Source organism: Mytilus trossulus, chromosome 1 (genome assembly GCF_036588685.1).
Source record: "Mytilus trossulus isolate FHL-02 chromosome 1, PNRI_Mtr1.1.1.hap1, whole genome shotgun sequence".
In the NCBI taxonomy this organism is placed as follows: domain Eukaryota; kingdom Metazoa; phylum Mollusca; class Bivalvia; order Mytilida; family Mytilidae; genus Mytilus; species Mytilus trossulus.
In genome coordinates, this window is record NC_086373.1 from 43,059,823 (window position 1) to 43,131,911 (window position 72,089).

General features: G+C 30.8%; 1 protein-coding gene across 9 annotated transcripts; it reads left to right on the forward strand.

The window, feature by feature from the left end:
- The first annotated feature begins 1,695 nt into the window (after window positions 1-1,695).
- Window positions 1,696-58,448, forward strand: LOC134724986 (prestin-like). 9 transcript variants are annotated; one of them, XM_063588459.1, is made up of 20 exons: window positions 1,696-1,883; window positions 30,387-30,719; window positions 31,842-31,952; window positions 33,818-34,032; window positions 36,453-36,617; window positions 38,516-38,677; window positions 39,980-40,062; window positions 41,179-41,326; window positions 42,401-42,514; window positions 43,484-43,561; window positions 44,677-44,772; window positions 46,065-46,171; window positions 49,225-49,294; window positions 50,064-50,252; window positions 52,894-53,055; window positions 53,678-53,732; window positions 54,150-54,262; window positions 55,502-55,615; window positions 57,236-57,299; window positions 58,364-58,448. In XM_063588459.1, the coding sequence occupies exons 2-19, from the start codon at window positions 30,398-30,400 to the stop codon at window positions 57,254-57,256; spliced, it is 2,325 nt and encodes a 774-aa protein (XP_063444529.1). In that variant the 5' UTR covers window positions 1,696-1,883; window positions 30,387-30,397; the 3' UTR covers window positions 57,257-57,299; window positions 58,364-58,448. The 9 variants fall into 9 exon arrangements, with proteins under 9 accessions (XP_063444529.1, XP_063444496.1, XP_063444556.1 ...); XM_063588426.1 differs by lacking the exon at window positions 1,696-1,883 and adding an exon at window positions 15,941-16,219; XM_063588486.1 differs by lacking the exon at window positions 1,696-1,883 and adding an exon at window positions 20,959-21,074.
- The last annotated feature ends 13,641 nt before the right edge of the window (window positions 58,449-72,089 follow it).

Consider the following 72,089-nt stretch of genomic DNA (forward strand, 5'->3'; position numbering starts at 1 on the left):
ATGCGAACTTTCAATTCTCTTTTCGTTAATTTTTAATCCCGATGATTTTTCTCAATTCTTTTTATATTTTGCCAAGGATTTGTAGTCCTTTGTAGTAGCAGAGACATATATACACATGTATATATGTCTCTGGTAGTAGTCTATAGTCTTGGACATTTTTTAATTGCTATTTTTCTATAATAGATCACTAACTTACAAGTCTTTGATTTTGACCATTTTCTATTCTTTTTTTTCAGTCATATTAACCAAAAAAAAAAAGCGAGAGAAAAAGTTTTATTTCTAGATTTTTTTGTCTCCCCAGAGATGAACCTTACATCTATTTGAATAAATGAAAGGAAAGACAACTCTTACAAAATCATAAAAAGGGAAGTAACTTTTGTACATTGTGAAAATACCTCTCTTCTGATGATGAAATGTTTGGATCTTGGGCTAGTACGTCAGTGCTTATAGGTTACAATACACCATTAGATTTTATGGGCGCAGCCATTTTATGAGCATATGGTATTCAGAATTAGGAGTATGGCGAATCGTGATTGGTCGATATGTGCGCCTGTTATTTTTTATTATTACAGACTTTGTGCACTCTGCTTTATACAAAGGCAAAATAAAAATTATTCCGTAGCCCTAAAGGCACTGAGATGTCTTTTCAACGCTAGGACAAGACACGTATTTTTAAGGGCAATATTGATAGGCATGGGAGATAAGTACAAAATACGCTAAGAAAAGCAACGCGAACCTATATTTTTTGGACCAATGTAGGGTGCGAAAGTATATTGGGCGCGAACGGACCTGATTCCGGGTCAGTTCGCGCCCATTCATGTTCGCACCCACTCATGTTCGCCCCCTTTCACTTTCGCACCCTACATGTTCGCGCCCAATTTTAATTGGTTTTGGGTTTAATAACTTTGTAATCAAGTTTTGGCAAGTAGTATTCTTATAAATATAATTGTTTTCGTTGTCTCAAAATAAAGTGAGACAGCATTTTTTTTATTGTGTTGAATAAATCTTAATTATGTTTTGGATAGTGTATTGTTATAAAAAATAATATTCCTTTCTAAATAAAGTGGGATTCTGTCAACGTTTTATTTTGTGTTGAATAACTCTTAATCATGTTTTGGTTAGTGTATTAATGCTATATAACTTTGTTTCATTGACTTTTTTCAAAATGGAGTAAGATTCTGACTACGTTTTTTTTTGTGTGTTGAATAAATTTTATCATGTTTGATATTGTTTCAGATCAAAGGGACCAAGCTGTTAAAAAACAATTATCTTTTGTGTTTTACATTTAAAATCTTCAATCTCTTACTCATACCAAGCTATAAATACATTCAGTATTTACACGAAAGCAATTAAAAACAACAATCATGATTTTCCAATTATTCAACTGGAATTTGAATTAAAATTGGGCGCGAACGTGTAGAGTGCGAACGGACCTTGGGTGCGAACGTGCGAGGTGCGAACATATAGGGTGCGAAAGTATATTGGGCGCGAACGGATCTGATACCAAAAAATACTGTCCTAATAACTTTTCTTTCATTCTAGCAAGGTTTCGTTAAAAAAATCAAATTTCTAAAGTCTGTATCTCGAAAAAGGCTACCATTGTTGCCTATGGGGAAGTTTATTGTTTATTTCAATCTATATATGATAATAACATAACGATAGTCTCCCTTGACTTATTTTTAGTGACTGGGAATTTCTAAGAAGGTGAAGGTTAGGCTTGAAAAATTAAACGTGACTGTAACAGAGACCAATCACCCGTGTTAATTATGAAGATCACAGGAGTCAAATAGAGTCATGATGAAATTTGTAATGCATGCTGTTGTGAACTTCTTTTTAGATCCATAAACAAGCTAATATATAAAGATAAACAGGGATCAGTAAAGGTAAAAATATCAATAATAATATTTGACAGTGAGATACATCAACTATTTACCAAAAATTAAAATCCACATGCTAGCAAATATCTCCAAATTTGCAAATCCTCAACACTTCATCGAAATGTTTGATGATATAAGAATTCATTATTCACATTTGGTTATTAACCTTGACTTGCTGTATCCTTATCTACATGTTACATCATTTACAGTGGGGAACCAGGGGTACCAGTATCGACCCTTATCATGGCTTACAAAGTTTCATATATAATAACCCCCTAGGCTGTGCCTGGGACATATCCGTCTCTTATCTGCAGACCCGCTAGGAACAAACCTGTCCATCCCTCCAAGTCCATGAAGACTAAGACAGACTTCTAATTAAGTCATTTGGTTGAATAGTATCATATTGTACATGTATACATGTACCTACGCCAACACATTTCCAACCAACTCATACCAAATTTTTAATGGCAATGTATTGTTGATATAATATAATGAAGCCATTTTTTAATCAACTTTAAACAATACTTTATAAGTTACCATGATACAAATACAGAAGACAAAATAAACTGGTTACTTCCTTTTTTGAATCATTTTGCTCAACATGCTCAATTTCAGCATGTTTTATTAATTTTAGCTGCAGACAGCAGTTAGAAAAAAAACTCAAGCCCGATCATTATGTTGAATATTTTCTTGCTGAAAAATGGTAATGGACAAGGTCGTACAGCAAAAAACCTTATTTTACACTCAAATTTCACAGGCACTTGCATTGTCTCTATATATTTTTTGTACCTGCATGTACAATGTACATGTACATGCAAATACGGTACAAGCCCATTACACTTATCTATTAAAGAATCATGTCAGTACAGCTTAATTACAAATGTAAGCCCAATAGACAACTTTCGAGTTCATCCGTCACCGGAAAAAACTCGTCAATTATATGCGCCTTTATCATCGTGATTTGTGCGTTTAGGGGCGTCGTCACTTCCTTCCAATGTTGAGCGAGTGGTTGGAAAACTATAATTCTATATTGTACGAATTATTCGGCAAATTGAATTCTCAAAATTGACAATCAACACTGCTGTCATTAGGGAAATGTCAGTAAGTACCTACAGAGCAACCATTATTTCTAGTTTATCCTGCACAAAGACGATCACTAAGACGCTTGATGAACGTAAATAGTGCAGGGATACAGGCGAGCCCCTCTATCTGGTAAATGACGTCATAAAGGCGTGTATAATTGACGAGTTTTTGCCGGTGACGGATGAACTCGAAAGTGGTCTATTAGGGGGTAAAGTATTGTATTTAAAGCATGAAATATGTAAAAATTGGTAATACTACCGCAGGAGTTTACATATATACAAATGAACTTAATATTGACACTAAACATGCTAAAAAGAAGGTTGTTAATAAATATATTATATACATGTATAACCCCTTCTACAAATTTAATGTAGAATGTGGCATAAAAAGATCCATAAAGGAACAATATTTTATAACCAAATTCAAGCCAAAACTAAATGCGCATAAGCTTTCAATAGCGTTACAATTGGCTTTCCATATTTTACTTTAGAATGTTTATCTCCCTTTTGTAATTGTTTTATGACATTACGTATCTAACTACCGTCTCATAGTGACAATTATTCTCATTTCACCTGAAGATTGTTGTAAAACTAGAAAGTACTAGTGAATATTAAATAATATATGCATTATCCGGCAATATTGTACTTGGGAGGGAAGGGGATGTTAAAGTGTTCAAGAAGTCATATGTCAAAAGAAAAATATATAAATGTTAGTTGGCGAAAAAAAATAAAAGTGGCAAAAAATATTTATTATTTTGGCTGCTGAGTGATTTGTAGATATGTAGATATTAAGATTTTCATACTTTGATCTTTGATGTACATGTATGTAAGTGTTATTGTTGAATATGTCTTATTAAATTTTATTTGGCTGGGGGAGGGAGTATACTGTAATGAAAGATGTTGAGTATATATTTTAATTGCTTGTTCAATGTACTGAATTTACTATTCATGATCAAATTCCATGTTTTTGAATTATTTTGATTTGAAAAAAAATATAAATGCAAATAATAGTATAATCCAAAATTTTTCTTCATCAATATATAAATAAATTTGGTGTATTTACTGTCTTCTGATTGGTTAAAATTATTAGTTTTATTTTCAATGTTGTCAATTTTTATGGCGACAGGCCCACTCTGACGTTGTATATTCATACGCCCACTCTGACGTTGTATATTCATACGCCAACTTGTGTGTACGTTGTTATTGTATTAATATAATTAATATAAAAAGTTCTTTGAGCCTTATTTTTGATAGAAATTTATTTATAATTAATGGCAATAAATTGGTTCAATAAATTCAAAATAAATAATAGCCATTCATTAAATATATATATGTTGTTTGGAAATGTTGTTTGTGCTGTTTTAAGACCCTTCTACAATGAAATTTGTTTTACATGCACACATATAAAAATTAAGAAATAATTCATGGAAGCCATAGATTATTGGAAATTTACACATGGCCTGGGCCGTGATATTCGAATTTTATCCTGAGCGTTAGCGAGGGATAAAATTAACGAATATCACGGCCCAGGCCATGTGTAAATTTCCAATAATCTATGGCTTCCATGAATTATTTCGATTCTAATAGGACAAATACGATCATTAAAAAAACTGAAGCGAGGGTGGGTAAAGCTGTGTGTGTGGCTGTTCTTTTTTACTCCCTGTTAGGTAAAGCTCAAACATTCTAATAAATCCGTTGCTTGCATGGATTATTTCGTAAACAACTGCTAAAATGAAAATCTGTTTCATTCTCAAAACTAACAATTGTCATTTTGATTTACATGTTTTTCTCGTGAGCTACCGTCAAATCCAAAGTTGACATTTCGTAACTAAGGAGCCGCCATGTTGACTTGCTGAAACCAGTAAATATGCGAATAATGCAATAGAATAGAAAATCAAACAAAATCTACCTTGATAATCAATTTTAATACAATAGTAAACAACATTTCAATGGTTCACGTTACAGAAAACTTTCAACTCTAGCGTTTTCATTTGTATGACGTCATGTTTTGAAATGACTTAAATGCGCCAAAAACATTAATAGACTTTCGCGGAATTTTATTTTATTTTTATTTTGTTGGTTTCTCTGAGGTCTTGTGCATTACTTCTTTTTATTACGCATCCGAATAAGAATAAAAGTGATTTTGTCTTTTTTTAATTGCAATTTTTAAAACAATAAAATCGGCAAAGGGTTTGCAAATAGGTTTCAATACATGTGGATTTACGTGGGAAGTATATTGTAACAGCCATTATTATGTACACCACGGAGTCTGCGCTAAGTATAGATATATCGAGAATTTTATCACAGTGTTGATTACAAAGCGAAAGAAGCACGTCATATTAGAATTGCGGTTTTTAACCAACGCAATCATATATATATATATATATATACTGTACCAATACAATATTTTTTTATTTTCCAAATTAAAGGGCCCATTAAGAGCAAAACATTAATTGCAACATGACATAAACATTTCAGAGTGATCAAAGAAAAATAAAATAATAATTCAAATGCATGAGGAAAGAATGTATACACAATGTAAACCAAACAATTCTATAGAGTTGTCTTTCTTTGTGTATCTGTATTACAATTAGTGTTATGGATTTATTATACATTGTAGTACTAAAATCACAAAATAAGATCTATAGTAGAAAATTTATCAGGTATATTTATTCTCCTGTCTTATACCTGAAAATGTTTAATTGTTGTCCTGTGTTATTAAACAGGAAGTTAAAACATTAAAGAACTAGAGAAATACAGCTTTACAAAACTTAGCTGTCAGATTTTTGAAACATTTCAAAGATGCATTTTTGTCCTTCAGAAATAATAGTTTTCATATTAATTGGTTTTAAAAGTATTCTTTCAAATATTTTTGTAGAGATATTCATATCGGCAAATAGTAACATATTTTTGTAGAGAAATATTTAATGGCAAATAGTAGAATAAACTGAGAAATTCCTATATGTAAGTTTCCCTTTCCTCCCTGTATCATGTGTATCAGGTTGAAGTATGAAATGACCAATAAGTTATGATCACATCATTTTGAAATTTAGGATGGACTTTCAATTATGATGTACAATTTAAAAATAAATTCCGAATTAGGGGTTTGACCTTGATATCTCATTTCTTTAGGCATAAAAATGGGATAGCTTGAGCTGGGTGCATGTTGTAGTTAATAAATCTACAATTTAATGAAGTCTGTAAAATCATTTTGAGGGGTACACACGAATACAATTATCAATCATTTTCTTAACAAACTCATCGTTAACATGTAATTTACTTGATTAAGTGACCTCAACAATTATATTGCTGTGAAGAAACAAGTCAGTTTATGAGATGTATAAAACATTTGTTAAGATTTCAAAGATTACAAACCATTTATATTCCTTGAAGTGGAGAGACATTTCAGTATGTTCAATATCCTTTTACTTATGTTTTTTTCTATTGATTACATAGTTTTATCTTTGACCTTGTATGATCATATAACTATCTTCAATTATTCTTTTGAAAGAAAATCTATCTGATGCAGTTTTACACTAATTTCATGATATGACTGCCTTATTACGATTGACATTTGAAAAAAGTGTTGAATGGAAATAAGAAATAATTTCCTTTTGACATTTGAATAAAGTGTTGCAAGGGTATAAAAAATAAGTTAATTGAGAATGACTAGACATATACAATACATGTATTATATAGATGATATCTTAATAAGAGATAATTGATAAACAAATGCAAGTATGGTAGTTTTTATGCCCTTACAAGTTTTTTTAGTGATATATACATATAAGAAAGGTTAGATATATATATGCAATACAGTCAAAGATCTTTTTTTTAAATAAATATAATGTTTTTTTTTTCTTGGACTTTGGAACCATTGCATAATTTATAAACCATCCACCAAATTTAGGCTTTACAAACATGAATTCAAGATTAATGTTTAAAAGAATATAAATAGTACATTGCATATCTTAATTGTTCCAAATCAGGTTTCTTGCTTAGAGTCTTTTGTTGTTTTTCTAATTTTTACATGGTGTAGCTGATTTATTTTACAACTGATGAGTTTAATTGTTCCTTTTGCATCTTTCACCTCTTTTTTTTAATCTCGACAGAGTTTTGTTTAAATGTTATCCTGACTTTTTTGGCAATTACATATACAATCGTAAGCATACATAGGGTTTTTCTCATTGTTGAAGGATATATTAGGTTGCCTTTATAGCTATAATTGCTTTCACCCACTTCACTTGAACTTTGGTGGATAATTGTTTCATTGGGATTCTTACCACATCTCCTTATTCTTATATTTATACATGTATACCAATAGATTTAGATCTGAAATTTTAGAGAAGAGGTATTGAAATTCTTTGAACATATTTAGAAATGAGTGATATATGGAAAAGTGGGAGGGTAACCAGTAATGATTGATGTATTAAAAAAGCCGAGATTTTATTCATTCATAAAAAAGAAATAACCTCCACATGCCTTTTTATCATCATATTACATGTGTTTATGTTAAACCATCTGTTACTAATATTCAATCCTTCGTTGAGATTTTTTATAAACAAAATGTACAAATAAGTTGGATTTAATAGCTGATATTTTATCAATTGTAAAAGATTTTTACTGTAGATAATCTTTTATTATATTAGAAATTGATTAAACTTTTATTATAAGAGAGATCTAATGAATGGTACAATTATTGATATGGTCATAATTATAAATTATTGCTGGTTTCTGACACAGCTAATGGAAATGCATTAAAATTTTCTACCCCAGTCAGACTATATATTTTTTAACTGAGCTGTATTTGGCAAAACCTTTCAGAATTTTGGGTTCTCAATGGTGCAAACAAATTTTTGGTATGATGTCATCATCTGCATCATTCAAAGGCACATTTGGTGTCGGGACAATAACTTTAGTTTGAGTAGGTTCAATACCACAAAAAGAAGTTTGGGATTGATTTTGGGGATGATGGTCTCAACGGTTTTTGAATTAGGGGCCCAAAAGGGGTCCAAAACAAGCATTTTTCTACTTTCAGATATTAACTTGTGTATATAAGTATTTTAATTGGTCTGAAATTGTACCACAATGTTTAATACCACAAAAGGAAGGCTGGGATTGAGTTTGAGGGTAATTGCCTAAATACATGCGGGAATTAGGGGCCAAATCAGGCATTTATAGTTTCCAGACAATAGCTTGTGTTTAAGAATATTGATCTCTCTGAAATCTTACTACAAGGTTCCATACTACAAAGGAATGGCTGGGTTTGAGTATGGGTGTAATTGGTCCAAAGAGGGATTCAAAAAGTTGGGAGTGCCACTTTTTTTAAGGGGTTCAAATTTATTTTCAAAATTTTTCAAATTTCAAGTTTCATTATTTGAGTTGAAAATACAGCCAATTATTTGTCCATTTGTTATGATGAATCTTAAACATGCAATTCATGCTTCTCTTAATTAAAAATTGAGCTTTATTAAAGAAGATGAAAAAGAGAAATCTACAATATCATGAATATGACAATTTGTCTGTAAAATTTTCTGCTTTTTGCCTATTTGGGTTGTAAATGTTAATATTTTATAAGTAAAACTTCACATTCATAGTTCTATTTCACTTTCTAAATTGATGAAACTTTAAAACCTTGAAACATTGTTTATTTTAAAACCATGGACTTAATATTCTGGGCCAAATATGCATTCTCCTTAATTTGGTATTTTGGTAACATTCATCTAAATCTTTCTTATTATGTGATGTCTTCTGAATTGGCATCTTAAACCTTTTTCCGGTATATTTTTATGGTTATCAACTAGACTAGTACTAATTGAAAATTAATAATAAAACATTGTCAATAAAAATAAATTATTCATTTAAGATTTCAAACAGTTTCAAAATCAATTAAATCAATTATACACAAAATATGACACAATATAATTTACATATATGAACTCAATATGCTACATTTATAACAAAAATATGTTTATTTTCTTTACATTATATAGTAGTTTATAAACTTTTTATATTCATAAGACTAAGAGGTTTTGACCACTGGCTATCTTGAATAGTTTCTCTGTTTTCTTACTTAAACTACAATTAAATGTAGTTAAATCTAGAAAGCTAGAATAACAGATTATGCTGAGGAACACCTCTTTTAAATCGTTCTATATACAATAATAATAAAATGATATTTTAACATGATTAACAAAAGGAAATAGAAAGTTGCTGAAGTTTTTAATTTGTTTTTAAATCTTTTTTTTTTTAGAACCATAACTAATTGAAAGCACATGTTCCTTGCAGAAATAAATCCTGACATTTTTTTTAATCAGGATATCTCAAGATTATCCTGGGATATCCTGAAAATATCCTGTAAAGCATTTAGCCCTTTTTCTAGGGAAAAAAATAATGGGAGAATTTCAGGAAATGTCAGGACTTTCAAATCAAGCAGCTTTAAACTAGGGGAATTCTCAGGATATCTCAAGACTTTAAAAAATAAATATAATATAGACCAGGATATGTCAGGACTTTTCCTTCAACATTCATCCAACTTTCAGATACTTTACAAATTCTTTCTGAATGCAAAAAAAAATTAAAGTCCTGGATGATACCTGGTATTGAGACTTAAGAAATAATATAATCTATATCACAAATTCAACTAAATAAGAAAGAAAATCTTTGGGATTAAAATTATCTGTTGTTTGTTAAAAAAAGTAAATATTCACATGAAAATAGTGTTTTATAGATATAGGAAGATGTGGTGTGAGTGCCAATGAGACAACTCTCCATCCAAATAACAATTTAAAAATTAAACCATTATAGGTTAAAGTACGGCCTTCAACACGGAGCCTTGGCTTTAGCCTTTAGCCAGGATTTGTGTAGGGTTAGAGAATAGTCATTAGTGGGAAGAAACTAAAACTATTTTGTCAAACATTTTTGAAATACACAAGTTATTAATGGCATAGTGCAAAGATTATTGGTGTTAATTAAAGATATTAAACATATTTTGACAGTTAACTTATTTACACAGTTACTGCTATTCTTCCTGTTCATGGAAGCATAACGAGGACAGTATTCCAAAGTAATAGATTTTTGCAATAAAAACAGCAGGGTGTCCGAGAAACTCCAAAGCTTGTCTATCATAACAGCCAATTTACTTCAGAGTAATCATTGATCTATTAGCCTAAGCAGGTTAAGATTATAATTTAAATGACACATCAATAATAAATCACATTCCCAACTATTTTGGAAGTGTTGAAAAACACATAATTTAGTCATTGCCGTATATATGCAAAGTGTTTGGTTTTATTTACAATACCGGTGGTACATTTTATTGGTTTAAAACTGGTAACACTGCGTGTTGGACTGTCACTGCCGTTACTGGTTTGCTGCAAGAAGTTTTTTTTACTCTTCCTTTCCCTAAAGATGTAAATTCTGATTTTCTCCAAGTTCACATATGTGCCTTTCTATTAATTGTCGTCCGGCATATAAATAACTTAGAAAAATATCAGATCAATGATAGATAGGCCCAACGACAGACGTTTCTCAAAGTATGTACAATGTAAACAAACCTTGACCTCTTGGTTTTAATCGTACTGAACAGTTCGGCCCTAAAAATACCTTCCAAGTGAGTCCACTTGTTTATTCACATGCACCATGTGCTGTTTAAACTAAAGATTATTTTTTTATTATACTTAATAAAACTGCATATTGATAAATATTTGTTTGCGACACCCTTGATTTATTTTCATACTTCCGTTACGGCACAGATCAACTTCTGGCCGATATTATCTGGGGCGAGATTGTCACAGTCTCAACGTCAGCGTAAGTGCACTCTTGGGTAATACGTCACCAAAATGGAGATTACGCTGATGGAAACATGGAAAAGACATTTCCAGGCAGAAAGATTTCAGATAAGTACATTACAAATTTAATTTAACATGACAGACATGTGTATATTATTATAAAATATAATTTGTTGAGGAACTATGATTTTTTTTATGGTTTCTTTGTGCAAAGCAACATCAGAAAGTCTGAAAGCATATTTGAAAATTTATTTTTAATTATATAAACAAAATGAATAATTGTTTCCACATATGATTATTGGTAGTTACCTAAAATTTATAGTTTTTGAATTGTTTGAATTGTTCTTTTGTGAAAATAATAAGTAGCCAGTTTTTTTAATCTTCAGGGGATAAAAAGGGGGAGGGTTTTGAAATGAATTTGATTCCTTAACAGCTTCCGATGTAGTGTATAAACAGGCAACAACATTTCAATTGAATTTTATTGCTTTAAAACATCTAGAACAATTGATACTTTGTGGATTTTTTTTTTAATACTTTTAGGGGATTGAATGATTAAGTATCAAAATGGAGCTGCCAGTTTTGATAGTAAAACAGATTCCGTGGAGATTTCAGTTACATTTATTCAGCGATTCTACTTGGAAGAACAGAGACAACAAAATATTACAGAAAGAAGCAGAAACTTTACATGTATCCTTTTATATTATTATATCTGACGCATAGTTACTTTAGTTTTAATATTGGGTGGGTACAGGTGCAGATCCAGCCATTTTAAAAAAGGGGTGGGGTTCAAACTATGTACTATAAACCCTTTCATATGCATTGATCTTGCTAAAAAAGGGTGGGTTCCAACCCCCCCAGAATCCTCTCCTTGATCCTCCACTGGCGTACCATTTTTATGCCCCACCTACGATAGTAGAGGGGCATTATGTTTTCTGGTCTGTGGCTCCGTTCGTTCGTTCAGGTTAAAGTATTGATCAAGGTAGTTTTTGATGAAGCTGAAGTCCAATCAACTTGAAACTTAGTACACATGTTACTTATTATATGATCTTTCTAAGACTTTTGACTTCAATTTCACGGTCCACTGAACATAGAAAATGAAAGTGGAAGTTTCAGGTTAAAGTTTTGGGTCAAGGTAGTTTTTGATGAAATTGAATTCCAATCAACTTGAAACTTAGTACATATGTTCCCTATAGTATAATCTTTCTAATTTTAATGCCAAATTAGATTATTACCCAATTTCACGGTCCATGGAACATGCAAAAGGATAGCGCGAGTGGGGCATCCGTGTACTTTGGACACATTCTTGTTATAACTTATTGGTAATTTAAGATAACAATATGGGCATTCAGCAATTAAATATGACCAACAAGTTTGCTTTATATTAGTACTAGAATCTAATTTAATAGTTAAATAATCATTAAATACAGTCAAGGCATTTTTTTTAATCTGAACTTCAACAGCCTTTGAGATAAGCTATTTAACATGGCCAATACACATACTCATTTGTACTTATTTTTCATACAACTACAATTCTTGCTTTAAATAAATAAATTGATATTAACTACATGTACATATGTAACGTAATTCAAACAGTCAATGGGGGTTGATATCTTGCATTAAATAGGATAGTGACCGCCATTGACAGTAAAACCTCGTTCGACTCACTAAACAAGCCCCTGTGTACCAAGGCAAACATCTATCTTATCAGTGGCATAATCAGGGGAGGGTTCTAATTTTTTTTTTTATAAACAATGCATTTGGATAGGGACATATAGCTGGATTCCCCTTTATCATGGGTTTTGAACCCCCCTTTTTGAAATGGCTGGATCTGTCCATGATTAGAATAAGTAAATGGGTGGAATCAGAAAAAATGAAGATTTTAACATATTGGGGCATATTGTTTGCCCCATTATATTTAGGAAAGTAAATTAAATGTCAAACCAACAAGTTCAATACCAGCTAACTTGCAGCCAAATTTCATTTAGATATCTTGTACCAGCCAAAAGTTTTCTTAAAAAAACATGTCAAATTTGTCAGGAGTGTGACGCTTTTTGTGTGACAGGATTTTTTTTTAATAATTTACATGTTGAGTAAAAATTATTATGATGAATGCATGTATATGAAGATGGTTTATAATCATTCTTCAATACTAGGTTTTGTAGATTATAGATTGGTGTTATCATTGCACAAATATTATGTAAATAAATATACATTATGAAAAGGTATGTACCAAAAATTAATATTGGCAAAATTTGATAATTTCTAAATTAAAGTGTTATGGTTGTATTTTAAAGGAGTATTTGTGTGTAAAACTGGTAAGTATTTATTGTATACATGTATAAGCTATCCATAAAAGGCTATACAGACATCCTGAGGTGCATAATTCACATATTGGATTAACTTCTATACAAGCACCCAAAAATGTCAGGAGTGTGACAACTGTCTTTAAACATGTACCAAATTTATATAATGCTTTTCATCTTACATTGTTATTTATTTTTCAGAAGCACCTGTTCCATAGAGAAGAAAAACATTTATTGCAGCTGTGATAATCTATATGTTGAATCTACACACTTGATTTTTAGATGTCAGGAGTGTGACACTTTTTTTATACATTCAATGACATTGTTTAAATTTTAATTACATATTAAAAAAAATGATCCATTGTTACTTGCCCTAACTTGGTGTCAAAATTTTGATAGAAGAAGGTTAGTAAATACAAAATTTAAACAATATATGTCATTGAATGTATAAAAAAAGTGTCACACTCCTGACATCTAAAAATCAAGTGTGTAGATTCAACATATAGATTATCACAGCTGCACTAAATGTTTTTCTTCTCTATGGAACAGGTGCTTCTGAAAAATAAATAACAATGTAAGATGAAAAGCATTATATAAATTTGACAGTTGTCACACTCCTGACATTTTTGGGTGCTTGTATAGAAGTTTATCCAATATGTGAATTATGCACCTCAGGATGTCTGTATAGCCTTTTATGGATAGCTTATACATGTATACAATAAATACTTACCAGTTTTACACACAAATACTCCTTTAAAATACAACCATAACACTTTAATTTAGAAATTATCAAATTTTGCCAATATTAATTTTTGGTACATACCTTTTCACAATGTATATTTATTTCCATAATATTTGTGCAATGATAACACCAATCTATAATCTACAAAACCTAGTATTGAAGAATGATTATAAACCATCTTCATATACATGCATTCATCATAATAGTTTTTACTCAACATGTAAATTATTTAAAAAAAAATCCTGTCACACAAAAAGCGTCACACTCCTGACAAATTTGACATGTTTTTTTAATAAAACTTTTGGCTGGTACAAGATATCTAAATGAAATTTGGCTGCAAGTTAGCTGGTATTGAACTTGTTGGTTTGACATTTAATTTACTTTCCTAAATATAATGGGGGAAACAATATGCCCCAATATGTTAAAATCTTCATTTTTTCTGATTCCACCCTTATGTTGATTAAAAAAAAAAGAGAACATATTCTATATATTCAATAATTTCATGAAATTTCGATAGAATTGCCTTCTGGTTTTTGATACTTTTCTTCCAACATGTGATAAATGCATTCATATTATATATTTTTTGATATATATGATATGTGTCAAATATGTCAGGAGTGTGACAAAATCCCAGAAATGGATGCTTTTCTAAAAAGATGATTACTTTAAAAGTGTAGCCTATATTGGTATATTTTTTTTTGCTGATTGTTACCAAAAGTTGCGTCTTTAATGGAAAGGTGTTTTTGTTAATATTCTTAAGTAATTTTTTTCTGTATTTAAACTTTTATAACCAGGTCATTCATAATCTGCCATACATAAAGTGCTAAAACAGGATTTTTTTCAAATTGATGGCGATAATGTATAGAGAATTTGGTATCCAAATGTTCCTTTATCAACCTGGCATTAATAGGAAATATGTTTATGCTTTTAATGTATTCTTAATTGATGTAAATCATGTGTATATGTTTAGTTGTATTTGTTCAAATTACTGATTTTGTTAGTTATTAAAAGTTAAAATTATTCTTAATGTCTTAATGCTTTGTCTGGACACTTAAGTTTCATAAAATAAATGATATGGTGAAGATGGTGAGACAAATCCTGAACCCCAAAAAATATGTTTATTTTTGACCATGCTCGTCACACTTTTGCCTCATTTTTTCTGATTCCACCCAAATATGGATTTAAAATAATTTAAGAAAATATTTGCAATAGAAAAAAATGTGCATTTAAAAATGATACCAGGGCAAACACCTACATTATCAGTTGTGTATTCAGGGGAGGGTTCTGGTTTTTTTTTATGGACAATCTATACATTTGAATAGGGACATATAGTTGAATCCCCTTTTATTATCCAGGGTTGGGAACACCCCTTTTTGAAATGGCTGGATCTGCCCTTGTTTAAAATAAGGAATATGGATTCAAACTAATTTAAGAAAATATTTGCAATAGAAAAAAAATGTGCATTAAAAAAGGATTTTACTAAAATTTTGTAATTTCTTATAAATAGAATTCATGCAAGACATTAATTGGTCCTGAAGTAAGGACATTCTAAGGATATTCACAGGATATTCTCAGGATATACCAGGACCAACTAACTGCAAGCAAATCTAATCCTGACAAACTAAGGACATTGTCAGGATATTCACAGGATATACCAGGATTATCCCAGGGCTTACTCAATGCAAGCAAATCTGTAAATCCTGACATCAGGATAATTTCCTGAGACCAGGACCTGAGGATTCCCGAGCACAGGATTATCACAGGATTTTCTACTAGGATATTTATGGTGTGGACTGTCTCTGGATATCCCTGGAATATCCTTGTTCCAATACCGTCCCATGTTTAACCCTATCTCAGGATCAGGATATCTCAAGATTGCCCTGTGATTTTTCTCAAGATTATCCTGAGATATCCTGGGGATATCTTGTGATATCCTGCACCATTTTCGCAAGGGTTGTTAGTAAAAAAAGTAAAAAAATAAATATTCTGACCTTTATATTTTGAAATATACATTCCTGTAGAAATTAACAAACCTAATTATCAGCTTAGCATCAGCATCAACTTGACTGTTTATAAAAATAGCTTGTAAACAGATATTGATTTTCGGCACAATTTTCCAGCTGTTTGATACAATGTACATGGTACTATTGGATTTAGCCTCAACAATTCGACAAGTGCATGATATTTTCTGGTGATATTATGTAGCATTAGGGGGGAAACAGCTTGAAGTGAATAAAAAAAAATAACAGGTTGATCTCTGATTGTGAATGTGACGAAGTTATAAATGATATATTGATGTGGCAGAAAGTAAATTGTGGTTTGATATAAATGAACTTGGAATATTGAATGGGTTCAAAAAGAAATATGAATAGGAGGAGACAACATCATATGTATTTTGGTACAAAATGGTACAATATATTTGGGGGTAAGTTGATACATAAGAAAAATATTTAAAAAAAATTAAATTAAAAATTAAATAATGTAACTTATGTTTGTGAATTGTTTTACATTGTCATTTCAGGGCTTTTTGAAGCTGCATGACTATGCAGTATAGTCTTTGCTCATTGTTGAAGGCCATATGATGACCTATAGTTGTTAATTTCTGTGTCATTTTGTCTCTTGTGTAGAGTTGTCTCATTGGCAATCATACCACAGCTTCTTTTTATACTAACTACCTGAACAGCAATGTAACAAAGTGATTTATATTTTGGGAGATACGACATGTATTTGGAATTGTAAAAGGGTTTGCTCATTGTTGAAGGGTGCACAGTGACTTATAGTTGTTAAAACTAATATGTCATTTTACCTGTTACCTGTTGTCTGATTGGCAATTATACTACTGTGGATTCATTATTATTCGTTGGATACCAATTTTTGTGGCTTTCGTGGGTACAGGTGAACCACGAATTCATATGTTCAACGAATTACAAACTTTATATACGCTTTGTACACAGAAATCGGCAAACCACGAATTCAAATATCTACAAAAATGTTAGTTTTCCTCAATCCACGAAAATTGATACCCACGAAAATAAATGAATCCACAGTATATCTTCTTACTAAAGTATTTGTTTACTGAACTTCAATGTATGCACATTGCACAGCATGAAAAGTTTAAAAGGATAAATGTGAAATTTAAGTGATGCTAAATGTTATAAATTACAGATAACAATTGATTATTTTATTTTGTTCATACAACCTTACAGGTATCTGTGCATCATGCACGCTGTTTGAATTACAATTTATGCACATTTTGCATCAGTTTGATAGCAATATCCTTATTATTTATTTCATATTACATTGAGCATGATGAGTAACTTTGGTAACCAGTAGGGGATTTAGGTTTTTATCTCATAAATTTGATGTTACGAAGAACAATATCTGTCTCATTTCAGTTCTATTTATAGGCTACTAAAATATACAGATATGCAACATGGCCACTGCTAAAAATAAAACCAAGGCATCATACTATGTTTAATCTCACATTAGATATAGAGAAAACAAAATGCCATCTTAAACAATTAGTGTCTCATGATTTAACATCCCTACTGAATGTCAGATTACCCTTCAATTGACTTCTTTGAGGCATTGTTTTAAAAATATGATGTGATGTATGATAACCAATAAGACAACTTTTCATCAGAAACCTATTGACCTCATTTTTAGCAATTATAGATTAACAATGAGCCAAAACCATTATGCATTAGCAAGCTTTATAAAAGGTTCTCACAGGATAACTTTAAAACAATTCAAACATGAAAAAGTAACAGTCAAAGGAAAAAAAAATATAACATACAGTATAAATGAATGACAATCAATACATTGTTGGCTCCTGACTTTCGACAGGCACATATTTTTTGTGGGCCCTCTCCTAATGTGGGACAATGAAGAAACAGCACATCTTTAGAATAAATTATAAAAATCATTTGAAAAAGGCTCATAACCCTGTTACTCATCAGATAGAGACAATTTTAGCTACCATAAAAATTCCAACACAACTAACACATTGACTTTAATAAGACACGAAGTATTCAATTTGTGAGGACTTGCAGTTCCTGAAAACTAGTTCAATGCCAATAAAACAACAAAATATTTGAATGTGGAATAGTTTTTGAATTCTTTAAATTCTGGAAAATTGATGAAAATAATGTATGATTGAATTTGAAAACAAACCCAACTATAGAGGTTAGCCATGCAGGCATGACATTATTAAGTCTTTATATACATAAATAAAAAAGATGTGGTATGATTGCCAATAAGACAAATTTCAACAAGAGACCAGAAATTAACAACTATAGGTCACTGTCATGACTGTATATCCTTCAACAAATCTCATGCCCCAAAGTCAGCTAAAAGGCCCTGAAATGACAAATGTAAAATAATTCAAATGAGTAAACAGCCTAATTTATGCAAAAAATAATAAAAAAAACAGTTATGTAACACAGCAGAAAACTACAATCTATATATTACAGTCTCCATATTTGGGACAGGCCCATACTTAAGTGTGGCAGGGTTTAACTAGTAAAATGGCATCAATTTTTTCAAATATTTTTTCAGATTCTAAGTGTCACTGATTCTCTGAATCTTGCTACATTGTACATTAAATGGTTCTGATGAAGTCATTTACAGTTCAAGGGGCAAAATATGAGGTCAATGGATCTGATTTCTGATATCAGATGTCTTATCAATGAACCAGGTTTCATTTGATGTTACTTTTTTTTTTATAAAGTTTGACAAAATGCTGCTAGTAGCTAAGTCTAGGTAAAAGTTTACATTGAAATGACATAGGAAATTATATTTAAATATCTATTGTATAATCAGAAGAATGGAAACAATTAAATGTCTTCACTGTATGATAATACATTCAGATTCTGACCTTAAAAAAGTATATTTGTTTGCCATTTCATTTAAGATGTGTTGGAAGTGGTGTTACACAATCAATCAATCTAATTGGGCAAGATATATTTTAAAGGCTACTGGTACTTGGAGCATAGTGATTGATCTAATTTTTATTGAAATGATTTGACAAACTTTTTTTTTCAAAATTCAGATACTGTTCAGGTTTGAGAAAAATTTCCACATTTTCTGTATTTGCATTATTAAAATTTTGGTTGTAATCTAAAGTTGCTCAAAACTAAATTGTCTTTAATGAGACAAGATCTTTGAATGAACATAACCTTTTTGTTTATATTGTATCTCATTCTTTCACATTAATTACAAGAAAATAAATTGCAACCTTTTAAGAGCATGTAGGCTTTTATTATATTTCATGTTGAAATATGATTTTCTTTTTACATTAACCTTTATTGCTAAAACAAATGAACACTTACAACTATGACAAATTGCACTGTTGTTAATATCCTTGGGGACATAATGAATTAAATGTTAAGTTACCATATGTATCATAGAACAAGACCACAAATGACTTTGGGACTAAGAGTGTCACAATTTGTCTAAATTTAGAATGAATTTTACAAATAATGGTAGTTGTAAACAAGTTAACTGTAAACATTTCTTAGATATTGACATATTGATATTTACATGTAATGATGGTGAATTCAGTTAGTGTCAATGTGAAAGATGATTAGTTTTATAAAATTGTTACAACAACTCTTACGATGCAGGGGCGGATCCAGCCCTTTTAAAAGGGGGGTCCCAACCCTGGATAAAAAGGGGGGGTGGGGGGTCCAACCATATGTTCCAATTCAACAATTCAAATTCATTGATCGTCCAGAAAAAGGGGGGTCCAACCCCTAGAACCCCCCTCTGGATCTGATACTGTGATGGTCCTGTAGGAGACAATGTCTGTATGTCTGTTGGAATACAAATTTCAGTACCCTATCCTATATACCCTCATTCTCTATTTGTAGTCAAAATAAAAGTTAAATTTGAATGAATTTGTATGATGTTATTGGACATATTCTTCTAAAGTTATGATCAGAAGATACTTTCCTATATAAAATTAAGCAAACATTATTTTTCTACTTTTCCATATTAATTTGTGAACTACTTTATTTTTTGAATTTTGGGTGCTCGATGCTCTTTAACTTTGTACTTGTTTGGCTTTATCACTTTTTTTATATGAGTGTCACTGATGAGTCTTATTTAGGTGAAACGCACGTCTGGCTTATCAAATTATAAGCAGGTACCTTTGATAACTATTATTCATCCATCATTTCATATACAGTACATTCTGAAATTATTGCGATGGTTTTATTATTTCCAAAAACGTGACAATAGGGTTATAATCGCATAAATTTAAACTTGCATTTTGAAATTTTCTATATGAATTAAACAGGATTTTTCTCAATTTAAAGACTGAAGTTTGAACAAATCTGGAGTTTTCAGACAATATGTTTTGAACCATATACAAATATGCAAAGTTAGTTGATAAGTCTTTTCCAGAGAGAACAAAATTTGGGTAAAGTTTCATAAATCATATCTTCACCAGACTTGCATCTATATGTACTTTATCAGAAGAACTAGACTGCAATTGAATATAAGGTCAAAGGTCATGGTCACAGCAGCTATAGATAAACTGACATTTGGCTAAAACTTGGTTACAAGGCAAGGTAATGCATGAACATTTTATTTTTCTGGATATTGCATGTGAGGTCCCTAAACCCCAACACCAGCAATTACCATTAATTATTTGACAAGAATTGTCAGCACAGACTTAACAGTGATAACATGTTTTTTAAAACAACAGTTTCTTCTATGACAATATCATGAAGAATTGCAACTTTGCTTATGCCCCAATGGTGCTTCTGCAATTTTATGAAATATAAACCACCAGACTTTTTGTCACCTCTTTTTCAAGTTTTTGTGATCAAATGTCAAACTGACCAACCTTGTTGACTTTTTTTGTTATTTTACAATAGTTTGTTCCAAAGTCTATTTGTTTAATGATTTTTCTACTCTTTGATACATTTGAAAACAATTATGACACCTTCTTTTAAACTATTATGGCACATTCATTCCTTTTCAAAAATATAGATTCATTATAAAAAAAAATCAATTTTAAACTTCAGTAAACTTTTGTTCAGTTTTTCAAATTCGCACAACTTCCATAACAATTCATTTTCTTTAAAGAATACATTTTGTGGTTTGAACAAGTCGTTGAAAATGTACCGATGAGCATAATTCATTTATCATACTTTTTTGACATATCTTTTACTAAATGTTTGTGTTTCTGTGTACCTAACCTATTGTTGTGACTTACTATCTTATATTCATTCTTTACGGGGACACCTAAACTTTGTAACATCTTTAAATTTCAGGTAAGGTAATATATGTATGAACTACAGGTGTACTTAATAACTTTTAACACCTAGATATAACATTCAATATTTGATCATATTTGTATAAAAGATAGTATTTTGATTGAAGTATTATAGGATCATTTTAAAGACGGAAAGAGGACAAAGGTCATAAGATCACAAATAATTTTTGACATGAAAGTACGCACAATTACTGATAATTCCAACATGTCTTAAGTTTAGCCAAGGATTTGTATAGTTAGAGTCTAACTATACAAATCCTTGGTTCAGCTCACTGCTGAAATATAAGCTATTATGTTTTTTCTTAGACTAGGATTTTAATCCTTATAGACCTCCGAAGGGTTTAAGTAGGTATAAAAAAGAATTAACAGTATTAATTGACAGTTCAATAAACATGATAAAAGTAAGACAGTAAATAATTGACAATGCAGTATGATTTTTGGATTATGATTGAAAGCAACATTTTTGCATAAATTAATTAAACTATTTGTTCTATAAGTCATTCTTAATAATAATAACTTTTTAACAAGTTCATTTTATTGACAATTCTAATATGACTTGCTTCTTTCGCTTCTTTCGCTTTTTGAACAAACCCATGCTCTAAATCCAATATAATTTGTTTGCACATGCATATATTGACTTCTTCAGAATTATGAATTTTAACAAACTATCATGCACTTAATACATTTCCTTAACCTTCAAAAACTTTCAAAAGTTAAATGGTGCACACGATGTTACTAATTTATTTATAATGACTGTAATGTCTTGCATTACGAGATGCCATATTTGACCTAGATATGACAACCGTTCATGCGGGCTGTTCAAACTCATCCCTCTGAATAATCACAGTGGGAGGTTCAAGGAAGAGCCTACACAAACGCTTTTACACTTATACTTATCGGATATAGAAATACCTTAATTGTCCTAATCAGAATCGAAATAATTGATGCAGGCTATACTTTATTGTAGTTTTAACATGGAAGAGGATTATATTCTTGTTATTCTAACACTCAATATCGCTCGGGGAAAAATAATCAAGAATATAATGCCTACCCATGTTAAAACTACATTAAAGTATAGCTTGCATAATTTATTTCTTAATTAAGTGTCTGTGAGTTATTTCTACTGGTACACCCTAATTTTAAAATCTATTGAAGAAGTGATTGATTAGAAAGCCTTGAAATTCTTGGTTTGTTTGGCCTTGCAAACATGCATGATTTCGTTTTAATTTATTTTCTGGAAGTTGCATGGCAAGGCCTTGTACGTCAATTTGTTAATCTACATTACATGTTCTTTATGCAAATATAACATATTAATGATTCTAGGATTCAGTGACTTTTAAGTTTGAATTATGTTGACATATTAACTTCGTCAAGTTGGAATAATATTTTCCACAGGCATTAGCAGTTAAGAGAAACAAAATAAGTGACAAGTTGACACATTTGAACAGCTATCTTTCAATTCTCCTAGTTCAGCAAACATAATGTTGTCCATTTTATTTAAATATTGTCTTTTTTTTGCATGCCTAAACAAAAATGCCTGATTCTGAAACCTAAATTGTTCAGGTGAAACCCAGGTGAACTATTAAGTAGTTTAACCTGGTCAATATTGATTCCAATACCTTTCAATAGTTCATTTGCCATTTACCGATTTGATTCTGTTACTACACACTTTTTAAACACATTACTTCCCTACTGGACAATATTGGCTCTTGCCAATGCAAAGTATGATGAATTGAAAATGATGTATTGGCGGTTTAACTAATTTTTCATAAAAAAATAATTTTTGATGTCATGAGTGTTTAGCTAAACAACAAATTAATGTAATCAAAAGATTTCGAAACCTTAAAGATTACTCGATTGTAAAAAAAATGGTTAATACATGTATATGCATGATTTATGATATAATGTTAAAAATTTTAAGAGTTTGGTCACATGCAGCATTCATTTGGGCAATTTCACTTTAGAAACATTATTGTTATTTTGTGGGCTCTTTTGCTTGCTTCAAGTTTTATAGGCTTTATATCTTGGTCATTGGTTGTGGGTTCCAATCATTGAAACCCAATATCTTGTTTTACTTGAATTGTCTGTTTTTCTACCAAAGGTAGTTGTTTCTCCATCAATAAAACTAATTGCCACAATTATATGGCCAAGAGGGCTGAAAGAAATGCAGAACACCCAACAAAGATGACCAAAGACTTCATGGTTTCCTAAGTGTGTTGCATTTGGGAGGAATATATAATCTAGTCAGGTCTGAGACAGATTTGCCTATTGGCAAGTCAAGTTACCTTGTTATTACATGTATGCATGTTGAAAAATGAGCACAGCAAACATGTCTAGTGCAAATTTATAAGTCCTATACAGAATTAAAAATGAGATTCAAGGAGTTTCTCGTCAATGCATGCCATCATAATCTACTTGTTTGACTTCTCCATGTATAACATTTCTGCAGTGACACCTGGTTTTCTTGTGCTAGATTTTGAAATTACATAATTCTTGGATTAAGAATATTATTTCAATTATAGTTATGCAATATATATGAAGCTGTGTTTTAATTTAATTATATGCATAACATGCTTGTGGTTTTGCAAGGCTTTAGGATAACAGTTCTCATGTTACTTATAAATCAATGAAATATACTTACAAAAATCCCTGTTTTGTGCCTTTGGGATATTAAAATTAAAATTTTAAATATAAGAGTATTTAAATAAACTTTTACCAAATTAGAATTATGAAACCATTAGAATATACAATGTACCAATAAGAAGATGTGTTATGACTGCCAATGAGACAACTGAGCCTCCACCACTGAGACCATGCAGCACTTTTTTCGTTTTGAATAGTCTTTGGAGTTTGGTATTTTTGTTGTTTTGCTTTTTTGAATAAGATAATTGAAAAGAAAAATCAGAATTTGAGGATTTTGCCCATTGTTGAAGGCTGCATTGTGACTGATAGTATCATTTGTTCTCTGGTGAAGCATTGTCTCATTGGCAATCATACCATATCTTCTTATTTTAATATTGTACATTGTTCCATTATTTTTATGGGAAAGGTTTTTTCTCTCAATATTTACTCTTGAATTTAAATTTTAATTTCTATATCCCAAAGGTACACAATTAATAACGATTTGAATAATACATTGACAATATTTAAAATCGTTATTAATCCTATTTAAAGGAATTAACGAAATTGATTTCTTTTTTTATAAATACGGCTCAGAGATAAAGGAACTAGTATATAAAACATCTATGCTCAAATCTTACTTGAAATTTGTCGTGAATTTTATGTTAAAGTTAAAAATACATGTCTAAGATTAAGGTCCACCTAATGACATCAGTTTGTACAGGAAATAAGTATATGTTCTGATGTAATGTGCTAGAATTTGACATTAAAAAAATCAGGCCTTATAAATCCTTACAAAAATACCATATTTTAAATCCCAATATGGTATTTTAACTTTAATTTTATGTACGTAGATTGCAGTAAGAGTTGTTCTTGCAAGGTAAGAAAAACTTTCTTAAAAAAGAAAAAAAAAAGTGTTTTCTGTTTTTGTCAGTTAACAGTAAGGTTACTGTCAGTTTTAAAACAATGTTTCTGTCAGTAAATAGCATTAAAAATACAAGGAAAAGTTGAGGGTTAAGATTTCAGATTTTGAAAAGATTGAGCACTTTTAAATTTTCATTATACACCAGTCCTTTTAAGTATAAGGATTGTTAGAATCAAGAATCGTACATACAAGATTAAAGCTACTTACATATGGAATTACTGGGATTTTGGTTGTAAGTAGGGTTTTCAGCATGAGATTAAATTTGTTATGTTCATTCCCAGTTGAATGGAATTGAATACCTCAAAGGCCTTTTTTATTTTACATTCTCAATAAATCAACAACAACAAAATTCAAATATAGAAGTCAGGCAAACATTTTTATGAAATAAGTTAGTTTTAAAACCAGCTTTATGTGGCCTTAGCGTAAAGGACATGTAAAGGATGGAAAGATAATATTACAAGTAATTGAAGAAGAAGAAAAAAGAAGAAATATGAGATACGATTACAAATACATTATATTTTTTCTGTTCGAGTGTAAAAAGAACAAAGAAGTAGACTTTGCTTGTCTTAGAGCTAGGTGGTCATCAGTACCTGTAAAAACAGGATTTATCAGGATAAAGGAAGATTTATTTAAGTTGTGTCTATTTTTTAATTTGTTTGTTAATTTATTTTTTATTTCCTGTCAATAACTTGTTTTTCAAACTAAAAATATAATCAGCTGACCGCCTCAATGACAAAAAAACAAAAATAAAAACTCACACAATGAACAACTATACAGTTTTGACACCTCTTCTTCAAGGTAAGAAACCAGATTCAAAATACAAATGTACATCATCTGCTTTTAATAATTCAAAACTATCATCTAGCTAACTGCATTAGTGTATAAAGTTTTAATTTTGAAGCAAATACAAACATAATGATTTACATGTGTTTCAACTTCTTGTTGCAAATTTTAAGTCTGAGGCCAAAAAAAAATGTGTGTTTCCTGTACATCTTTGAAAATTTTTATTCACTTTTAAAAGCATTTTTGTTTGTTTTATTATGTGCACAACAAATTGGTAACGTGATGAACTCACAAATACATGTTGAGCAAAAATAGGAGTAAAGCTGTGTATGCGATTTAGTTGATCTGATGTGAGTTTCATGCAAAATAGAAAAAAAACATTTTCTTGTAAAAATGGAAAAAAAGTGCATCTAAAAGTGCAAGTATAATTGTCATTTAAAAGAGTATAACAAAAATAGCAAATTCCAAGGTGAATGAAAGGATGGGGATGTCCATAAAAACTGACAAAGTCAAACTTTAGACTTTATCAACCAACTGAAAATGCCAGTACCATGCAAGTCAGGTATATGACTCGTTTTCCATTCATTTCATTGGTTGATAACTTCTGTCATGTCATATTGACTTGGTACAGGCATATTCTAAAGAAAATGGTTTGTTTAACCTGGTATCATTAGCCACCAAATAAAGCCATCTTTTCTTACATTTCAATGTTTCCCTGGTAATTATTTACATCTTTGCAGCATAATGTGTCTTTGCAAAATCTGAATGCGCTCTTAAACTTTATGTATAGGCAGATCCAGGGGGACCCTGGGGGCCTGGGCCCCCCCTTTCGTGGGAAAAATTTGGTTGATTATATAGGGAATCACTGAAGCTTGACTGGAGCCCCCCCCCCCCCCCTTAGGGAAAGTTCTGGATCCGCCACTATTATGATCAGAACCTGACACGGGAAAATAAATGTTATTGGCAATTGAGAATTCAATTAAAGATTATTGAATACAAATCAATATCAGTCAAGATAATAATCCTGTCCCTGATAGATAATAATCCTGTCCCTGATAGAATGATTTTCTGGTAGGAAATAAATATTCTGTTTACCCTATGCCAGGAATCTAATGTTGGATAATGGAACCTGCCAAAAAAAATTAATTTTTCATGGTATATGTCTATGAAGTTGCAAGAATTTAAGATTCTAGCAGGAATTTTAGATTCCATGTTCATTCTGTGTAGAATCCTGCTATAGTCCAGTAGGAATCCTGCATAAAAAATTAAATGGGAGTAAAAAAACATATTGAATAATAATGCTGGTGAAATAAAAGGCTGAAAAATATTAAGAAACCTCTCTTTTCTTGGTTTTATTGTATTATTTGAGTTGCTGCTACATTGATGTTATATTTAACTCCCACCTATAGCTAACCCTCTATTCAAACTATTACAAAGCACATTACAATGATTAAAACTAAGTCTACTTTAATTTTCAATCAACTGAAATCACATGTTTGTTCTTTAATTCAGGTGATTTCAACCTACAATTACGTAACAATACAGTTTTATAATGTGAAAAAAGATATTATGTTTTCTTATTAAATTACAAATGAAATATAAAGAGTTTCTCATCCTCACCTTCCAAAATCAAACTGGTTTTGTGCACATTATTTGTTCATAAACAAAATGCAAGTTTGTTTTTGTAAACGTAAACAATTGTATTTAAATACAGATTTTTTTCATAATTTCGTAAATTTTGACCTAGATCTGTGTCATTTTTGAAGGACAAATTATGTACTAAAAACAACAATTTCCCTCAAAAGCTTTGTAATTTATATATTCTAAGATGCACTCATCTAATATAGATCAAAGCATGTAAAATCGGTTTTATTTGCAAAATACTTGAAAGGAATTGTAAATTTGGACACAGTTACTTTGATGAATATAGGCCAGTCACTGAATTGACAGAGAGAAGTGGGAATATATTTTGTTTGTCCAAGGCCAAGGATCAGTTGGATTATTAAACATATTTGGTATGTGGTTTACTGATATGATAACTAACTATAGTTTGTATATGATTGTCCTACTGGACACATCTTCTTATACAAATATTCACGGAAATTCAACATGTCAATTTTTCAAGGTAAGAGACTTTTTTAAAAGTAATTGTGAGAAAAAAAATAGTTGAAGATGTATTATTAAGTACTTTTGAACATTTGGTTTTATAAATATTGAGGACTATCTGGGCTTTTTTTTTAATCATTATCATATTTTTGGACTCTTATCTTTTCATTACCATATGGCATTGACATGTCTATTCCACAAGGTAGGATGAAAATTATTTTTCAAAAGCTTTGTTAAAATGGTATTTTTTTAGAATACATTGTCAAAAATATGCATTTCATTTAAATCCTTTTTGATTTTTTTAAGTGGCACAATCGATTTAGCAATTATTGATATCTTACCTTAAAGAAATGGGTCTCATCAAGGTCATGAATTGACATTGATAAGTATATAGATTATCAGGATCTCTACACATTGATATTCTATATAAACTATAGGGTGAAAACCCAAAGTAGAAAACCCAATTGATATAAAGAGAATATAATGAGTGGTTTACTGAAATTTTGAAGTCTCTAAACTGTTGATTCCAATGGGTTTAAGCGCAAACCCAATTAACTGTTTATTGTTCTATTGCTTAATGTCTTTTCTTTCTTTAGACAGTTTTACAATTGACCATCATAAGCTTGAATAAATGTCTAATAAATTGTGACATTGTTACAACATCTCCTCAGACATTGTTATGTAAGTGATGGTGTCTGCTTCGGTCTCAAAGCCTGGTACAAGAAAAAAGGAGGGACTGAGAAGGGTGATAAAGGAAAAGGGAAGGATGATAAATTCTCATTGCAGACTGTTCTAATACCGTATTCAAAACAATGCTAAAACAAAATTACGTCATCATCAGTATGTTGCAAAAGTTTTAGATATTGATTGGCAGTACAAATGTTATATCAAATTTCATTTGTTTGAGGGAGACACTATTCATGGTTTGTTCATTAAAAGTTTAATTTTCATTCATTTATTTTTAAATTCATATTTTTATAAATAAATTTATCATTCATATTTTTATAAAGTTTTCTATCTAAACATTCAAATAGGTGATTTTTTTCAATAACCCAGTAATTAGGTGATGGATTTCAAAACCACTTCAAATTTCAAATCAAGATAGATAATCACTCAGAATTGTTATCATAAAATTGATCTGCATATTTCATTAGTTGTACATATTTGTACATACGTACTAAGGGTAGACCAATTGACCTTCAGTTAGGGACTTTAAGACAAAATATTTAAACCTATAGAACCCTGACCAAGATTAAAAAAATAATTACAAGACATTATTTAGGTGACTGGGATCTGATTTTAGTTAGACTTAAAAACAGATCTAGGTGACTTTGAGACACAATATCAGTGTCTGTGGTCTGTGTAGACATGATTTAAGCGGTGGTGATCTTTAAGGTTAGACTGTTAAACATGAAATAGGTGGTTGTGATCTGCTTAAGTTTAGTTAAGTTTAAACATATCTTTGTACATAGTGGAGTGGGAAACAAGTTATTGCAACTTGTATTAATCCTTTTGGACTTTATAATAACTGTTTACTTTATACACATTGTGATTTGGATGGAGAGTTGTCTCATTGTCACTCATACTCTTATTTTTATGATCTAGTCAGCTGTGATCTGCTTCAAATAGACTTTCTGACATGACTTAAAGCAGCTGTGATCTTCAAATTCCTTGTAGGCCTTGATACATGGTCTAGGTAGCTATGATCTACTTTAGGTAGACCTTTTTTCTCATAGAAGTCCATTTAGGACATCTAAGTAGCCAGACTTGATCTTCTTCAGGTAGACGCGACAGACTTTATGACATGAACTTTAATAGTACCGGTAGCTGCTTTAGATATATTGTTGTCCCCCATAATATCAACAATTAATTTGAGAGCCTGTAATTATATATAGAAGAATTCAACACTTACAAGAAAATTGGTTAATACAATAATTATGCTTGATTTTGAAGCAGAAGTGAAATTCAGCAAAATTTTGCTATTTGATGAATGAACTGAAATACCAAGTTTGTTTTGTCTGTTCCCTCTTCCCAAGGTAAATGCTATTAATTGTATTTAATCAACCTCAATGGTCAATAAATTAAAAAATGTTTTCCCCTGGTACTGAGTGTTATTATCTAGAACATTTTTATTGTCACCATGCATGTCATTAGAAAAACACAGATACATCAAAGATAAATTTAATTATATACACATGTAGTACATAGTCTAGTTACAGAAAGATGTTATACAATAAATTGTAAGATACACATAATAGGCCAGTTATGTTGACCTTATAATATTTATCTATATATTTACCAGATATGACATCCATTTAAGTTATTTATGTACTTTTACACCTGATTTATTGAATGAAATAATGAATTTTTATCTTGTCCTCTCAGGGGAAAGTGAAAGGTGTAATTTGTTGCACCTGTCCAATTATATGATGAAATTGGTGTGAACTGTCCATGGCAAATGACCCTTAGGAAATATTTTTCAAGAATTTTGCATGTCCATTTTCATCATTAACTTCAGATACACCAGGTTGCTGGTAATATTGTATTAAATATTTCCGAGATTTTATGATAGACCGTGTGTATAATTTTTTCAGTTTTTAGTGATAAAATATTTTATCAAGATTTTTGAAATTCTTAATGATAAACTTTTATCACCAACATATATAGCCTTAAACATAGATTTTGTATTTTAAAGTACTTAAGTATTCATTATTCTCATTATTCTCACCATTTTACAAATTTTTAAGCCAAAGGGTGTTTTGTTTAACAACTTAATTGCTAAAAAACACTGATTGACATGCAGCAATTTCTAACAGTATCCTTTTGGGAATTTTACAGCAGATTTTATGTTTTCTAATTTCTCGATTTCTTTTACAGGGAAACAGAGGATGAAAAAGGAAGACTCGGAGCTAGGCGAGTCCCTGATTGACATAACAGAAAATGGCCACGCTAAAATGGTTATTGACAGACCAATCTTCAACCAGCAGAAACTTGATGAGGGATTTGAAGCTGGAGTAAGACCACAAAGTTCTTTGAAGTCTTCATGTCGGAAGGCATGTTCAAAATGTGCATGCTCAAAGACTTGCTGCAAGAATTTTCTTTTTGGAATTTTTCCATTCTTGTCTATTCTAAAGGGATATAATGTCAAATCAGACCTACCAAGTGATATTATATCTGGACTTACTGTTGGAATCATGCACATACCACAAGGTAAGCCTAATACAAATTTGGAGAGGATACAAAATAAATTAACAATTGAAAATGTAATTTTGTCTTCAATGTTGAGAAATTTGAACAGAAATATTAATACAAGTAGATGTGGTGTTTATGTTAATGAGACATCAACCCAATGACAAAAATTACCCAAAGAAGATTGTGAGACATTTTTTCACAACTTTGAGAAAATCTACTTATACATATGTGATCCATATATTCTTCTTTAAACAAAAAATTGTGGTGTCTCTTCAAAGAAGCATATCTTAAATAACATTACATTTGTACTAGTAACTGTTCTTATTTTGAATCATTTCCCACTTAGTGCATGATGTGAAATTACAATACCCAGTGACAAATTTTATGTGCATTTTGACAATAGATATAGGAAGATGTGGTATGAGTGCCAATGAGACAACTCTCCATGCAAGTTACAATTTATAAAAGTAAACCATTATAGGTCAAGGTAGGGTCTAAAAAACAAAGCCTTGGCTCACAACGAACAGCAAGCTACAAAGGGCCTCAATAAACTACTAGTGTAAAACCATTCAAAGGGGGAAAATCAACGGTCTAATCTATATGAAAAAACAAGAAACACTTATGAACCACATCAACAAACGACAACTACTGAACATTAGATTCCTGACAAGAACATTTGAAAAAAATTGAATTTTGACCCCCTTTGTACTAGACAGATTCACAGCATCTGATTTTTAACATGGAATAGTTAACAAATTAACAGTATAAATTCAGCTGAAGTCTGCATTTAACTGTATACATAAATATTCATTGGAAACCAATTTTGGAAACCAATTAAAGTGGATACATGGGAACCACATATTTAAATGTTCAACAAATTAAGATTATTCTTTAGGAATGTGCAACTGAATCTGCCACAAAATCAAATATCCATGAAAATGCAAGTTTTCCAAAACTTTACAAAAATTGGTACCAATGAAATAACATGAATAAATGAATCATTAGTCCAATCAGATATAATCCTCTCTCAGACAAATCATTAGTGGTTAGAACTAATATTATTAAGATATGAATATTGGAAATGAAATATTTATATATTGTTAATATTCCCACCATAACACTTAAACTTATATTTTGTAGGTATGGCTTATGGTATGTTAACAGGCCTGGATCCAGTATATGGACTTTATGTTTCATTTTTCCCAGTCATTGTATATTTCTTCCTTGGAACATCAAGACATGTGTCTATGGGTAAGATATTATTTCAGATGGATAAAAGGAAATTGGAGTGCATGTCAATGACATTAACAAAAACAATCAAAAGAAATCCATACAGTCTTCAAAAGTAGACAGATTTCTTATATAATATAAAATTGAGAAAGGAAATGGTGAATGTGTCAAAGCGACAACCACCTGACCATAGAGCAGACAACAGCCGAAGGCAACCAATGGGTCTTCAATGTAGCGAGAATTCCCGCACCCGAAGGTGTCCTTCAGCTGGCCCCTAAAAATATGTCAACTCTAAATTGTCCAAAGTGTATAATTTAATTCATTTCTATCAAAGAACTTACGTCAATATCCAAATTTCAAAATCGCAAAAAAAACTTATTAGATATGACAATAAACATTTACCACTTTATAAATTTGAAAAAGAGAGAAAAAGAAAGACATCAAAACCAAAAATGGTAGATGAAACATGTTAACTAGACCTTTTGTCAGAAATAGAAAGCTTATTACCAATTTTCCTTGACACCTATTTATTCTAATGTCACAAGTAATTCATTGTTGAAGTACATAATTATGTATTTGTTATGCAAGTTATTTTTTTATTTTTTTAACTTGAAGAATTTCTGACCTGATTTTTCCTGAAATCAGTTGTTTGATTTGGATTAGAAACTTTGTTTTGTGAAGAAACTCAGTTTTTAACGTAATAATGCATGGTTAAGACATTAATTATCTGATAGCGTTGGGAGCATAAACTATTTGTTTAAAGCAAACTTTTCAGGACATAGAATCACTAAACAATTTGTATATTATATGTAGAGGTCTTGTGTTCAGCTGTTGACCTTGATCTCATTTCCATGTATAAAATTGTTATTTCATTTTCGAGCTTAGGGGATTTTCTCACAAACTGTTGAGAAAAAGGTCAACTGTATATGATGCTCTCTAAATTTATTGTTATGGCTTTTATCCATCTGACATAGGTCATCTTATGTTCATGGTGCATTAATCTAACACTATGAAAGGTCAGATCTACTTTAAGAATTAGGTCAACTATATATAACGTTTAGCAATTGGGACCGTATGGCACTCATGGTGAAAGCAATGCTCTATATTTGCTACTGAAAGCAAACATGCGTTTACTTGAAACTAATTTTTCACCTGAAGTCACCTCTATTTTGACATATTAACAACGATATTGATACTCTGATCCTGTTTCCATGCTTTGTTTATTTCTGTTTTGGTAATTTATACTTCAGCTAATGAAATTTCTGCCTCAAAAAAATGTTTTTTCATTACTGTACATGTACAACAAAACCCAAGGTTAACCAAATAGATCATCACAGTACTATAGAACGTAAAACCAAGCCAAGTCAGGAGCCTGTAATTCAGTGGTTGTCGTTTGTTTATGTGTTTTTCGTTCATTTTTTTACATAAATTAGGCCATTAGTTTTCTCATTTGAATTGTTCAGGGCCTTTTATAGCTGACTATGCAGTATGGGCTTTGCTCATTGTTGAAGGCCGTATGGTAACCTATAGTTGTTAATGTTTGTGTCATTTTGGTCTTTTGTGGATAGTTGTCTCATTGGCAATCATACCACATCTTCTTTTTTATATTGTCAGATATTTTTATGCAAAGCACAGACTAAGAGCCTGTATTTTGATCTTATAAGAATGTTATATTTTTTTTACTAACTGTAACACCAAAAAAAATCCACAAATAACTAGAACTCAAGTAAATTTAAATAAACATACATATTTTTTTTAGATAAAACCTTTCAATTGCTTGAACAGCTTTAGCTATTATTCCAAATGAACTGACCAGTAAGTGAAGTTATGCGGCTTGGTCATAGTCACCATTTAATTTACACTAATTTCAATAAAAAATATTGCAGGCACTTTTGCTGTGGCATGTCTAATGGTTGGTTCAGCAGTCGACAAGGGAGTGGCCAAGTTTGGTGGTGTTTATGAAGGCTGTAATGATACTACTGTTTCGATAGCAGATATCAATGGGACTAATATTACCCAAATTGGCAGTACTGGAGCCTGTCAAGATGAAATCAAGTTACAGGTTGCTATGGCAGTAACTCTGATGGTTGGACTCATACAGGTTTGTTTATTGATAATCCCTAGTGGATACAGTGTATTGATAGACTGCCCTGTTTGTTATCCAAAATGCTATGTTAGTAAGAGATGTGGAATGGTTGCCAATAAGGCAACATACCAAAAAAGACCACTAAAGCAAAGATTGTGAACATTTTCAGTTTACACTCAGGCATTTGACAATGAGCAAAACCCAAACTGTATAGTGAGATATAAAAGATTCCTGGATATTAAGCAATTTAAAAGTCTTGGTCTGATCAAGTTTATACTACAAAACTGACTTAAAGGCTCCTGATTTGGAACAACCAGATAAAGAATGTTTTTGAGCACCCAATCCTCATCTTGATCTGATCAGTGGTGTAATTTTGTAATAACACAACATAAAAACAAATTGTAAAAATCAGTTAATGGTTCTCTTTTATTGGAAACAGTTTCTTCTACCAGATGTTGCATATTATGTAGTAAATCTCTTATTATTTCTGACACCTGATTGAGTTTTAGGCTACAGTAAATTTTAAAAGGTGTTGCATTTGTCTTTCTTTTTCTATTTATTGTCTGTTAACTTAAATCTATTGTAAAATAATTTCAAGAATGTGAGGCTGTACTTGACTTCTCCTGAATATCATCCTTATAAGAGTCTTATTTCCAAAAATCTGCCAAATAATCAAGGGGAAAAGCTTTGTCTCTGTACTACACTAGACTTGAAACAAAGCAAGTTTTTTGTTATTCTTGAATTGTGCATGTTTATTGATACTTTAGTGTTTTCCTTTTTTTTGCCATGACATTGTTGGTTTGTTTTGGACTTGTGAGTTTTAATGTCCCTTCTGTTTCTTTCACCTCTATTTTTGTTCATACCAACCAGTATATAAGGGTAAAACATTAATAATCATCATTTTTCTTTGAATATGCAATCTATTTGGATTAAATTTTAAACAAATAATTCTTGGTTTTGTATGGTATTACTATGTTATGTGGTAAAACTTGGATGTTTGATTTAAAAACCATTTTTGTCCAATGGATATAACATCTTTAACTATAAAAAGAAAAATGACAATGGCTATTTCAGCACTGATAGGGACTCAAAACACCCTCCTTTCATTGACAAAGGTGCTCTTGTCATGTTTTGCCAGTTGCTTGGCAAACTTTAAGAGGTTCCTGGAGGAACTCTGGTGTGCTCCAACATTTCACCTTACTGTCATGAAATTCTGTAATTATATAGAAAGTAAGGTAAAAGATTAAATAAAACTTTGATGATAAAGTATAGTTAAACAATTTTACTTTTGCAAAATACAATTGGAAAATCTGAGTGAAATAAAGGGGAACAGATGTAAATATGACGCTTTTGTTCAGTCAGGTTTGGAAATCCTTCATCAGTTGAATGAAAACAATATATATTTCTGCAACAAGCTATAACAGCGAGTTGAGTAAATTAATCTTAAAACATGCAATTGATTTTACACATGTGCTTATGCGTAATGTAAAATTAACCAGTACATGTAATAGGATTTTAAAGTTTAAACAAGCAAAAGAAATTTTACATGCATTAAGTGCAAACAGAGAGATGAATTATGCCCTTTTGTAACCCCCTCCCCTCTTAAAAAATGTTGACAATAAGCATTCTCAACAGACACTGAACATTTCCGTTAATATAGTATAAAGAAAATTAGAATTTGCATTGTCAGGTTGTTATTGAATTATGAGTTTGAACATTACTTTGGTATATTTCCCCCCACTTTTTTCTATGCCAAAAGGTAATAATTTGACATGTAAAATTGAATAATAAGTAGTATCTTATCGTCTAACAATACCAATAATATTCGCTGTGACTGTAATCAATATGATCGATTTAATAAAAGTAATGGTCTAATAATTGTTTTTGTAATAAACCTTGACAATGTTTGTAAAACCTTTTCCAGTAACCTATTAATGAGTCTTTTTTGTTCAAAATTGCAAAAGTAGAATTGAGTTTTCGAGCAATTTATTTGATCTTGTATGGAATATTCACCTAGAACTAATTTGCCATTTCAGAATATTATGTATTCTAAGTTATATTTTTAATAGCTTACACCAAAACTTTGTGACTTGCTCAAGACATCCTAAACAATCAATTAACTAATGCTGTGATATTATTTTTTATTTTGGGATTTTGAACAATGAAATTACCTATACTTTGTAAGATACTGATTTACTTCATGGTACAGTAACAAATAGCAAATATTGTGAGATATATAACACACTCACAGTTTCTGCAGAATTTGTTTGTTTGTCATGGCCATCAAAACAAGGTTGAATAGATTTCATAGTTAAAATTTTGAAATTAATGTGGTGCACATCTCTGATTGAAATTATTTGAAAATTTCACATGATATATGATTTAAAGTACTGTATAAATATATAAGTTTTATAAATTTAATTTCTATTTTACAGTTAGGAATGGGTGTGGCACAGTTAGGATTTATAACTACGTACCTGTCAGACCCTTTAGTCAGTGGATTTACAACGGGAGCAGCCTGTCATGTATTTACTAGTCAGATTACACATGTGTTTGGTATATCTACTGATAGATACAGTGGTGCACTCAAACTTGTATATGTAAGTATGTTAGCATAGGAAAAAGAAGTGGCAGTTATCTTCTTTTTGTCTCATTCTTTCAGTGTTTGTTAATCTGAGGTTGTACAAATATTTTTGAAGTGTTGTAGGATTGTCTGATTACTTCTATAGATGACAAAATAAAAACATGTAATGACAGAAAAGCTGTAGTTATACTGATGTAGTGCTTCTTCTATCCAGGATTGGATGTGATTTTTGAAACTTATCAGCTTACTAAGAATGAAAATTTACATTACCTTCAAAATGAAATCAAGAATTAGGTACTTTTAAAATGTTTATATACTGTGGATTCATTATTATTTGTTAGATATCAATTTTCTTGGATTTCTTGGGTACACGAAATTAAACGTTCAACGAATGACACATTTTCTATAGGCTTGTATGCAGACATTGGCAAAACCACGAAATTAAATATCCACGAAAACACAATTTTCCCCTTATCCATGAAAATTGGTACCCACGAAAATAAATGAATCCACAGTCAATTTAATTTGCCAAATACAATATAGCCTTTGCACTGGTGCAGTATGAAGCAAACAAAAACCAATCAGTCAATCAAAAAAGTTTTGAAAATAAAATAAGCATTGGCACAAAAAAATCTTAATTCTCTCAACTATTTTTCATTCTTAAATTTTATGTTTATCATAGAAGGAAATACAACATGTTTACAGGAACAAAAAAAACGTTGACAGAAAACAGACACTACATGATAAATAATAAATAAACAAATAAAAAAGGTATTAATTATTTTACTGAATGACATTGCATCTTATTCATGAAATTGTAAAACAATTTGCTGTCCTATTTTTTTAATGAATTATTCAGGGAAATACCCAAGTAGTTACAAACTGTTATGCTATATATAGTAATTAACCAAAATGTCCTTAAGCAAACATCTTTCTTAATTAATAAACAACTAATAAGCGTTATCTTTACATATAAGGATATATACAAATGTAGAAAAATTACTTGAGATGCTTACGTTGATACAAATCATGATTTATATCCTGTTATTATGAATGATGTGTGTACAGTACTTATATGTTTAAATGATTAATCAATAAAGATTTACATGTATTAACATATTTTAAAATGGATTGTTTTGCTCTCTTAAATAAAAGTTACATAACCAACAACTGTTGACACAAAATGAAAAATGAGAAAACTAGAGAAGGTATGCAGCTTAAGTCAGCCTGTATGTAAACATTTTGAAAAAGAAGAAAAAAACAAAACAATAATGTCATGTTAGTCATTGATAAGCTGTTAAAACCTGTCATACAGTTGCATATGTTTCAAATGCTGAGGTGTGCATTTTTAAAATGCAGAAGACTTTGAGAAGTGCAATTTCTCTTTATAAACTGTTTAACACATTCCTTGTCTTGTCTGTTATATAATCAAACAGCAGGCATGGGGATTTGATTTTTTCGTTACAGTTTGAATGCATTGAAAGGGAGATAATTCAATCACATTTTCCTTACCGAATAATAAAATGACTATTAGTGTTGCTTTCCTCCTATTGCAATATTTTCAAAACTCTGACCAGATTGCAATTTGTTTTATAAACCAAAGTGTTCAACTGGTCAGAATTTTGAACAAACTGATGTAGAAAATTACAGTCAAGTCGTGAAAGTGCAAGTTGATAAATAAAGCATCAATAGTTGGAGAGCAACACTAATAGACAAGCTACAGTAAAATTAAAAAAATCAGAAACAGATTTGATTTTTTTTCCAATCAATTATAAGAAAGAATTAAACTTACCTGTATCTATACACACTTGATATATGTGTTTTCCTGTATTGTTTGTATATCATGATGATATGAAGATACACATGATACCACTGATGTATATAAACATTATAATGTATTATTGTGTTTTTCAGACATACAGAGACTTTTTCACAAATATACCACATACAAATGCAGTGACTCTGATAGCTTCTGTAATATGTATGGTGTTCCTGTATACAATAAAAACATATATCAACCAGAATCCAAAAATAAAACCAAGACTGAAAATGCCAGTTCCTGTAGAGTTGATAGCTGTAAGTGTAGAATGTTAAATATAAACAAGTTTAAATTGACAACAAAGTTTAAACCTATAAATGCATTTGATAAAAACCTCAATTTTTATACATGAAAGTTAGAGATACATACATGTGCTTATATGTTCAATTGTAGCACTTTTACAATTTCTGTTCTTGAGAAGTTTTGTAGGACACAATGTGCATAAAACCTTCTATTATACTGTTTTTTTTATTCAAAACCAATGCAAATATCTAGAAGAATTGGAAAGCATAATATTACTGTGTAAAATTGCCGCACAACCTATTTTCCAAATTATTTTTTTAATTTTTTTTATGCAAGTTTCTGAACTAGTAATATTCCATTAATCAATTGAAAAGTTGTTACATCACATCACCATTGTAAATCATTGGTGGTGTCTTGGTAAGTAGACTTGCTACAATTCCCTTAATATTATTTCTCTCTTACTAATTTATATGTTTACTGATAAGTGCCAGCCTACTGATTGCCCTGCAGATGTCAGTATTATTATAATCTCCTAGTTATAGCAGTAAATAGTTATCAAAGGTACCAGGATTATAATGTAATACGCCAGACGCGCGTTTCGTCTACATAAGACTCATCAGTGACGCTCAGATCAAAACAGTTAAAAAGCCAAACAAATACAAAGTTGAAGAGCATTTAGGACCCAAAAATTCAAAAAAGTTGTGCCAAATACGGCTAAGGTAATCTACTCCTGGGCGTAAGAAAATCCGTAGTTTTTCGAAAAATTCAAAGTTTTGTAAACAGAAAATTTATAAAAATGACCATATAATTGATATTCATGTCAACACCGAAGTGCTGACTACTGGGCTGGTGATACCCTCGGGGACGAAACGTCCATTATTATTATTAAAGGGGTAAAATTGAAAAAAAACAAGAAAAAAGCATAATTAGGAAGGGACATGTAGCAAGTCCACTTGGTAAGCAGCATTAAGTAATGCTAGATTCTTCATCTTAACCTTGAAATATATTAGATAACAAAACTAGCTCGGAAGATTATTTGCAAAATTAATATAACAATACTAAGAATGATGAATCACCAATTGGCAATTTAAGAAAACAAGTTTTTTGATTAAATATGAAAGATAGGAATTACTTGTTTTACAAGTGTACAGATAAATATATGCAAAGGGAGATAATTCAATAAACTTTCCATACTCTAGATCTATGTAATTCATAAAAGTTCTTGAAAAAAAAATCTAAACAAATGTATGCTAACTAATTTTAAGCTGCAAATCTTTTGAATTAATGATGAATATGATGATTTTTTATTTTAACAGGTTGTTTTAGGAACTTTAATTTCCTATGGTGCTAACTTACAAAGAGATTTTGGTGTGACACAGGTTGGAGATATTCCTGTTGGGTAAGTCAAATAAAAGTGGTAGCCCAATCTGCCAACTCTTCAGTTTTGTGAATTCTCCCAATATGAGGTGCTGATCTGGGACTTTAAATTCTCAAATATATGACTTAAAACCAATAAAAAAGACATGCAAAGGAGACAAACTTTGACCTTCAAAAGGTATTTTACATTGATTCAAAACAATTTTGAATATTTAAGTAATTGATATCCTCCTTGTTAAAAAAAAATCAGATAATAAAATATTCTCACGAAAAAGGATATTGCCTGGGGAATATAATTCAAAGACAAATCGGTCTTCAATGCCTTATGATATGATTATGGGTTATGGGAAGTACGAAAAAAGGATAACATTTCACATTTTTAAAAGTTCATAGCAAAAGAGAGTCATGATTTGGCAAGGGAAGTTCATCAGCTACTGTTTAGAATGGGTTCAAAAAAATATGATTATAGCAGTTTCAAATCATTATAAGATATTAATATCACACTTTTTTTCAGAATTACATTTTGTTCTTCACATATTTTGTTGAAAAGAGTGGGGGGACCTCAATATATATGTTGGGGAGGATGTGATATAAATGGGTCCTGTTATATGTTTTTATTTCATTGCCTTCCGTTTGGAAAGGCCATGTTCCACAATTCATGACGTCACAATTTAAAATTTAATGTGTTGGCAAGATTTGCCTGTTATAAAATATATGGTTGAAAACGTGATTGTAATACAATTTTTAGGTTTCAAATTTCTTATCAAACACTTCATAATATCATACCTTATATTTTTTATGCAAAATAAAAAGGTTTTATGTAAGTTTTGATGTATATGAAATGGTGTATATAAAACTTGTATCAAAATAATCTCTAAATAAGCTTAGGAGACCAAATCAGGGGAAATAACTCAATATTTAAAATATTTTACTAATTAAAAATACAAGTTGAACTGTGGGATGAACAATATTGTGATATGCAACTGGTAACTTCTAGTTTTAAAAAATTTTAAGAATAAAATGTGAATATTTACTCTTTTTAATTCAACAATGATAGAATGTGAAAATCAAAATTTGTCACAAAATTATTTGGATAAACATTTTTGATATGCCGAAAACATATATTTTTTTATTACAGGATGCCTATACCTAAAGTACCAAATTTCAGTATGATACCTGACGTGATAGCAGACGCCTTTGCCATCAGCATTGTTGTTTTTGCCATTTCTGTTTCCATGGGCAAAATATTAGCCAAAAAATATGATTATGAGATTAATTCCAATCAGGTATGTTACAAATCATAGTAATTTCAGTGTATCAAAATTTTATATTATAAATGTTTTAAGATTGAAAATTCAGTTTATTAATTTTTTTTTATTACAAATATGATTAATAGAGAAGTTGAGAAAAATTATTATATGGATGCTTGATATTAGAATGTTTTATATACATATTTAGGACTTGAAAAAAGTAAAATAACAAAAATACTGAAACCTGAAGAAAATTCTAAAGGGAAAATCCCAAAGCAAATGGCAAAATAAAAAGCTCAAACACATCAAATTGTAAAATTACTCTGTTTCCTGCTAGACACATAACTACTGGAAGGTAGAATGATAATTGTGTTCATTTGACCTTTGTTGACCTTATTGTATCTAATAAGAAATAATATGGTGTATAAATGCATGACACAAATCCCATTACATGGTTAAAAAAACCTATAGCTAATGTAATCTCATATTTGGTAATGGTTTCCAATTGTGACTGATATAGAACAAAGATTTGAAATAGGGATTTGCTGCTTCTCAGCTTAGAGGGCAGCAGTTAATGACTATACTTACCATTGTGCAGCTGACATCCTTTTCGAAACTTGGATAACATATTAAGATCCCACGCTTTATTATGAGAAAACACACACACTTATTTAAGTTATGTCCACAAGAACAAAATTTGCGCATAGGTAATTCCAAACTATTAGGTGTGTTTGTGTCGTATTTATACTGTAAAAGGATGCACTGGATTAAAATCCATTGATTCGCTTCAAAAAGTTTCCTTTTGTTTTCATGTCTTTATTCTTAAATTATTTGTTAGTTAGAAATATTTCATATGTTCATTAATTAATGTGTATATTTTGTATTTGTTTTGGAGAAGAAGTTACTAAGTTGTAAAACTTGTGTCTGATCCTTTTGTCATTTTGAACAATAAAATATGTTTAAACTAGTTAATGAGTTAAACAAAGCTTGGTTAGCTTTTAGTTGTATGATTCTTTTCTTGTAAACGGATGACCCTGGAACAGTAGTCAACATCCATAAACTTTTGACAAAATTAAGCATTATTGTAATAATATGTTCTGTCTATTTCAGGAGTTAATTGCATATGCAGCTTGTAATATAGTCAGTTCATTCTTCTCAGCCTTTGTCTCATCAGCATCATTATCCAGAAGTCTGGTTCAAGAAAATGTTGGTGGTAAAACACAGGTAATACATGTAATAACTACTGTAAATTCAGAAATTATTGCGTGCATTTATTATTGCGATTTTAATTTTTGCGACATGAATTTCTTCTTTTTTTAATTCATATAAAAGATTTCAAAATGCGAGTTAAAATTATTGCGATTATAACCCTGTTGCATTTTTCGCATTGATAAAAACATCGCCATTATTTCTGAATTTACAGTATTATTACAAAGGATTTAAACTAGATTTCAAGTGAGGGTCTTGCTCATCTGGAATTTGGTGTGTTATAATTTTCTTATTTCGTCACAGATTTAAGGAAAAAACATTTCTGGACACTCTCATGAAGAATAACTGACAAAGAAAGAATTAAGAATTATGCATATTGATATAAGTCCAAATTAAACATTTTCTTCTTATATTGTGAAAGTATTTAAGATGATTCAACATATCTTGTTTGAAATATAGCTTATACATTTGATCATCTGAAATATATGATAAAGAGTCTGTCACTTACTTTCCTTCAGATAAAACGCTTGTCTTAAAATTGTACATATCTATTGAAAATGGTGTTAAATGCCATCAAGAAAGAATTGTAAAAATCATTCTTTTTAGAAACTACTAAAATGATGACACAAGTCTAAAAACATTATTCAATGCCTTTAACAGATATGTCATATGACCATGATGACAAGAAAACCAGTGTCCTGGTTTAAGATGAAAAAAAAAAAACATAACAAAGTAAAACAAAGCATAACTGACAGTAACCAAGACAACATCTGAATAACATCATTTTCTTTTGTATTGGTTAAATTGAAATAAAGAAAAAAAGATAACATTCTGAGAAAAAATAAAAGTGTAAAATGATATGCATTTTGTGTGATTCTGCAATTCTGCTCTGTAAAATTGAAAACAGGGAAAATGAACAACTTACATGTCACAGGTTATGCTATATACTGGTGCATTTTATAACATTGTAATTTTTCTTTTCAGGTAGTAGGGTTAGTGTCTAGTGCTTTACTTTTAATGGTCTTGCTGCTGTTAGGACCTTATTTCAAAACATTACCTAAGGTGAGTCTGAATTTAGAGAACTATCAGTGATTTAGGGTTTTTTTTTACTACAAAATAATGACAATATTTTGTTGTGTCTTCATTATTTTCATAGTGTACCAATATTTGTGGATTTTGTGGGTAATTGTATGCCACAAATTATTAAGGATAATAAATAAATGGACTATTTCCTACATGTTTGAATGCAGAACAAGTATCCACAAAAATAGGATATAATACCAGTAGTATCAAAGGATTAAATCATAGTCAAGTGTTAATCATTCATACTTTATAAATAAATGAAAACTATTACTGAAATTTGAAAGTCTCTTGTGATCATAAAATATACATTGTACTTTGTTTGAAAACATTGTTTTAATAGAATGGGTTGTAAAATGAATATTTAATATGATGATATTATTGTCCACTTAAGGATGCTTGATAGAGGGTACAAAAATTTCAGAAAAAATTTCGGCATTTTGTATTTCATTACAAATTTTATTTATTTCCCTATTAGTTGTAACTTTATGATATGGTACAAAAAACAACCAAAAACAATCAATTTGTTTTTGCCCCAATTTACTTTTAAAATGTTTGTACATTGTATCATTGAAAAAGAACCAAATTAAATCCATTTGGTGAAATAATGACATTTTTGGGGCATTAAAATTGAAAATATCTTTTTCAACTCATCAATGACCTATATTTTTTTAGTAATTTTTCCAAATAAGCTGTACTTAAACTTAAAAATTCAAAAATTTAAATGATATCTGTAATTTAAATATTTTTTTAATTTTGATATTACCTCCATACCTCCAGTACCAACTAGTTCAACAGAAAAAAAAAGTACCTCAACAAAAATACATGCTTCTCTTGAAGGCAGATTATGAGCTTAAGTGAAAGATAACCCAATGTTTTAATTTTATTTTTCTATTAGTATAGAAAAAAGTAGCGAAATTCTATATGTAAAAAAATATGGATTTATATCAGTGAGCCACCATAATAAATACAAATTGCTACAAAAGTTTGTATGAAAGGGTGAAAAGAAGGGGAGATAATACATTTGTTAATATATATAATTTTTTTGTAAAATACTATGTATAGCCTCTAGTTCATATTATTTTTCTCTTTTTCAGTGTATCTTAGCATCTATAATTATTGTAGCGTTACAAGGAATGTTTAGACAGTTTTTTGAGCTTCAAAGATTATGGAAGCTGTCAAAAATAGATTTTGTAAGTCCATGATAGCTGTATCTCTTGTTTGTCAAGTTTACTAAATGTCAAGTTAAAATAAAATTAAGATTTGAATTGAATTGGTCATTATAATATTCATTACAATAGAAAATACTTATTACAGTGAACCCGTGTTGATTGTAAGAAAATAAATTTAGCAGTCTATTGTATTTGACTTCAGTAAATTTCTGGAGAATAGTGCACTTCTAGAAAAAGCAAAAAGTAATACATGTTTCACTTGTCTAAGTTGACATACAGGATTCAGTTGAAACATTTATTTATTACTGTGGATTCATTATTATTCGTTGGATACCAATTTTCGTGGATTTGTTCCCACGAATTCAAATGTTCATCCAATAATATATTTCCAATAGGCTTTGCATACAGAGATTGACAAATTCACGAAATCAAATGTCCAAGAAAATGCAAATTTTAAACAATCCATGAAAATTGATACCAATGAAAGTAAATGAATCCACAGTAATTTTGTTTAAATTATTTGATAAATTACTACCGGTAATTCCATATGCTCACAACCCTTCTCTCCATATCTCAATTTGGATGGTCCCATAAAAATCCTCATGAATAATCTGTGGGCATGATCTACAAGTATGGACCCCAAATTACATTGAGTCATGACAGTATTACCTCTTCAGTTTTGACAATTATCAAAATGAGTCTAATATACATGACAGAATTATGAACCTGATTTATTTGACTTCATATTTGCACCAACAACAAATGTTAGTTTAAACATATTTATTTATAGGGGATTGGGAAACAAGTTTTGCAACTTATATTAATCCCTTTCCACTTTGTGGGTGAGGGTGCTGACTTGTAGCGGCATTAGCCTGGTCTTTTTCGATTTCTACTAGGGTGTCTTTATCGTGCAAGAGATATGGCTCTCTCTTAACACACGTCAGCCATTTATTGTCCCCTTTCGATGGACTTTCATCATTTCCTCAAGACCAAATGTTACATTGATGCAGACTTTTAAATTGAAATAAGCAGATGTGGTTTGATTGTCAATGAGACATTATCCACCAGAGACCAGTTTACATAGTAGTAAGAAACTTTAGATCACTGTACTGTCTTCAACAATTATCAAACCCATACAGCACAGTAACCCATAAAAAGGCATAAAATCACTACAGTACTAAGGTCTTTTATTAGCATCATATTGTTGAAAGATATTTGAAAAAAATCTTTGTAATTAGGTAATTTTTCCAACAATTCGAGAAAAAAAAACATTAGCTCAAAAATATTTTTAATGATGTCTTTTTATATTGCAGTTTATTTGGTTATCCACATTTTTAGCCACTGTGCTGTTAGATGTAGATCTTGGTCTCCTTGTAGGAGTTGTTATAGGGTTATTAACTATAGTATATAGAGTTCAGAGGTAAGATATATGTATAGATATCTACATTTGTCATATTGAGTTTTACCTTGTTGTAGAATAATAGTATAATTGAGTCTTGTGTTATAAATTGGTCAATAAGTGATATATATCAGTCTATGGAAGAAGCGTATCGATAAAAACTTTTCTTATATCAATGAGCGATATTGTCTAATATCAATTGTAAACATGCAGACATTTCATGTGGAAAATGTTGTTTTTGGCAACGAAAAATTAAGTAATTACTAACTTTTAAACTTATTGTTCAAATATAAACAACAATTGAGTCTAAATATACATTCAGAAGTTAGCTAAAAGCTAACGTTTATGTCCGTGTAAAATTTGAAGTGCTGTGTTTTTCTTATATACATAAATAAGCAATGCGATACTTTTAAAATATCATAGCGGTGTTTTTGTTATATCAATATTAGCACTTATTAGTATCAATATTTGACTGCTGTACCCATATTTTTACAATTTTACCCATTATGTCTGTTTTGTTTACGCAACGTTGTTAATATGACAGAATTTGATGAGACTGTCATACACGTGAGAGGTTATGCGCTATATAACCAGGTTCAATCCACCATTTTCACAATGTAAAAATGCCAGTACCGATGTGGTTTAATAAATAATATCGTAATCAAATAGCTAAGTATCAAATTATTGTTCACATACTATATAACATTAATGTTTACCAATTTTATAATGAACGCACCGAAATAATATATATCTGATATGCTCGCAATGCATGCATGTAAGACTTTCTTTATTGATAAAAATGAAACTAACTTGTGACAAAGATGAATCATACTGTTCTCGTTCAGATTGATTCGATAACATCTGACCTGTACTTTTGAAACTCCTTTTTTTATACAAATTAGACCGTTGGTTTTCCTGTTTGAATGGTTTAACACTAGTATTTTTTTTGTTCCTTTATAGCATGGTGCTTGCTGTGAGCCAAGGCTCCGTGTTTAAGGTCCTACTTTGATCTATAATGGTTTACTTGAAACAAATCATTATACTTTGTGGAAAGTTGTGTCTCATTCGAACTCATGCACCATCTTCTTATATCTATAAATCTTTAAAATATCCCTTTATAAATAACTGCTCTCCAGACCTCCAAAAACGTCATTTGGGTGCTGAATCTTTTGTACAGTGCAATATAAACTAGTACACTTCTTATGTTTTAACGGTAACGACAGTTATGATGGTACAAGAACGATTACGTCAATAAAAATACCAAATAAACAGCCCTGAAAGATCTAAATTTATAATTCTAGTATGAGGTGCTTCTTTCGCTTTGTAAACAACACTGTGACAAAATTCTCGATAGATCTATACTTAGCGCAGACTCACTCAGAGGTATACATAATAATTGCTGTTATGTACAATATACCTCCCGCGTAAATCTACATGCATTGGAACCTATTTGCAGACCCCTTTGCCGATTTTATCGTTTTAAAAAGTGCAATTATAAAAAAAATAACTATTATTCTTATTCGGATGCATAATAAAAAGAAGTAATGCACAAGAGCTCGGAGAAATCAACAGGATAAAATTCGAATATCACGGCACAATCCATGTGTAAATTTCCAACAATCTATGGCTTCCTGAATTATTTCTAAAATATAGAAAATATGTATACACATTTGGATTCGAGCGTCACTGATGAGTCTTTTGTAGAAGAAACGCGCGTTTGGCGTATATACAAAATTTAGTCCTGGATTCGGCCAAAAAGGGGGTTTCAACCCCCGCCCCCTCCAGATCCGCCACTGGGCCTTTATTAGAATCGAATAGGTCGGTAGACTATTTACAACCGCATTCAAATTCTGCCATTGCATCATCACTTCAAATAGAATTTGTCGGTTAAAGCATGTGATTGCAAAACAATAGACTGAACCGGTTGTTAACACTTTCAAATATCAATAGGGTCACGCAACATTTTAAAAATGATAAGATCGTGTAAGCGTTAATTTTGTTACAGAAACGAAATTTTACTGATATTGATCCTCAAACATTAAGCTGGTCATGAAATAAGTTTGTGAATTATGTTTGCGGTTCTTTTGACATGCATTGTGACGTGTCGTCGTATTAATTCTATATTAGAAAACTATAGCAGTTATATTAGAAAAGTATCGCATTCATAAATTTTTGATATTAAAAAAATATCGCTATGATATAAGACAAACATCGCATTGATATTTTAAAATATAGCAGTATCTTTGACTTATAGGCGATTTTGGCTTATCCAACAATTGAATTCATCTCGATTGCATTCCACATAATTTGCTACATGTCATTAATTGAATTTGTACATATCTACAAATGATAAATCGTGCATTTATGTCTCATTTATTCAACAATTCAATTTTCTCGTTTAAATACATCTTCCTTGGTATAACTTAAAATAATTCATGGAAATTATACAGCAGACGTATGTCTTGTTAAATGTCAGCCTGTTTTAAGAAAAGAATCATTTCTTTATACCGAGAAATCTTCGTTCCTTCATAAAAATTTAAACATTCGTCTGAGATTTCCCACAATGCAACTCGTTGATATAAGACAATATCGCTCATTGATACAAGAAAAGTTTTTATCGTATCGCACCTTCCATAGACTGTATATGCAAGTTTAATAGTATTGAGAAAACACAAAACTGTTAATGTTTAATCTGTATTTGTATACAAACTTTAAACATTAATAGTATATACATGTATTAAAAATCTATTAATGTTTTTTTTTGTTTGAATACATATTTTGATAATCCTAGTTCATTCACTTGGCCTACCAAGTGTAATTTACTCCACTGAAAGGTTTCATGGGAAAAGAGAGATAATTCATGTCAACTTTCATGTTTCAATGGAAGGTGATCTTCTAAACTGTAGAAGATGATGAAAATCATGATGTTGTTTTTTATTTTGGGTGATTTGATAATATGGACAGAAAGATAAAGTGTTTATATTCAAAAACGTTGGCTAATAAATTATCATGGAAAAGGGATTGATATGATATTAGAATTATTCATATCTATTAATTCTGTTTTTTATTTACAGACCATATGCATGTGTATTAGGTCAAATTCCAAACACAGATATTTATAGAGATGTTAAAGTTTATAAAGAAGTAAGTAACCAATTGAGAAATCAAATTTATGTTATTTGGTTTGCTCCTACGCAGATTTTGTAAACATTTATTAAACATACTTTTATCCACTGGATATATTATCACAGGTTTTACATGTATGAAAAATACCATCTTGCACATTCAGTAATAGGCATATTTACACTTGTATGCCAATTTGTCCACCATTACGTGAAATCACACAGGTTCCCGAAAACTTTGACATAACAATTAAAAAAAATTGACGTCACAATTAAAAGGTGATTGTTGCTTGACGTCAGAAGGCTATTCAGAGGCGATCTAAGGTCATTTGGAAACACAGTTCAGCTAAATACCAAAAGTGTAAATACAGTTATTACAGATTGATTGATAATTGATTTCTTTACCACACACAAGAATAAAAAGTCTATATCACAACAAAAAAGTCATTACAGCAAATGGCCATAATTGTATTAAAACAACTGAAGTCATATAGAATTTATACTATCAAAATATTTCCTTTCATATAGGCTAAACTTAATGTTCAAATGTCTGTCTGCACAAATCTTCATCATGACTGCTCATAACCTTTTGGAACTTTATTTTGAACTTATCTTTGAAATTTTTTATGTAATTCTTCAAATCGTGTATTAAATCAATGCAAAATAAATGATATACAAAATCATCAAATAGAGTATGCATTTTAAGTTTGATATTGTTATTCAAAATGCAATTAAAACATTCATGTATTTACAGTATTTTCAGTGCCTAATAATAATTTTTCTATTTGTAGGCACAAGAATTTCCAAGATTAAAAATTTTCCGTTTTGAAAATGCTATATTTTTTGTTAGTGTAGAACATTTTCGTAATACATTATATAAATGTACAATAAATCCTCGACATTTAAAGACAGAGATATCTAAAGCTAAACTGAAAGCATACAAACAGAGAGAGCAGCAAGAAGTAGAATATAATATTAGGGTAAGTTCAAGATGACATTTATATGGGTAAAAGAAAATGTTGTAGTGAATGTCATTGAGACAAAAAAAAACATCTTACCGTCTACTCATGGTCTTCAATGATTAACAGGCATCTCCAAATGATGACTCTGTTTTTGTTTCGTTTGTATTGATGTACAAAATTACTTACTTACTTATCCTCTTCATCCCAAGTGGGACATAAGGCCACAACAAACTGCCTCCACTTCTCTCTGTCCTTAGCCATGTACTGGGCTTGGCCCCAGGTGTAGCCCATTGTTTCTAATTCTGCTGTAACAGTTCTTCGTCGGGTGATTCTAGGTCTCCCTGGTTTCCTTTTTCATATAGGGCTGTTTTTGGTGTGCGGTGTTGTGGCATTCTCAGTACATGGCCTAACCATCTAAACCTTCATTGTTTAATTTCTGCTGTTATGCTCTTAGCATGTACAAAATCATGTAACTACAATTCCTAGAGAAATGATATTGCATCACTTTCCATATTTTGAATTGTAGCAAAATTTAATATAACCCTGGGTCACATACACTTTCATTTTTTTTTAATTTTTTTTTTTGCAATATTGAATACTTTATTGCAAAAAGCATATATATGCTATAGCAACGAAAAACATATTTACAACATGACAAATGATAAACAGCAGAGAACAATACATATAAATCATTACAAGAAAGCAAATAACATTAAGTAACAATATGTGATCTGATTGACCACGCAGATTTTATGTAGTTACACATTTTTTTAATATGTAAAACAGACTTTTCAAAAAAACTATGTTAATTGGACATGCTTTGATACTATATATGCCCTTGAATTTTTACTAGATAACATTTTTGTTCGCTTTGGGGATTCCTTATATCGTCAGATTATCGGAATTCCAATGGGGACTAACTGTGCACCACTTATTGCGGACCTCTTTTTGTATTGTTACGAGTTACAATTTATGACAAAAATAAGCAAAGACCCATAAAAACAACATCTGATAAACAAATTTAATAATACTTTTAGATATTTGGATGATATTTTGGCTCTAAATAATGACGACTTCAGTATGTATATTAATGAAATTTATCCTGGTGAACTTACTTTAAATAAAGCTAATACTAACAATGACCACTGCCCTTTCCTCGATCTTGATATCTATATCACTAACTTTCCTCAATCTTGATATCTATATCACTAACGGAAAGCTGAATACTAAAATTTATGATAAAAGGGATGATTTTTCATTTCCTATCGTTAATTATCCGTTTTTAGATGGTGACGTTCCCTTGTAACCATCTTACGGTGTTTATATATCTCAACTTGTACGATTCGCTCGTGTATGTAACAATGTTTTAGATTTTAACGAGAGAAATTTATGTATTACTGAAAAATTATTACACCAGGGTTTTCGATATCACAAACTAGTCAAAACATTTACTAAATTTTATCATCGGTATAAAGACATCATTCGTAAATATAGCTCAACATGCAGACTTTTTATACGTTCAGGTATTTCACATCCATTTTTTTATGGAAATATTCTTTATAAAGCACAAAGGTGTCAGTATTCACCTCATAAACTTACAAAACCTTTGAATAGACTTATTAAGAAGGGATATAATTACGATACTGTTGTCAAGTCATTAAAGATTGCATATTTTGGCGTTAATATTGAGTCACTGATAAGGTCTTTGCGTCGGAACTAAACACATTTATTCTAAAAACAGTTGTTGGCATGACACGGGTTATGTTCTTCTCATATATGTTATGATGGTATGATACTAAACCCCTTACGGGAAGGATTGTGCCTGATGTTGATATGATGAAATCATAATCTTTCAGTCAGTTTAATTGAAGTCTGGAGCTGGCATGTCAGTTAACTGCTAGTAGTCTGTTGTTATTTATGTATTATTGTCATTTTGTTTATTTTCTTTGGTTACATCTTCTGACATTAGACTCGGACTTCTCTTGAACTGAATTTTAATGTGTGTATTGTTATGCTTTTACTTTTCTACACTGGTTAGAGGTATAGGGGGAGGGTTGAGATCTCACAAACATGTTTAACCCTGCCGCATTTTTGCGCCTGTCCCAAGTCAGGAGCCTCTGGCCTTTGTTAGTCTTGTATTAATTAAATTTTAGTTTCTTGTGTACAATTTGGAAATTAGTATGGCGTTCATGATCACTGAACTAGTATATATTTGTTTAGGGGCCAGCTGAAGGACGCCTCCGGGTGCGGGAATTTCTCGCTACATTGAAGACCTGTTGGTGACCTTCTGCTGTTGTGTTTTTTTATTTTGGTGGGGTTGTTGTCTCTTTGACACATTCCCCATTTCCATTATCAATTTTATTTGATTTAAATAGAAACTGTAATTTAGTAAACATATTGATACATGAATGACTTCTGATCAGTTTTGTATTAGATCCATGTCTAAGCAACTACTTGTCAAAGATATATATTAATGTCCTCATCCAATCAAATCACTGATTAGAAAAATGACGTTTTGAATTAGTTCTCGTTATTAAACCTCCTTTCTAATGCATTTGTTTAGAAACACAATTTAAACTGAATGTTTATCTAATTAACATAAGATAGTGTAAAATACGGGCATAGTTTAACCTCACATGTTATATTTTTTGTTTTTCAGAATTCATCATCAAATATGGATGGTGGTAGTATGGAGTTAGCACCTGCAATTGATTTACCTGAAGTCACAGTTAATATTCCTGCAATTCCATATGATATTGTTATACTGGACTGTTCCACTTGGAGTTTTATTGATTCTATGGGGGTTAAAGCTTTAACTAATGTAAGTCTTTACATGTGGTCTTCAGAAATGGTAGAAAAAGAGTATATTGTATATTATTTCATTGGTTGCAATGAATTAGAAGAGCACTTTTTTCTTGATCTCTAAGAGAAATCACAAGCATAAGTTCAAACAGGTTTTTGTAGTACTCAAGCTTGAAACACAATTAAAATGTTTTATTTTAGTTTTTCTTGCATTTTTCTTTCTATGAACTCTGACTTAAAAAAATTATGTAGCCAATCCTATGCTACTTTTGAATGGATGATTGTGGAAATTGTATAAGTATTGTATGAACAGTGGATAGGTCTTTAGAAACCTCCCTTCTGCAAATAGAAAATAGTCTACTATGGCTGTTGATGTTCAAAACATATTAATTTCATATGGATTGTAAAATGGTGCCTAGAAGATAACTGTTTCTTTATTTGTATTAAATATATATAGATATAGGAAGATGTGGTGTGAGTCCCAAAATTACTAGTGTAAAACCATTCAAACGGGAAAACCAACGGTCTAATCTATATAAACAAAGCGAGAAACGAGAAACACGTATATATTACATAAACAAAAGACAACTACTGTACATCAGATGCCAATTTTTAACAATGTATGTTCTTACTTGATATAGGTAATCAAAGAATACAGAGATGTAGAAATAGATATTTACTTAGCCTTCTGTAAAGGTAAGTTACCATATTAGGATTAGCTTTTCCTATAGACCTTTTTCTCATTGGGTAACAAGGTCCTACAATTAATATTCATCCACTTCGTCTTGCACAATTGTTTTTATTCTGCCATACAAAAAAGTAATTTCTCAATATTTCTGTAGATTCGTAAGCAGTGGATTTTCATAGATTTAGTGGTTTAAAATAATAAAAAAAAATGTAAATAATCCTATTAACATTAAGTTGAAAATTCTAGAATTTCTTACACTAATCAAATTCACGAGTCCTATAAAATTGAACATATTTTTCTTCAAAGGAAAGAAACTGGAATCCATGAAAAATATTATTTTTTAAAAAGAAATTGTGTGTATTTTTCCAGCCTGTATTAAAAATGTTTTCCATAAACTCATATAACAAGGAATGTTATTATTTCAGCTGGAGTTAGAGAAATGTTCGAGAAGACTGGTTTCTTTGATATGTTAGACAGAGATAAGTTATTCCCTACTATACATGATGCAGTATTACATACTTTTCAAGCACAGAAAAAGGTTAGATATATATGTGTATACAGCTACTGTGGATTCATTATTATTCGTTGGATACCAATTTTCGTGGGTATGGGTTAACCATGAATTCAAATTTTCAACGAAATACATATTTATAATAGGCTAAATATACAGAAATTGTCAAAACAACGAAATCAAATATCCACGAAAACGCAAGTTTTCAGCAAACCACGAAAATTGATACCCATGAAAATAAATGAATCCACAGTATTACTTATACTTGCTATGAATTATCCCCAATTGTTGAAAAAAGTTTCAAATTTATTACTGCTATTTACCTTTTGTATGAAGGGTCGTCTGGTAAAGATGCCTATTATACAACACATGACAATTATTGAAGGTCTACACTTTTAAAATTCTTTATTTACCTAGTTGCTAATATTTCATGAGAGGATCAAAACTATAATAACGTTTTTTTAAGTACACTCAAAAAGTGATTTCCATTGAAAAAAAGAAACATTAAATACCAGTTAAGCTTAGACAATTTATTTGTCAATAAAACAGCAACTGAAGGACACAACCAGGAGACTTCTAAAGGTCACGAGCCAGCTATCAATAGACCACTTTCGAGTTCATCCGTCACCGGAAAATGATACACCCCTTTATGACGTCATTTACCAGATAGAGGGGTAGCCTGTATCCCTGCACTATTTTCGTTCATCAAGCAATTTAGTGATTGTCATTGTGCAGGATAAACTAGAAATAACAGTTGTTCTGTAGGTACTTTTAAATGACAATTCCCTTATGACAGCAATGCTGATTGTCAATTTTGAGAATTAAATTTGCCGAATAATTTGTACAATATAGAATTATAGTTTTCCAACCACTCGCTCAACATTGGAATGGAAGTAGTGATGCCCCTAAACCCACTAATGACGTTCACTAAAACCAGAGTTTTTGGCGGAAATGCATCGAAATAGAAAATTGTCTATTATTCAAAGTCTAAAACCAGATCTGAATTGGTTAAACAGAAACTACCAAAGATATGCTTTAAACACCAAATTCTCTAAAATAACAAAAACATTTAGATAACCACTGAAAAGTGTCTATCAATGGATTGTCACATGTAAATATGTGGCTGTAATATATAATAGGTTTTTTTTCCTATTTGTCAATAAAGAAAGGTTAAGCAACAATGTAACTTTTTTATGTAAGTATATTTAAATGTAAATCTACATGCTTTAAATCTGATTTTTACCAGTATAAATTCTATATTGAAAGGATGAACCAAAGACAGAAACATCAGAGGATGGTGGTCCCTCTAAGGAGGAATCAGAAACAAGTCCTCTTGCCACTGATGGCTCCAGTACAGACGAAGGCTTAGCTAACCAAGCTGTAAGAATCATTCATTAAATCTATATCTTTGAAGAATATGTTGTGAAATTGTGTAGCAATCACTTTTTATATTGCTTTTTTAACATTTGAAATTTAAGTTTGATATCATGTGATTTAACTTCTACATATTTTTGGACAGATAAGAAAAAGTTAAGCATTAAAATTTGAAAATATTTATGGTTTTATTTTAAACTGCCTTGCATTCTTCCAACTATAGATGTTGAAAACGAGACACCCAAAGCTGATTATATATATGTACACATATATATTAGTTAAACTGTTTATCAACAAATTATTGAGAAAACTTCATAAGTAGGTAAAGTATAAAAGAGGGAAATTTTCTGTTTTTTGGTTGGTATATGTATAACCAAATGTGGCATTTTCACGTTAACATTTTCAGTTAATTGGGAACTTATATTTATTTTTACTCACCTATATATCACACTGTTTATCAAAAAAACTTTTGAGAAAATTACATTTGTAGGTAATGTATAAATTAGGGAAATTTTTATTTCTTATTTTAGAATTTTGGTTGATTTAACCAAATGGGGGATTTTATTTTTTTAATTTTCAGTTATAGGGAACTAGTATTTATTTCAACTGACTACTGTAATAAGTTAAACTATTGAACTATTTATCAATAAATTATTGAGAAAATTTAATATGTAGGTATAGTAATGTATAATTGAGGGAAATTTCTATTACGGTTATTAGAATTTTGGTTGGTTTAAAAAAAAAGGGGGGGGTTCATGTTTTGATTTTCAGGGAATAACATTTATTTTAACTGACTACTGTATAAATAAGTTAAACTATTTATCAAGAAATTATTGAGAAATTTGCATAATTGGGTAATATATATAAAAGAGGGACGAAAGACACCAAAGGGACAGTTAAACTCATAAATATAAAACAAACTGACAACGCCATGGCTAATAGTACACATGACACAACATAGAAAACTAAAGAAGAAACAACACGAACACCACAAAAAACTAGGGCTGATCTCAGGTGCTCCCGAAGAAAAAGAGGGAACTTTTTATTTCTTATATTAGAATTTTGTTGTTTTGAACAAATGAGCAATTTTACATGTTTCGATTTTCAGTTATAGGGAACCAATATTTATTTTAATGTTAAATGACTAATTCATGGGGGTTGAATAAATTCCCAGAAAGGCCTAGGAAAGGGTAAAAAATCAAAAAGGATATCTTTAACTTTAAACTAATCAACATTGTGGCATTACAGTCATAATGTTGATATAACATGAAATATTTAGATGATATAACAGTGCCAATAGGCTAATTCCAGTATATGGTAGTTAGCTGAATCTGTCATGTGACTAAAATGAATGCATCGTAACTCCCAACGTATGTTCAACAAACGCATGAAAAATTTGATCTTGTACTGCACAAAAAATTAAAATGCTATAAGTTGGTCCAAAGTTTAGGCCAATTTGCAGAAGATAAGGTCTTTGTCACGGAAATGAACATTCTAGTTTTTAGCCAAATTATCAATTCCAGTTTATATGCATAAACTAACACCTATTTTCAATATTCTGTTTTCCCTAATGATTTATCATCAAATTATTATGAATTTTTATATCTCATATCTTACATTTTACAGTCAGAAGATGAGAGGCTGTGATGACAGTTGGCAAGAATTTAAAATGGCTGCCTTTAACAAACATGTAAGTGGAACTTCATTACAATAGTGCTAAAGGAGTCTTGAACCACAAATAAACTAGGTATAAAAAAGAAGATGTGGTATGATTGCCAATGAGACAACTATCCACAAAAAGACCAAAATGACACAAACATTAACAACTATAGGTCACCGTACGGCCTTCAACAATGAGCAAAGCCCATACCGCATAGTCAGCTATAAAAGGCCCTGATAAGACAATGTAAAACAATTCAAACGAGAAAACTAACGGCCTTATTTAAGTAAAAAAATGAACCAAAAACAAATATGTAACACATAAACAAATGACAACCACTGAATTACAGGCTCCTGACTTGGGACAGGCACATACATAAATAATGTGGCGGGGTTAAATAGGTAACCTGTTTCCTAACTTAGAAATCATGAATATTCTAATTCTTGAAATATAAATAGTTATAAGAAACTAAGTTGTTTTCTATAATACAAAGTTCCTTTACACATACGGTTAGAAGTTAAAACACAATGACATACAATACTTCTACATTGTGGGTCTCATTGGGGTCTAAGTGTGACGCGGGATTGCCGATTTTTTATAAGCGAGAAACGTGAAATCTCGAATTATTGTGCTGTGAAAACGGGAAATAGAGTCGAGCGGGACCCGGGAAATTACAAAAAAATGAGAAAGTACATAGTGTAAGTGGGATACAGGAATCTGTCAAAACAGTAAGCGGGATCTGGGATCAGAACCCCCCATTAAGACCCCCTACATTATACTCTATATTTTTTTTCATCTTTTTTATACTTGCACAGTTACAAAATATTTCTTATTTGTGATACACATTCAATATAAACTTGTATCATAGACAACGTGTGTACCACACACACACTCATGAGATATCTGGCTGCAAATTATATGTAAAGAATCAATGTGGTCTCACAGGCAAAGACACATTTACATTGAAGAGTTTTGATTTTACATAACTGAACAAAATAATTTTGTATAGTTTCAAATTTTTTAAACAAAGCATTGTACACTACCTTGTTTACCAAATATTTATTTAAGATACATAAATTGAAATTTTATTGTAGTATGAAATAAGTGAGAGAGTAAATTGTGAAAGTTTACAAGTTACAGTGGAAAAAGAAAATGAAGACAAAGAAGAAAAGAAAAAGATGGAAACTGAGGAACAATCTCATCTAAATACACAAAAAGTTGAAGACACTGGGTTATGACATCTATCGGTGTTAGTGACAAAAATGAAACAGTGATTGTTTTGTCTAATTGGAGAATTCATTGCTGTAAACCAATTAATATTCATGGTTGATTAACTTTCATGATTTTCACTACCTGCCAGTGGAAAAATATCAAATTTCTCAAAATTAGATCTCTTCTAAAACATTTAAATTTAACCTTTGTTGAATTTTTAGGTCCCTTTAAGTCATAAAGTTCCTCATGTCTTTATGTATTTGTACAACCATGACTTTCAATATTTTGGGTTTGAATGTTACTGATAAAGGTATCTTCAGGAAAATCGTAGGACCCACAAAGTTAAAAATATACTTTTTTAATAAAGTGCTATTTTCAAACACAAACAATTTTTTTAAAAAGAGAATTAAATTTGGCTGTAAAGGGTTTATCAATTAAGGTCAAGGAACAGTAAATGGGCTTTGTCGCAGATTTTGCTTAAAAATTGCATACAACCTTGGCTCGTTGAACTACAACTGAAAATCGAAAAAATAATACATTTATCTCTTTTATTTTCTGAAAAGTTGCAGATTGATTTCTCTTAATATGGGTGAACATTTGTATAGAAAGCACATAAAATCGGCGAAAAAACTTCTAAAATTTGTCTTAAAATCGCCAAATCTCTAATTCTACTCCATAGATTTTTCTAAAAAAACTATATATTGTTGACACATAAATTTCTGTTTTAATGACATAAAATAATCATAGGGTCACCGACTTCGTTTTTTGTCTAATAATCAATTTGTTACCTTATTGGTAGTGAAAAACGTCAAAAATCAACGTTTTACGGCCTGCAACGCGATAACGTTACGATTATTTCGACGTTTTGTTGGATTTTTTCACAAAGAACGCAACTTAAAATGATGTATTCCGTAAAAACGAAGTCGGTGACCCTATCTTTATTTTGCATCATTATAACGGAAATTTATGTATCAACAACATATAGTTTTTTAAGAAAAATCTATGGAGTAGAATTAGAGGTTTGGCGATTTTAAGACAAATTTTAGAAGGGTTTTCGCCGATTTTATGTGCTTTCTATACAAATGTTCACCCATTTTGTAAGAATTCAATCAGTAATATTTCAAATGATAATTGAGATAAATGCATTATTATTTCGATTTTCAGTTGAAACTCATCGGGCCAGAGCTGTATGCCAAATTTTACCGAAATCTAAGACATAGCCCATTTACTGTAACTTGACCTTAAGCACATTTATAAATCTCCACAACAACAAAGATTCAATATACCGGTAACTGTCCTTAACTAGGTATAAAGCATAAAAATGCATGGAGAAATTCAACACATAAACTTAAAGAGTTCTTACAACCAGACATCTAATTTTATTTGCATGTGAGGAACTTGCATTTGATTTATATTATAAATTAACATCACTTGAAAGATTTTTGACTGTCTTCCTTTTTTAGCTGCTGCTGTTTATTTAAAAAAAAAATTGGAAGGACATTTTTGTATGAAAGCATCACAGACATTATTTTGTATCATGTATCTTTTTCTAGGTAATGGCATTCAATGAATCGTTAACAAATTCTTCCTTCATCAGAGCATATAAATGATTCCTGTATTAATGTAGTGTGTAAATTAGAAGATAGTTGTCAATTAAAAGCTTTAATCTTTATTTCTAATCAAATTGCAGGAAATCATTTATTTTGTGACTCATAAAAACAATGACTAAGTTTGCTTTAAAAATTCCAAACAGTGTAGTTTGGCAGACCGTTTGGCTTCATAGAATAGGAGTCTGAAATAAGTCTTGCTGTGGTTACCAAAAACCTTAACGAGATTGTACATAACCCATAACCAGATATATTTGCCCCCCTTCACCTTCATTATTTATCAATTATCATAATTCCATTCATTTTGCTCAATACATTACTGTTTGTGATATTGAAGTATTTTTTATTGGACACAAAAGTTTTCCTGTGATATAACATGTATTTATAGTCGTATTTCTACATATGCAACATATCTGTTATTGTAGTTAAATTGAAATAAAATGAAAAGGAATGTCCTTTAAAACATTTTCTCTATATGCAGAGCTATAAAACTATAAGAAATTGAAATTGTTACTCCAGTAACAGTGAAAAATATACTTTTTAAAGTTAGACTGAAATATTTCCCTCATTGATTGAATTAAATACTTATGACTGAAAATAATATTTTGAAGATGAAAATTTAATAATTGGTAGCATCATTAGAAGTATTCAATGTACATTTACTGTAAAGAGGGTTTTTTCCCTAACAGTGGGTTTAGAAAATAGCAGCATAGATGTGTTCTTTTTTCCCCTAGTTTTTTGTATTAATTGTAAAAGGGTTGTTTCTATGGAATGAATGGATTTATTTGTTAGTTTTGTTAGTGTTGTTAGGTTTCTGCCTTATTGATGAATAACCAATATATTATCATATTCTTAGAAAGAATTGGAGCAGCTATTTTTTTTATCCAAAGTCAAATTTGCTGTCATTAGGTCCATGTTATTAATTTAATGTTTTCATTGTTTGTGGTAAATGTTATTTTCTATGCATTCGTTTGTTTTCATTTCCCCCCCTTATTTTTGATGAACGACACACGTATAAGGGTATATCAGGATCCTTTCACAAGTGGAGGAGATATTGGTCATATGTACCCTTAGTATTAGTGCTAACTGTTATACATGTGAGGTTTCTTCATTTATGACAATTCACTCATCCTTTAATGAAAAGGAATTGATTTTTTTTGCATCTATATTTCACAATTGTGTTAATTGTAGCAAGTTGTCTAGTATTTTTAAATTTAGACAGTTTTAAATGTCACATATTTACCAGTGAAATGATATATTTTTTTAACCATGACTAGGGCAATTTGTTTTATTTTGTTTGTTTGTCGACTTCATCTCTTTGAAATTAATTGTATATATCCAATTTATTCCTAGTCTAATCATGAATTTATAATTAACAATTATCATTTATAGTTATATGTGATATTAAAGTCAAATCTTCAAAGGGGTCTTACAACCAACCGAGGCAGTGTGTATGTATGTTCAATCATGCATAATCTTTTGTTAGACAAGCTCTACACAAAAAGTCAAGAAGCAATCATTGGTAGCTTGTCTACAAATAAGTCAAACAGTCATTGGTAAAGATAGTTTTTTTTATCATGTTTATTGTGAAGTGTGTATATGCTGATGAAAAATCAAATTTACAAATGTTTATTAATTTTTCCATCTAATGTAAATATTGTTTTTGTTTTTATTGTTGACATATTTAAAAGTATATATATTTATATCATGTAAATAAAATGAATTGGAAAGGTCAGTTGTTTTATTTTATGACTCTATTTTTTTTATATTATTATTAAACTAGAGTCTTCCAATAGCATGTGTACCTGATTCTACTTTGGTTTTGGAAATAATGTAAAAATAGATTAAAGTCATAGCAGATACCCTAATAATGATTGAGGGTGAAATTTGGTTTAATATTTGTCCTGTGAGGCCAGGTGAGCTAAATTAAAGAACTTTTGTGAGTATGCTCACATGCTTGTTATCCCCACATTGTCACTGGGCAAATGAAATCTCACTAGATTCCAAAGACGGTGTAAGTTCAAAGACTCATTACTCTTACAAAAGTCAAATAATGTTTTCATTAACTACAAAGTTTAATGAAACTCTACTATGTGGTTTCAGGGGAGTTGAGCTTACACACTATTGTAGTAGTATTTTAAGGTAAAAAAAGTTTAAAGTGGGACAACTAGACAAATTATTGATTCATAACTTTCTGTCTATATGCACATCTACATAGCATTATCTACAAAGTTGCATGAATTCTGTTGTGTGGTTTCAGATTTGTGCACTGAGGCAGCACCGAAGCAGTTGTATATTATAAAAAAAAGATATAATTTCAAAGGGGCATAACTTCTAGAAGAAAAAAACTGGAGGCTCTCAAGAGCCTGTGTCGCTCACCTTGGTGTATATGCACATTAAACAAAGGAAACAGATGGATTCATGACAAAATTATGTGATGGTGATTTGTTTGTAGATTACACTTTATTGATCATTCTTGTTACTTAAAATTTTCTCTATCTGTAATTAACTTGGCCCTTTAGGTATAGAGGAAAATATTTTGTAAAAACTTACCAAAATTAGCCAAATTCATGAAAATTGTTAAAAATTTACTATAAATGGCAATTACTCCTTAAAAGAGTCCAAATCTACATTTTACTCCTATGTTCTATTTTTAGCTATGGCCGCCATCTTGGTTGGTTGGCCGGGTCATTGCACACATTTTTAAAAATTGATACCCTAATAATAATTGTAGCTAAGTTTGGTTAAATTTGGTCCAGTAGTTTCAGAGGAGAAGATTTTTGTAAAAGATTACAAAATTTACGAAAAATGGTTAAAAATTGACTTTAAAGGGCAATAACTCCTAAAGGGGTCAACTGACCATTTTGGTCATGCTGACTTATTTGTAAATCTTACTTTGCTGAACATTATTGCTGTTTACAGTTTATCTCTATCTATAATAAGCAAAAACGGACAAAATTTCCATAAAATTACCAATTCAGGGGTAGCAACCCAACAACGGGTTATCCGATTGATCTGAAAATTTCAGGGCGGATAGAAATTTACTAGATAAACAATCTTACTCCTTGTTTAATTTGCTTTAAATGCTTTGATTTCAGAGTTATAAGCCAAAATCTACATTTTACTCCTATGTTCTATTTTTAGTTATGGCCGCCATCTTGGTTGGTTTGACGGGTCACGCCACACATCTTTTAAACTACATACCCCAATGATGATTGTGTTCTAGTTTGGTTTAATTTGGCCCAGTAGTTTTGGAGGAGAAGATTTTTGTAAAAGTTAACGACGACGACAGACGATGACGACGACGACGGACGCACAGTGATAAGAAAAGCTCACTTGGTCCTTCGGGCCAGGTGAGCTAAAAAGGAATAATAATTTCCTGTTTATATGTAGATTCAAAGTATGTCCTTACTTTCCACAATGTTTCAATAATGTTCATACCTTTAACTTTTGTAGTTTGATATAGAGTATTAAGAGGCTCATAGTAAAAGTTTGTTTGATGACCAATAATAGGTAGCATCTTTGTCATTTGATATTTGGTGCATAATTGTCATTTTGGAAATTGTAAGTATAATTGTCTTATTGGAAATTATAAGGCAAATCCTTATTTTAGCACACCTGACCCAAATCTAGACATGAAATATACTTACAATTGAAGGAGTTATTGCCCTAATTAGTGACTTTAACAGTTACCATTCAAGAATTGAAGATTTACTGTTACCATACTGGAATGGTCAATGGAATACCATTGAAAAAAAGATAAAAAGAAACTAATCAGAACCAAAAAAATCTGCAGGACAAGATCTATAAGAATTATCATCAAAACAATATCTACAGATCAATGATTTCAGCTTGCAGTGCCTGCATACAGAGTATATATCTCCCATTTGATATGATATTCCTGGGCTTTCATTTCCTATCAAGACTTCCTTGATAGAGGGTTGCTGCTCACAAGAAAGCTATTAAACCAAGAGTTCCAAAAAGGGAAGTTGAAATCATCCCTTTGTATATTTCAGAGAAGCAATCCGAGTTCGTTGGCTGTTATAAAATATCTGTAACATGTTTCACAGATGATATTGGATATGTTCCTTATGTTTTAACTACAATCACTTTCCTATTTCACAATTTGACCTACCATATTAGACTATTTACTGGATTTGTTATAAAATGAGCAACACGACAGGTGCCACATGTGAAGCAGGATCTGCTTACCCTTCCGGAGCACCTGAAATCATCCCCAAGTTTTGGGTGGGTTTGTGCTGCTTAAGTCTTTTATTCTCTATGTTGTTTCTTGTGTACTATTATTTTTCTGTTCGTCTTTTTCTTTTTTAGTTTTGAGGTTGTCAGTTTCTTTTCGATCATTGAGTTTGATTGTTCCCCTCTTGTATCTTATGCCCCTCTTCTACAAATATTTCAACAAAGGCAACATTGTAAGTGAACTGCTACTATTCATGGAAGAAATTGACAAACATATACCTATGACAAAAATTAAAGAAAGATCATGTTGACAAGTTGTCTACCAGTGTATTAAGTAATGGGTTGGTAAGATATGAAAAAATGTGATTTCTTTTATGCAAATTCCCATTATCATCTACCCCTGACTATGGTTGAAAGAATCTATGACGGATCCACAACTTTCATGTAGTGCTGATCAACCATTAAAGTATGCTTTGAGTTGTAACACTTAATGCACCCTCTGGGGCAGGCATTAAAAAAAGATATAAAAAAATCAATCAGACAGGGTCAGCAAATAATGTTTTAATTCCTAAATATAAAAAGAGTTTGTGTAAGCAATGAATAGGGTTGTGAAATTTGATAGATGCTTTGTTGTGCTACTTTTTAAATGTTTTCTTGTTTTTGTTCTAATTAAGGTTGTGACCCGGTGATGTCTGCTGTACCCAAACAGGATACCACTGAGGTGCTACAACATACCTTAATTATGATCAACTAAAAATAATAATGCAAACTTAAACCAAGGTAAGGATATTTTTTTTTAAATGACAAGCCTGTTTTCAATTTTATTGTCCTTGTGAAATGTACTTTGGTAAAAAAAGAAAATATGAATAATTTATGTCTTAGGACAGTCTCAAACTTTACAATATTACAAGTTAAAAAGGAGCATAACACCAGAACAGTAAATGACTCACTGCCAAATCTCTGTTTTTGTGTTGCAGTTGTTTGCATTGTGTAGGGGTTTCATGAAATAAGAATGAGCAAAACTTAGTAAAGACTGCATAAAGAAAACATTGCAATTTTCCAAGATAAATGGGTACAACTCTAAAATGGAAACTGACTCGCTACATATATTTGATTCTGCAAGATTTTTCTTATCATAGTGTATTAGTTTCATAAAATATACATGAAGCAAACTTATCAAAGTTAGAGTGCAGAAAAACAAGAGGCTCTAAAGAGTGAATATAAAACAAAGGACGCAGATGGATTCATGACAAAATTGTGTTTTGGTGATGGTGATGTGTTTGTACATCTTACTTTACTGAACATTCCTGCTGCTTACAATTATCTCTTTCTATAATAAACTTGGCCCAGTAGTTTCGGTGGAAAATGTTAGTGCAAATTTACAAATTTTATAAAAATGGTTAAAAATTGACTATAAAGGACAATTACTCCTTAGGGGGTCAATTGACCATTTTGGTCATTTTGACTTATTTTAAGATCTTATCTACAATAAAATTCAAAATAATAAAAAAACAACAGCAAAATTTCCTTAAAATAACAAATTCAGGGGCAGCAACCCAACAACAGGTTGCCCGATTTGTCTGAAAATTTCAGGGCAGATAGATCTTGACCTGATCAACAATTTTACCCCGTCAGATTTGCTCTAAATGTTTTGGTTTCAAAATTATAAGACAAAATATATATTTCACCCCTGTTATCTATTTTTAGCCATGGCAGCCATCTTGGTTGGATGGCCAGGTCACCGGACACATTTTTTAAACTAGATACCCCAAGGATGATTGTGGCCATGTTTGGTTAAATTTGGCCCAGTAGTTTCATAGAAGAAGATTTTTGTAAAAGTTTACGGACGACGGACGACAAGTGATGAGAAAAGCTCACTTGACTTTTCAGATCAATTGAGTTAAAAAGAAAATAGAAAAATCATAATTGAAGGGAAGTATTGCCTGTAAGTAGTTGTCTTTAGACATCAGCCTTTCTGACTTATTTATAGAGATTGTCTAGCTGAGCTTTTGAATTGATGACCACAATTTAAAAAAGATTGTATTATTGGTTTATGCAAAATGACAAAATTTTACCTTTTCGAATACAATGAAAGATTGTTATATTTATAAATCAGTGTCACCATCTATTTTCCCTTTTAAAGAAATTTGTTTATACCTCTATCTTTAAATTTACAATTGAATGTTATATGCTAATGAATATCTAATATAATAACAATATGAAACAGTGCCCTAAAATTCTGCTCAATTGCACTTTAAGTGCCCTTTCATTCAACTAGTACCTTTCTGGCCTGAGATTCAAGCTATAACACTGATTTGAAATCAACATTGCTAGTTTTAAACTACTTCTCAATCTGACTCAACCCCAACCCCCAATTTCTTTTATCCCCCTCCCCCTCATTTTCCCCAAAAAGTCTTTCCCTAAAGATATGGTCATAATCAAAATTTAATTTTCCAATGAAGTTTGCAATTATAATCACCCATTTAAATACACCATAAAAGTCTTAAAATACTAAATGACATGCGTAAATAGTTATCAAAAGTACCAGGATTATAATTTTATACGCCAGACGCGAGTTTCGTCTTCATAAGACTCATCAGTGACGCTCAGATCAAAATAGTTAAAAAGCCAAACAAATACAAAGTTGAAGAGCATTGAGGACCCAAAATTCCAAAACGTTGTGCCAAATACGGCTAAGTTAATCTACTCCTGGGGTAAGAAAATCCTTAGTTTTCGAAAAATTCAAAGTTTTGTAAACAGAAAATTTATAAAAATGACAATATAATTGATATTCATGCCAACACCGAAGTGCTGACTACTGGGCTGGTGATACCCTCGGGGACGAAACGTCCACCAGCAGTGGCGTCGACCCAGTGGTGTAAATAGTTATCAAAAGTACCAGGATTATAACTCTGTCTCAAATTTAACTCATCAGGTTTTTAAAATGGTAACTTCTAAAAATGAATTGACAGCTAATTACCTCAAAACAGTACAACATTTCTTTATACATAATTTCACAGCAGTGGATGGAAGATAATTGTCAATGTTGTGTTTGAATTACTTCCTGCGCAATTTTAATATCAATCCTATTTTTCTTTAACAACTCTAGGTAATTGGCCACTCGCAAGTTTTGTGTTGTTTTGCTTGTAAATTGCATTAAACCCAAAGATAATTTTTAACTCTAATGGTATTTTCATATGAAATAAAAACAGTCCCCCAAAAGTGTATCTTCACAAGAATTTACCTACCCTTTATCTCCATTCACATGTTGATACAATTCAGCGTGACATTATCTTTACTTTCCAGTGGTCCTGCAAACTCCACACGTCTTTTGGAGTCGATTGAAGCAATTCTGTTTGCCCATAATGACAAGAGATTCTGTTGTCCTGAAGCTGAAATACGTATACAAAAAAATACAAATAAGCATAACATTCATAGCCTCAAAAATGAACAGCAATTCTTGACACTAGAACAAGAAAACAGTCATTAGTATGAATTTGTGATGTATGCATGCTTATAGAATTATTTGTCAAATTTCCCATTTACAGTAACAGTAATTATTTTAAACACTGACAGAAGACAGAATTCTGAATGACGATAATATGTTCCCCCAAAAAATATGTACCCTCAATGCATATCAACAAATTCTTTCAACAATTTACAAGAACATTTTTTAATCTCGGATAATTTTGATGGGAATTTTGGAAAATTACTTCGAAATGTAGGACGAAAATTAACCCATCTAAATTGGGTTAGCCATGCGTGCATGTGTATATTTAATACAAATAATAGGGGATATATATTTTTATGAGATAATTTCAAATATAATATAAGAAAGATTAGCAACAAATAGTTCAATTAACTAGTTAGGAGCGTGCAAATTACCCTTGTATGGTAGTTTTATAGAATTTAAAAAATCTATAAATATGAAAATATTGAATCCCACTAATAAATCTTAAATTGATACTTTTATAACTTGTATAAATGACATACTACTTCCTGTGCTGGCTGTAGGTTCCTCCGTCTTGGCTCGTTTCGATTTTGGGCCAGAATCACTTTTGTTGTAGTCTGATTTCTCCCTTTCTGTCATTTTCTGGAATCTAGAAAAAAAAAACAATATACAGATGAAATTTCATTTCATTAATAGAAACAGTAGGAAAATTTAACCAAATTGGTCAACTCAATTTCAAAGGTATCATAAAATTGAGAGTGGAAATGGGAAATGTGTCAAAGAAACAACAACCCGACCAAATAAAAAAACACAACAGCAGAAGGTCACCAACAGGTCTTCAATGCAGCGAGAAATTCCCGCACCCGGAGGCATCCTTCAGCTGGCCCCTAAACAAATATATACTAGTTCAGTGATAATGAACGCCATACTAATTTCCAAATTGTACACAAGAAACTAAAATTAAAATAATACAAGACTAACAAAGACCAGAGGCTCCTGACTTGGGACAGGCGCAAAAATGCGGCGGGGTTAAATATGTTTTTTGAGATCTCAACCCTCCCCCATTACCTCTAGCCAATGTAGAAAAGTAAACGCATAACAATACGCATATTAAAATTCAATTCAAGAGTTCAGTTCAGTTCATGTATGCCTTCCTGGTGCCTGAGACAAGTAAAATAAATTTGGTTTACTTGAATTTCAAATTTTGTAATTTCATGCAATGCTTTCACATTTTGTCTTCCAGCACGACTGATATGCCAGTGATATTCTTGTCTGACATATAAGCAATACTTATATTGTAAATCACTTTAAGTCATGATTTTTATTTTCTATTTATATTTTTTCAAAAACATTAAACCCAAATTTTTAGTACAGTAAACCAAATCCATAGGGTATTACACCAATAAAAGACGACCTGAAGAATACAGGTAAACCAATACATGCAGTATACTGTAAACCAATTTATTTTCGCGAGTGATTTATTTTCGCGACATTCGCGAGTAGAAAAATAACGCGAATATAAATCGTCGCGAATATGTATAACTTGGATCTTTACTTATCAAACTACATCAAGTAGATCAGAAAATCGCGAAATTAAATAGCAACGAAGTGGACAAGAAATCGTAAAACGCGAAATAAAGTATTCGCGAAAATAAGTTGGTTTACAGTATATAATATTTTTGAACAAAGGTAAACCAGTATGACCATTATTTTTTTTTAAATTATTGTTTTGTCTGTATTTGCATGTTTGTCATCTGTGATTGTTAACATTTGAAAAAACTACAGTATGTTAATTTTCTTGAGTGATATATTTACACAACTTTTTCCTAAGCAGCGAAATATATTAAGAAAGTAATTCATTGCTGATATGTCACACTAAGATCTTTCTTCCATTCAAATGAATACAGCCACACATTTTTACATTATCTGTGCAAAGTAGACTACATGGAAATTATCTTGAAAAAAAAGTTTATTAAAAATTTAGATTGTTTAGTGTATATGAAGTTTTTTTCTCTAAAACTCCTTGAAATAGTGTTTAACTAATTCTAATAACTTACGTTACTAAATTTTGTGCAAGTGTGACTCAAAAATACGTAGCATTTAATTGCAAAATTTCCCAGTTACACTATGGCGTTTATTGCTGTATTCAAAATACAGTGAGGGGGTCGGAGGGGTCCTGGTTCTGAGATCCCGGGCTTAAAACATGGAATCTCGAGGTTCCGAATTTAAAGAAATTTGAATTCTCAAATCCTGAAATTAAAAAAAAAAGGATCAATCCCGAAATTACATGCTCAAAAACACCCGATCACAACATCCTGTCCCCTTCTACAGTAATTGATGACCCATACAGCTATCCTTTTCCAATTTCTTATTGTAAAATGTAATTTGAAATGTCTTTAACTGCTATAAAAATCTAATTCAAGCTCGGTTTAAAATTTTCACTTCATACAAGTATACATATAACCAAAATGCTTCACTTTTGTTTAAATTAAGCATTTAATTTTCTACCATGATGAAAGATTCTAGATTTAGAAGAATTTGAAGACGCTAAAATGGCCACTCTATTATTTTCATTGCATTATTTTTCGGTGCTTCACACCTCTTTAGTCTTTTCCCTCGGAAAACCAGACAACGAGATGGGTAAAGCTTCATTTTTGCTCTCCAGAACCAACCACATCGTAAACAGCTTTCTTACATTCCATGAATTCTTCATCGTCCAGAGTATCCTTGATTATCAGTGATGGTAATGGGTCTAAATGCTGAGAAAGAAAAACTGTATATATGTAATTTTTGTGGAATTAAATCATTCCTACCTTATCGATTTTAAATCTTTTGCTATGTTGTAAGAGTGACTGAGTTGATTTTATGTGCATGTATTATAATTTGCGTTGATACTATACCTGCCCTTGAATTTTTGCTAGATACCATTTTTGTTCGCTTAGGAGATTCCGTATATCGTCAGGTTATCGGAATTCCAATGGGGACTTACGGTGCTCCACTTATTGCGGACCTGTTTTTGTATTGGTATGAGTTACAATTAATGACAAAAATTTAGCAAAGACCCATCGAAACAATATCTGACACACAAATCTATAGATATATAGATATATAGATTATTAGATACAAGTGGATTATCGGATTTATCCAATCGAGATAGTTAAATAATCAATTTTAAAGTCCGAGCCTCGGGATTGTATAAATCCAATAATCCACTTGTATCAATGTAATCCACGCGTTATTATGTAATAATCTGTTTCTCTAATGATAAAAAGAAACACTTCCTTTTTTTCCTTATCCAAAATCCCCTTCAAGTGCCTTCCATTTTCCACAATTAAAGTCGTCAATTTCATTAACACATGTTAGACCATTTTGATCATTTCAGGGAGCTGCGAAATGTTATGACCTTTAGACTCAGTCAATCATCTTCTGAGATCATCGACAACCACGCGTTGATTAAAACAATTTTATACAATCGGTTCGGAAAGGAATATATTTCGATAGAATTAGAGAAAGAAATGTATCTGTTTGAACTTACTTTAAATAAAGCTAATACTAACATTGACCAATGCCCTTTCCTCGATCTTGACATCTATATCATTAAAGGAAAGCTTGATACTAAAATTTATGATAAAAGAGATGATTTCTCATTTCCTATCGTTAATTATCCATTTTAAGATGGTGACGTTCCCTTAATTGTCACCATCTTACGGTACCCGGTGTTTATTTATCTCATCTTGAACGATTCGCTCGTGTTTGGAACAATGTTTTAGATTTTAACTAGAGAAATTTATGTATTACTGAAAAAATAGATCACCAGGGTTTTCGATATCACAAACTAGTCTAAATATTAACTAAATTTTATCATCGTTCGTAAATATAGCTCAACATGCAAACTTCTTATACGTTCAGGTATTTCACATCCAATAATTTATGGAAATATTCTTTATAGAGCACAAAAATGTCAGTATTCATCTCAGAAGCTAACAAAACCTTTGAATAGACTTATTAAGAAGGTATATAGTTACGATACTGTTGTCAGGTCATTAAAGATTGCACATTTTGGCGTTAATATTGATTCATGTATAGGTTCATTGCATCGGAACTAAAAACATTTATTTAAAAACCAGTTGTTGGCATGACACGGGTTATGTTCTTCTCATATATGTGGTGTTGGTATGATATTAAACCCCTAACTTGAAGGGTTGTGCCTGATATTCATATGATGAAGACATAATCTTTCGATCAGTTTAATTGAAGTCTGGAGCTGGCATGTCAGTTAATTGCTAGTAGTCTGATGTAATTTATGTATTATTGTCATTTTGTTTATTTTCTTTGATTACATCTCCTGACATC

Bases quoted from the DNA above. Each gene is read 5' to 3' on its own strand.
- LOC134724986 (XM_063588426.1), top strand. From the start codon at position 16,141: ATGGGTTCAAAAAGAAATATGAATAGGAGGAGACAACATCATATGTAT. The intron at 43,562-44,676 runs GTGAGTCTGAAT...TCTCTTTTTCAG, and splicing joins ATTTCAAAACATTACCTAAG to TGTATCTTAGCATCTATAAT. The intron at 53,733-54,149 runs GTAAGTTACCAT...TTATTATTTCAG, and splicing joins TTACTTAGCCTTCTGTAAAG to CTGGAGTTAGAGAAATGTTC.